Source organism: Erythrolamprus reginae, chromosome 1 (genome assembly GCF_031021105.1).
Source record: "Erythrolamprus reginae isolate rEryReg1 chromosome 1, rEryReg1.hap1, whole genome shotgun sequence".
Lineage (NCBI taxonomy): Eukaryota > Metazoa > Chordata > Lepidosauria > Squamata > Dipsadidae > Erythrolamprus > Erythrolamprus reginae.
The window spans coordinates 14,517,590-14,589,678 of NC_091950.1; the positions used below are offsets into that span (position 1 = coordinate 14,517,590).

The 72,089-nt window shown below is 45.2% G+C and overlaps 1 protein-coding gene across 1 annotated transcript; it reads left to right on the forward strand.

The window, feature by feature from the left end:
• Window positions 1–471: 471 nt before the first annotated feature.
• On the forward strand, window positions 472–58,483 carry CDC34 (cell division cycle 34, ubiqiutin conjugating enzyme). Its single transcript, XM_070744994.1, has 5 exons — window positions 472–966; window positions 46,028–46,114; window positions 50,401–50,498; window positions 55,718–55,852; window positions 57,853–58,483. Exons 1-5 carry the CDS (start codon window positions 790–792, stop codon window positions 58,061–58,063), a joined length of 708 nt encoding a protein of 235 aa, XP_070601095.1. The 5' UTR covers window positions 472–789; the 3' UTR covers window positions 58,064–58,483.
• The last annotated feature ends 13,606 nt before the right edge of the window (window positions 58,484–72,089 follow it).

Sequence of the window (72,089 nt, forward strand, 5' to 3'; positions counted from 1 at the left end):
TAGAACCCCTTAAAAAACAATCTAAAACAATTTAAAACCAACAATTAAAAACAGTTGAAACTGCAAAACCATAATTGCAAAACCATAGAAATGCAAACAATCCTATAAATGCAAAACCATATAAATAAAGCAGATCAGCTGTTCTCAGCTTGGGTGACCATTGCCAATAAGCCTCTGTATGACACAACGCATCCTTGTGATACACTTATTGCACACGCGGGACACGTGTCCGGTGCTGGGGGAAAAAAGTCTAAACAACTTGGACTGCCAATTTCCCGGTTGAGCCAACTTTCTCACCAGGGCTTGCGCATGCTCCGCTTCTTGCCCCGCTCGCTGTCGGGAGTTGTAGTCCGGCCTCACGTGGGCCGGAGTGAGGCTTACGTGAAAGGCGCTGATCTCGAGTTTGGCTGGGAGATGTAGTCCTTCTCCACGCCCTCCGGACCGCCCTTTTCCGGAAATCCGTCTCCCATTGGTGGAGGAAGGCGTGTGTCCGGAGGCGGTTTTCTCTACTTTGCTCCCTCCCATTAAGAACTACGCGTCCCAGGGAGCACCGCGCGCGCGCCGCCTCTCTCTGTTGTTGTGCCGCCGCCTCTCAGTGGTGCGGTTCGTTCGTGGCGCTCTTTCGGGTCCGCAGCGCTTCCGTTCTTTCTCCTTTCCTGTGGCCCGGCCCGGCGCTGCTTATTCCAGCCCGCTTCCCCCCTCCCCCTTCGCGGCCGGCGCGCTCACGCGAGTCCCCGGCTTCGCTCGAGGCCTACGTCCTTTTATCGCCTCCTCTGCCAAGCCGGTGACATGGCGCGGTTGTCTGTGCCCAGCTCGCAGAAGGCCCTGCTGCTGGAGCTAAAAGGGCTTCAGGAGGAACCCGTGGAGGGCTTCCGAGTCAGCCTGGTGGACGAGGGGGACCTCTACAACTGGGAGGTGGCCATCTTCGGGCCTCCCAATACGCATTACGAGGGGGGCTATTTCAAGGTAAGGGAAGGGGGCTGCTGCCTCTGTGTGTGTTTGTGTGACTGTTTTGGCACCTTCCTCTCCCTGGTGGTCTTTATGGGGGAGGCTGGATTACAGTTCCCATCATCCCCAGCCAGGTAAGGATAAACCAGGTAAGAGACCAGACACTTTACTTTGGGATGGTTAGAGATTGTGTTGGATCCCGATGGGTAAAACTTCTCCCAACAGGGCCAAGAAGAAAGAAAGTGAATCATCCTGAAAGCCCCAAATGGGGAACCAGGAAACAGCTGCCTTCTTCACAAAGCATCTCGTGGTTGGTAAATCCACAGTAACTGAACTTAAACATGCCTGGAATAAACATATATCCATATAGAAACATAGAAGATTGACGGCAGAAAAAGACCTCCTGGTCCATCTAGTCTGCCCTTATACTATTTCCTGTATTTTATCTTAGGATGGATATATGTTTATCACAGGCATGTTTAGATTCAGTTACTGTGGTTTTACCAACCATGTCTGCTGGAAGTTTGTTCCAACATCTACTACTCTTTCAGTAAAATAATATTTTCTCATGTTGCTTCTGATCGTTCCCCCAAGTTAACTAACCTCAGATTGTGCCCCCTTGTTCTTGTGTTCACTTTCCTATTAAAAACACTTCCTTCCTGAACCTTATTTAAGCCTTTAACATATTTAAATGTTTTGATCATGTCCCCTCCTTTTCCTTTTGCCCCACATACTATACAGATTGAGTCCATCCTAAAATAAAATACAGGAAATAGTATAAGGGCAGACTAGATGGACCACGAGGTCTTTTTCTGCCGTCAATCTTCTATCTTTCTATCTCCCAAGTGCTCCAGTTTAAAAAAAAAAGGCAAAAAAAAACCAACAAAGGTTTTTTTTTCAAAAGTTGTGGGGGAGAAACCCCCAACTAGGGAAAGTTGAGTGGAAATCTCAGTGTGGACCCTTTCCAGCTTGGGATACCTGCCCTCTTCCTGGATCCCATCTGAGCATATGGGGGAAATAATAAGAGAGACTTTCTTCCCAGTAGACACACACGTACCAGGCGACAGACGCTATAAATCCCTATCTGAGAAGTAAACAAACCACCGCAGTCCTGGCTGGGTTCCTGGTGAGGAAGTGCCACCAAACTGGGTAGATCAAACCCCAGTTCTGAGAAATCCAGCTTCTCGGAATAAATCCCCCCCGGGCTCTGAGATCTGATTACTTCTGCTAAACATTCGGATGGTTTTGCTGTGGCTATTGCTCATTTTTTAGGCTGGGATTAAATTGATCCTGAAAAGTGCTTTTTCAGTGGCAGGAGTATTTTTTTTCCTTTTTTTAAATTGTGTTGGCCAGAATGACTGTATAAATCTTTGGGAGGTTTTTTTTTTTTTGGCCTCTTCCTCTTTTTTACAGATTATTATTATGTTTTTGCTAGCTATGGCTCTTTTTTATGTGGGATTAAACTGTGATCAGGACCATACCATTACAGCACTTTTCAGATGTTACAAGGGCTTTTGGTGTGTTGTGTTGGGCAGAATTACTGCACAAGCCCTTTGTTCGTTTTCCTCTCTCTTTTCCGGATTTGTACTTCTGTTTAAAGGAGTCATGGTTGTAAAGAATAGCATGAGCAAATAAGCAAGTGTGTGTGTGTGTGTGTGTGTGTGTGTGTGTGTCTGTGTCTTCATATCACCATTTCCTGTTTACCCGGCTGCTTTCCAGATGTGTGGGTTATAATAGTTACAGAAATGAGAATTGATAATCCAACATTGAGGAAATAATGTTGAGGCAATCTGAAAAGCTCCCCTGTTTTAAACTTCTCTCTCTTCCCCTTTCTGTATAACAATTTCAATTACTGGAAGAGTCATTTTGGATCATTGCAGCTTCTCTAGAAATTGAGTAGGATAAATAATAACCTTTTCATTTCTTACATACTCCCAAGTTTTATTTCTCCTCAAAGCACAATTCCTCAACCATTCTTCAATAACAGGATCAGAAATTCTGGTTTATTGAAGTTTGGCGACATGTTCTCCTCAACTAATAAATAGTTATTGATTTTTTTTAAAAAAAATTAACATATGTCTTCAAAGGAATGAATTGGTGAATTCATCATTGTGAATTTATTTATTTATTTTTATTTCTTTATTATTTAGATTTGTATGCCGCCCCTCTCCGCAGACTCGGGGCGGCTCACAACAAAGTGAAAAACAATTTACAACAAATCTAAATTACTGTTTAAAAATATTTTAAAAACCCAATTTCTAAACAAACATACATCCAGACATACCATTCATAAATTGTATATGCCCGGGGGAGATGTCTCAGTTCCCCCATGCCTGACGACAAAGGTGGGTCTTAAGGAGCTTACGGAAGGCAAGGAGAGTAGGGGCAGTTCTAATCTCCAGGGGGGAGTTGGTTCCAGAGGGCCGGGGCCGCCACAGAGAAGGCTCTTCCCCTGGGGTCCGCCAACCGACATTGTTTAGTTGACGGGACCCGGAGGAGGCCCACTCTGTGGGACCTAATCGGTCGCTGGGATTCGTGCGGCAGCAGGCGGTCTCGGAGATATTCTGGTCCAGTGCCATGAAGGGCTTTAAAGGTCATAACCAACACTTTGAATTGTGACCGGAAATTGATCGGCAACCAATGCAAGACTGTGGAGTGTTGGTGTAACATGGGCATACCTAGGGAAGCCCATGACTGCTCTCGCAGCTGCATTCTGCACGATCTGGAGTTTCCGAGCACTTTTCAAAGGTAGCCCCATGTAGAGAGCGTTACAGTAGTCGAACCTTGAGGTGATGAGGGCATGAGTGACTGTGAGCAGTGAGTCCTGGTCCAAATAGGGCCACAACTGGTGCACCAGGCGAACCTGGGCAAACGCCCCCCTCGCCACATTGATGGGACTTTTTCTTGTACGTCTTTAATATGGATATTTATTGTTTTTAGATCTTGTTTATGGTTTTTATTGTTAGCCATCTCGATTGTGGGCTTGCTCTGAAACCTGTTTTCGGTATTTTTCTTGCACGGTGTATAAAATTTCAATCCTTTGTTTCCCACAAAGCAGTATCAGGTGTCCCTGCCATTTATGCATAATTTGGAATTCCTTTGGACAAAGGAACCCGAATGACAGGAACTGATTACTTCAAATTAAGTTTTTAAAAAGCAATTAAAAGCTGCCTTGTTAGCAACCACATTAAGATAGATTTTAATGGCTGAAAGAATTGTTAATTCTGCACGCCTTTTAAGGGGTGTCATGGTTCATTCTGCTTGCTGTTTGCATTCTTTAAAGATTGGGGTCAGTTGATCAAAGGAGAGAGGTTTCTGTCTCAGTAGGGCAATAAATAGAAATTACAATGAGAAGAACGCCTGGTGTCTGGTTCATTTTCTTGGCTCCCCATCTGTCTTTTTCTGGGCTCTATCTCATTCCTCGACTTACAACAGTTTGTTTTGTAACCGTTCAAAGTTACAGCAGTACAGTGTTCCCTCGATTTCCGCGGGAGATGTGTTCTGAGACCGCCCGCGAAAGTCAAATTTCCGCGAAGTAGACATGCGGAAGCAAATACACCATTTTTTGCTATGGACAGTATCACAAGCCTTCCCTTAACACTTAAAACCCCTAAGTTCTGGAGATCTCACCTACAAAAAGATATTGACAAAATTGAACGGGTCCAAAGACGGTCTACAAGACTGGTGGAAGGTCTTAAGCATAAAACGTATCAGGAAAGACTTAATGAACTCAATCTGTATAGTCTGGAGGACGGAAGGAAAAGGGGGGACTTGATCGAAACATTTAAATATATTAAAGGGTTAAATAAGGTCCAGGAGGGAAGTGTTTTTAATAGGAAAGTGAACACAAGAACAAGGGGACACAATCTGAAGTTAGTTGGGGGAAAGATCAAAAGCAACATGAGAAAATATTATTTTACTGAAAGAGTAGTAGATCCTTGGAACAAACTTCCAGCAGATGTGGTAGATAAATCCACAGTAACTGAATTTAAACCTGCCTGGGATAAACATATATTAATCCTAAGATAAAATACAGAAAATAGTATAAGGGCAGACTAGATGGACCAGGAGGTCTTTTTCTGCCGTCAGACTTCTATGTTTCTAAATTACCATTTCCCATTCCCTTAACAACTATTTACTCACCATTATTACTGGTACTCACCATTGAATAAGACACAGTGATCCTGATATTTATAAACATAATTATTTATTCACAGTAATTTTTTTTTTTTGCAATAACAACGCTGATTGGCCAAGATTTTGGCCAATCAGCAATGGCAGACAAAAGTTTGGCGATGGCGTATAAAGTCATCGGGCGGGAAAAACCGCGGTATAGGAAAAAAAAACTGCGAAGAATTTTTTAATTAATATTTTTTTGAAAAACCGTGGTACAGTGATCCCTCGAGTATCGCGAGGGTTACGTTCCAAGACCCCTCGCGATACTCAATTTTTTGCGATATAGTGGTGCGGAAGTAAAAACACCATCTGCGCATGCGCACCCTTTTTCCATGGCCGCGCATGCGCAGATGGTGGAGTTTGCCTGGGCAGCGGGGAAGACCCAGGGAAGGTTTCTTCGGCCGCCCAGCAGCTGATCTGCTCGGCAGCGCCGCAGCAGCGAGGAGCCGAAGATCGGGGTTTCCCCGCCGCTCCTCGCTGCTGCCGAGCAGATCAGCTACTGGGCGGCCGAAGAAACCTTCCCTGGGTCTTCCCCGCCGCCCACGCAAAGGGGAAACCCCGATCTTCGGCTCCTCGCTGCTGCCCGCCCGCCGCTCGAGAGCAAGAGGGGGAGAGAGAGAGAAAGAGAGAGAAGGAAAGAAAGAGATGAGAGAGGGAGGAAGAGAGTGTGAGAGAGGAAGAAGCAAGATAGAGAAAGAAAGAGAGAGAGAAAGATGAGAAAGGAAGAGAGTGACGTCATCGGGTGGGAAAAATCGCGATATAGCGTTTCGCGAAGATCGAGATCGCGAAAATCGAGGGATCACTGTATAGGCTATTCGCGAAGTTCGAACCCATGAAAATCGAGCGAACACTGTACTGCAAAATGTGTCTTATGACGGGTTTTTTTACGCCTGTAACCAGGGGTGGGCAGCAGGCAGTATGGGGTGGAACGCAGTCCCACCGGCGGAAAGCCGCCCCAAGTCTACGGAGAGGGGCGACATACAAATCTAATAAATAAATGAAGCTGTGTGCCCAGCTCCAGCTGACTATCCCCCTCCCATCCTCTTCCTCCTCCTCAGAAAGCAGCAGGGACACCAGCACCGGCAGGTGTTGCGGGAGGCCCATTTCTTCTCCCCTCTTTTCTCAACAGCTAATGGCGCCCATTCACCTAACTACCAAGCCTGAGGCAGGGCGCAACCCAGGAAGGAGAGCGCGGGAAACACAAAGCAAATTGTCACCCCAGCGAGCGACACTGGTGAGGTTGTAAGTTGAGGACTTAACAGTTAACTTGAACGATGATGATCGTTCAAGCCACTCCCACCTGGTCACATGACCGGCAAGACACTCCTACCCAGTCACATGACCACCAAGCCACACCCGCAGTGTGGCAGTAAAAATTTTGGCTGCCCATTACTGCCTATAACCACTTTTTACGCTTATAACCACTATACTCTGAAGAGTGTTCGGAAACATCAGATCGTGCAGAATGCAGCTGCGAGAGCAATCATGGGCTTCCCTAGGTATGCCCATGTTACACCAACACTCCACAGTCTGCATTGGTTGCCGACCAGTTTCCGGTCACAATTCAAAGTGTTGGTTATGACCTATAAGGCCCTTCATGGCATTGGACCAGAATATCTCCGGGACCGCTTTCTGACGCACGAATCCCAGCGACCGGTTAGGTCCCACAGAGTTGGCCTTCTCCAAGTCCTGTCGACGAAACAATGTCATCTGGTGGGACCCAGGGGAAGTGCCTTCTTTGTGGCGGCCCCGACCCTCTGGAATCAACTCCCCCCCGGACTGCCCCCACCCTCCTTGCCTTTCATAAACTCCTCAAAACCCACCTCTGCCGTCAGGCATGGGGAAATTGATTCCCCTGGGCTGTTTCCACTTTATGTATGGTCTGCATGAGATGTATGATTGTTTAAACATAGAAACATAGAAGTCTGACGGCAGAAAAAGACCTCATGGTCCATCTAGTCTGCCCTTATACTATTTTCTGTATTTTATCTTAGGATGGATATATGTTTATCCCAGGCATGTTTAAATTCAGTTACTGTGGATTTATCTACCACATCTGCTGGAAGTTGTTTTTATGTTAAGGGTTTTAAACTGTTTTTTAAATATTGGATTTGTACTGTTTTTTTTCCCTTGTGAGCCGTTCTGAGTCCTCGGAGTGAGGCGGCATACAAATCTAATTAATATAATAATAATAATAATAGTAATAGTAATAGTAATAATATACGGTTGCTACCCGGTCTGGGACACACTGTGCTCCAGTAGCGAAAATGGAGCTGCACGCACAGCTCTGTATGCGCATGTGTGCATCCCAGCAAGATTTTGCTTCTGAGCATGCGCAGCAAGCAAAATCCTGTGAGGGGACATGCGCGCATGTGCGATTTTGGCAATTTTTTGCTTCTGCACATGCGCAGAAGCAAAAAAATAACCAAAATCTCTCTTGCACGTCTTCTTGCGAGATTTTTCTTTCTGCACATGCGCGGAAGCAAAATCGTGCTGGGATATATGCGCAGGCATGTTGGCAACCTGAAGCTGCGCACGCATCGCACCGGTAGTGGCGGTAAGTAGCAACCTCCGCCTGCCTACGACCATTGCAGCATCCTTGTGGTCCCATGATCAAAATTCAGGTGCTTGGCGCATTGCAGTTCATATTTATGACGGTCCCAGTTTCCCAGATTCATAGGATCAGCTTTTTAAAAAATTAAATATTTTTATTATTTTTCAAAAGACAAACATTACGAACACAACACATAGCATAAAAAGGAGCTACATTTGCTCCGCTCAAAATAAAAGTCTTCCTTGTACAAAAGGAAAAACTTATTATTGTCTAGATCAATTCAGAGAATTATAAAAAATACCTATTACAATTCGCTATTTGAAAACAAATCTAGTGATATATTGAAATGTATATATTTTCTAACATCGTTATCTCATTGAATATATATAGATACATTCTATTATAAAACATCACTACATAACTTGTTCTTTTTAATAAATTTAACTTTTTGACTTAATAGTTGAACATTCTTAGACATTTTTTTTATCCCACCAGATATATACTATCTGCCAAATATTATAGAATTCCGATTCTTCTTGATTATTTAACCGCCTCGTCATCATATCAAGCTCTGCACATTCTATAATTTTCCTGAGTACTTCTTCTTTCTTTCGGTGTCTCCATTTCTTTCTATCTTTGTGCAAAAACTATCCTAGCAGCTACTAATATATGAATTATTAAGTAACATATTTCTTTTTTATATTTATTATTTGAAATACCTAATAAAAAAACAAGATATATGATCAGCTTTTTGGGGACCTTCTCCCAAGCAAAGTCAATGGGGAAGCCAGATTCCCTTAATAGCCGTGTTACTAACTAAACAACCACAATGATTCACTGGGCAACTGTGGCAAGAAAGATTGTAAAACAGGGCAAATTTCACTTGAAGAAATGTCTCGCTTAGCAATATAAATTTGGGGCTCAATTATGGTCCTGAAGTGAAGACTAAGTCCAGTCCTACATCAGCCAAAAATAATTAGGTGCTACCAGTGCTGTGGCACTTTAGCTGGTAACAGTAGAAATAATTTGGTATCTAGGGCAGCGTTTCCCAAACCCAAATGGTATTTCTGGAGAACAGTTTCAGGTCATTCTTTGTCAAGTGGACCAAGTGTCCACCTGATTGATTTTTGCAGCCTTGTTTGAAAAGAAACCATCACAAAAACCAGATATATGATAAGGGGAAACATGCTCTTTCTAATGAAATAAAAATGAAGATGATTGAAGGTGAGAAAACAGAGCTCTCTTTCCTCACTTTCAATCTTCATTAGAAAGAACTAGCTTTTTTTCTATCGCTCTCTTTTTTCTCACCTTCAATCATCTTCATTTTTATTTCATTAGAAAGAGCATGTTTTTTTCTATCATTTATGTGGTTTTTGTGATGGTTTCTTTTCGAATAAGGCTTCAATTGCACCTGGTCCGCTTGACAAAAAATGGCCCTTTCCTTGAATCCCAACTTTTGACTAGAAAGGATTTGTAGAATGGGAGGATGGGAGGGAATAATGAAATGGCTGTGGCAAACGGAAACGATGACGGTACCTTGGGTTTAATCCCAAAACAACAGGAGCACCATTTGGAACACTGTCAGCAGAGTTGGCCTTCTCCGGGTCCCGTCGACTAAACAATGTCATTTGGCGGGACCCAGGGGAAGAGCCTTCTCTGAGGCGGCCCCGGCCCTCTGGAACCAACTCCCCCCAGAGATCAGAATTGCCCCCACCCTCCTTGCCTTTCGTAAACTTCTCAAAACCCATCTCTGCCGTCAGGCATGGGGGAATTGAAATATCTTCCCCGGGCCTATATAATTTATGTACGGTGTGTTGTGTGCATGTTTTTTAAATTATGGGTTTTTAACTTCGTATTATTAGATTTGTATTGTACATTGTTTCTATCACTGCTGTGAGCTGCCCCGAGTCTAGGGAGAGGGGCGGCATACAAATTTAATTAATTAATTAATTAATTAATTAATTAATTAACAAAGTCAGTCCGTTGCAAAAATCATTATAATTTGGAACATCCTGAAACGATACCCTTAGCACCACTCGACGGGAACATGTGCCTGTCCTAGGTCCCTTGGGAAGGACTTGATAGGTGAAGAAGAATGTCACATCCAGTTCAAACGTCTGGCAGAGAAGAGATTGGACAACAATTGTCTGAGGATGATAAAGGGACTGGAAACGAAAACATACTGGAGCCAGGGTGGCGCAGCAGGTAGAGTGCTGTACTGCAGGCCGCTGAAGCTGACTGTAGATCTGCAGGTCAGCGGTTCAAATCTCATCCCCAGCTCAAGGTTGACTCAGCCTTCCATCCTTCTGAGGTGGGTAAAATGAGGACCCGGATTGTGGAGGCTGTGTTAAAAAGTGCTATTGCTAACATGTTGTAAGCCGCCCTGAGTCTAAGGAGAAGGGTGGCATAAAAATCACATACATACATACATACATACATACATACATACATACATACATACATACATACTAAAAGCGGTTGCAGAAACTGGGCATGGCCAGTCTGATGAAGAGAAGGACCAGGGGAGACATGATAGCAGCGTTCCAATACTTGAGGAGCTGCCACAGAGAGGAAGAGGTCAAGCTGTTTTCCAAAGTACTTGAAGGGGACAGACAAGGAGCGATGGATGGAAGCTGACGAAGGAGAGATTCAACCTGGAAATAAGGAAGAACCTTCTTACGATCAACCAGTGGAACAGCTTGCCTACAGAGGTCATGAGAGCTGTAACACCTGAGACCTTCAAAAGGAGATTGGACTGCCGTTTATTTATTTATTTATTTATTTATTTATTATTAGAGTTGAAAGGGACCTTACAGGTCATCGGGTCCAACCCCCTGCTTAAGCAGAACATCCTACATTTGCCCAAAATGGTGTAGGAACTCCTGCTTGAGCGGGGGCTGGACTACATAATGATGGTGAACCTATGGCACGGGTGCCACGCGGAGCCATATCTGCTGGCACGCGAGCCGTTGCCCTAGCTCAGCTCCAATGTGCGTGTGTGTGCCAGCCACCTAATTTTTGGCTCGCACGGAGGCTCTGGGAAGGCGGTTTTTTGCTTCCAGAGACCTTCCAGGGGGATGGGGGAGGGCGTTTTTACTCTCCCCCAGCTCCAGGGAAGCCTTTGGAGCCTGGAGAGGGCAAAACACTAGCCTCCTGGGCCCGCTAGAAGTTGGGAAACAGGCCATTTCTGGCCTCCAGAAGGCCCCCAGGGGGGAGAGGAAGCTGTTTTCGCCCTCCCCAAGCATTGAATTATGCGTGTGGACACTCACACATGCACAATAACACACACACACACTCTTTTGGCCCCCAAGGAAAAAAAGATTCCCCATCACTGGACTAGATGATCTACAAGGTCCCTTCCAACTCTAATAATAATATAATCTTGTCTGAAATGGCATCGGACCAGATTATCTCCGGGACCGCCTTCTGCCGCACGAATCCCAGCGACTGATTAGGTCCCACAGAGTTGGCCTTCTCTGGGTCCCGTCGACTAAACAGTGTCATTTGGCGGGGCCCAGGGGAAGAGCCTTCTCTGTGGTGGCCCCGACCCTCTGGAACCAGCTCCCCCCTGAGATTAGAACTGCCCCCACCCTCCTGGCCTTTCGTAAGCTCCTTAAAACCCACCTCTGCCGTCAGGCATGGGGGAACTGAGATAACTTCCCCAGGCCTATACTGTTTATGTATGGTATGTTGTGTGTATGTTTTCTTAAATCATGGGTTTTTAGTTTTAATTATTAGATTTGTAGTGTACATTGTTTTTTCTATTACTGTTGTGAGCCGCCCCGAATCTACGGAGAGGGACAGCATACAAATTTTATAAATAAATAAATAAGGCAGGGGTCTCCAACCTTGGCAAATTTAAAACTTTAAAGCTCAGGAATTCTGACAGTTGGTCCACAAGTTTTAAAAGTTGCCAAAGTTGGAGACACCCGGCATAGGGTTCCCCCCGCCTTTTTTATTTTTGAGCATGGGGTTGGAGTAGAACAGTGGTTCCCAATGTGGGGCCCATGCCCCACAAGGGAGCAATTTTATTTTCAATTGGAACCTTGTTTAAACCTAGTTAATGGCCTTTTAGGCTTCCTCTGCATGAGTAGTTTACTTTTTGAATAATAAGAATTATATATTATTGGGGGGGAAGGCCTCAGGATTTTAAAGATGCTTAGGTGAGGCATGGCCCAAAAAAAGATTGGGAACCACTGGATTAGAAGTTCTCCGAGGTCCCTCCCAACTTTGTTATTCTGACTGACAAATCTAAATTATTATTATTATTATTATTATTATTATTATTATTATTGTTTATTAGATTTGTATGCCGCCCCTCTCCGAAGACTCGGGGCGGTTCACAACAGTAATACAAAAACAATATAACAGTGAAACAAATCTAATATTAAAATAAAACATATCTAAAACCCCAACAATTTAAAACCATGCAACACATACATACCAAACATAAAATATAAAAGCCTGGGGGAGGATGTCTCAGTTCCCCCATGCCTGGCGATAAAGGTGGGCCTTGAGTAATTTGCGAAAGACAAGGAGGGTGGGGGCCGTTCTAATCTCTCGGGGGAGTTGATTCCAGAGGGCCGGGGCCACCACAGAGAAGGCTCTTCCCCTGGGGCCCACCAAACGACATTGTTTGGTCGACGGGACCCAGAGAAGGACAACTCTGTGGGACCTTATCGGCTGCCGGGATTCGTGCGGTAGAAGGCGGTTCCAGAGGTATTCTGGCCCAATGCCATGTAGGGCTTTAAGGGTCATTACCAACACTTTGAATTGTGACTAGAAACCGATCGGCAGCCAGTGCAGGCCATGGAGTGTTGCAGAAACATGGGCGAATCTAGGAAGCCCCCACGATGGCTCTCGCAGCCACGTTCTGCACGATCTGAAGTGTCCGAACATTTTTCAAAGGTAGCCCCATGTAGAGAGCGTTGCAGTAATGTAAATAATACAACAGCCCGAAAAACATTGCACCGTGTGCTCTGATACTAAACTACAGTATGTTGAGGTATAGCCGACGTGTCAAAAGGGCGTTAAGTTGGTGAACATGCACCGGCAATCCATATCAAGGGATCTTTGGTTTCATTACTGTACTAACTTGAGCCTTAGTGGCACAATGATTAGAGTTCAGTACTGCAAACGGTTTCTGTTGACTGCTGGCTGCAGTTCACCAGTTCAGGTCTCACCAGGCTCAAGGTTGACTCAGCCTTCCATGCTTCCGTGGTGGGTAAAATGAGGACCCAGATTGTTCGGGATGATATGCTGACTCTGTAAACCACTTAGAGAGCGCTGTGAAGCAGTATACAGTGGTACCTCTACCTAAGAATGCCTCTACTTGCGAAGCTTTCTAGATAAGAACCTGGTGTTCAAGATTTTTTTGCCTCTTCTCAAGAACCATTTTCCACTTACAAACCCAAGGCTCCAAAACTGTAACCGGAAAAGGCGAGGAGACACCTCCGTGGAGCCTCTTTAGGAATCTCCTGGGAGGAAACAGGACTGGAAAAGGCAGGGAGAAGCCTCCATGGGGCCTCTGTAAAGAATCTCCTGGGAGGAAACAGGGCCGAAAAAGGCTGGGAGAAGCCTCCATGGGGCCTCTCTAGGAATCTCCTGGGAGGAAACAGGGCCGGAAAAGGCGGGGAGAAGCTTCCATGGGGCCGCTTTAGGAATCTCCTGGGAGGAAATAGGGCCGGAAAAGGCGGGGAGAAGGCTCCGTGGGGCCTCTCTAGGAATCTCCTGGAAGGAAACATGGCCGGAAAAGGCGGGGAGAAGCCTCCATGGGGCCTCTCTAAGGAATCTCCTGGGAGGAAACAGGGCCGGAAAAGGCGGGGAGAAGCCTCCATGGGGCCTCTCTAGGAATCTCCTGGGAGGAAACAGGGCCGGAAAAGGCGGGGAGAAGCTTCCATGGGGCCGCTTTAGGAATCTCCTGGGAGGAAATAGGGCCGGAAAAGGCGGGGAGAAGCCTCCGTGGGGCCTCTCTAGGAATCTCCTGGGAGGAAACAGGGCTGGAAAAGGCTGGGAGAAGGCTCCGTGGGGCCTCTCTAGGAATCTCCTGGAAGGAAACATGGCCGGAAAAGGCGGGGAGAAGCCTCCATGGGGCCTCTCTAAGGAATCTCCTGGGAGGAAACAGGGCCAGAAAAGGCGGGGAGAAGCCTCTGTGGGATCTCTCTAGGAATCTCCTGGGAGGAAACAGGGCCGGAAAAGGCTGGGAGAAACTTCCATGGGGCCTCTTTAGGAATCTCCTAGGAGGAAACAGGGCTGGAAAACGCTGGGAGAAGCCTCCATGGGGCCTATCTAGGAATCTCCTGGGAGGAAATAGGGCTGGAAAACGCTGGGAGAAGCCTCCATGGGGCCTCTTTAGGAATCTCCTAGGAGGAAACAGGGCTGGAAAACGCTGGGAGAAGCCTCCATGGGGCCTCTCTAGGAATCTCCTGGGAGGAAACAGGGCTGGAAAAGGCTGGGAGAAGGCTCCATGGGGCCTCTCTAGGAATCTCCTGGGAGGAAACATGGTCTCCACTCTCCCTGTGGTTTCCCCAATGCTTTTACATTGATTGCTATGAGAAAAATTGCTTCTTCTTACAAACGTTTCTATTTAAGAACCTGGTCACGGAACATATTAAGTTCATAAGTAGAGATACCACTGTATAAGTCTAAGTGCTATTCCTAATTTGGTAAGAAGACTAAAGTGATGAATAAGTGAAAATTTATGTCCTCGGTAAACAAGAAGTTATGGATAAATGTAGGGGAAGTGCAATACAGAATCTTCCGTTGAACGAAATCTGACTTACTGAAATTTTCTGGGTTTGAAGGCTTGTGTTGCAATTCCCTGCTTCCTGCCACGGGCTCACTTCCTTGCTCCCAGGCCTAGGTGGAGTTGTGGATGAGTCACAAACCCCCGAAGTCAATTGTGAGCAACTTTATAAAGGCAGATGCTGTTTTCCCTCAACTGCCTCAGCTGAAGCCTTGGGGCACACAGTCACCTGTGGAGATCCCATGGTTTTCCCAGTGGCCTCTCCCACTTGGCTGGGCAAGGAAGGTGTATTTTGCCCACCTGTATATTTTTTAGCCTTTTGAGTTGTTTCACCTGCATTAAAGAGCGTTTAGAGAGCCCTGTGAAGTGGGCCTGGGACACTAACATTTGCAGGAAGGAATCTGAGCCATAAATTTGCCTGAGATCCTCTAAACCAGTGTTTCCCAACTTTGGCAACTTGAAGATATTTGGACTTCAACTCCCAGAATTCCCCAGCCAACATCTGCTGGCTGGGGAATTCTGGGAGTTGAAGTCTAAATGTCTTCAAGTTGCCAAGGTTGGGAAACACTGCTCTAAATGTTCCGACGTTTTCTGCAGATCAATGGCTTTATTGTGACCAATATAAACAACCCCAAAGATGTAGAAAATGTGGGTGTGGATGATTGTTTTTAAGTGTCAGGGTTTTAGATTCATTTTAGGTTTGGGATTTTTGTGTTTATCATGTTGCGAGCCGCCCTGAGTCTACAGAAAAAGGCGGCATAATTAATAATAATAATAATAATAATAATAATAATAATAATAATAATAAAAGGCCGCTTTACTGGGATCGGCAAACATAATTCGCCGCTACATCACTCAGTCTTAGGTGCTTGGGAAGCGCCCGACTGGTGATGAAATACGAAATCTGTTGTATTCCTGATCAGTTGGAGGATGATGAAGATATTGAGGACTCGAATTCAGATAGTGTTTATGAAGTAGGGTGGGGTCCGAGGTTACAGGTAGTAGAGCAGGTGGGAGGCCAGCCACAGGATGGGGCTATGAGTTCAGGATCTAGTGAGGGAGAATCAGACGCTCGCTGGGTTAACCCTAAATTCAGAAGGGTCCAGAAACGTAGAGAGCAAAGGTCTGGAAGAAGATATTAAGGAGAGGAATGGGTTAAATATTGTAGTGATTTATTTGGCACGTCAAGGGGTCAGTGGAGAAGAAGTGTGGAGTTTCAACGTGGCCGAAAAGAATAATGGATGTGTTTTTACCACGCTAAAGTAAGCCAAAGTATTTTGTATTGTATTCAGTCAGTGCTGCTGTTTTTTCAAAGTTATTTGGTTAGGAAAATAAATCTTGTTTAAGTGAAGCAGGAAAAGGAATGTGAGAAATGCGGCTAAGAGAGAGATAACGGACCGAGTGCTGTATGGAATGTGTTGAAGTACAGGAGAGCAGAGAAATAAACGGAGTTGCTTTATTCATGAAATGATGCATTTAATAAGAGTTATTTGTAATTACTAAATTTCTACCAGAAACCAGAACAAAATCCAGCATAGTGATCTCGTTTGCTGTGTTGTATTGACATAATAATTATTATTATTATTATCATTATTATTATTATTATTAATTAGATTTGTATGCCGCCCCTCTCCGAGGACTCAGAGCGGCCTACGGCAACAATACACCATGTACAAATCTAATGTTAAAAAACAATTTAAAACCCTTATCATAAAAGAAAAACAATCACACAACCTAACAGACCATGCATAAAACCATAATAGCTAGGTGTATATCAGTTTCCCCATGCCTGGCAACATAGGTGGGTCTTCAGGAGCTTTCGAAAGGCAAGGAGGGCAATAATAAATGGCAAGGAAGTCCAAATAATAAATGAATAAATAAATGAAAACTAGCAAGATGACCGTGGGACAGTCATCAGGAGGCAGGGAATTCTAGCCCTGCCTTAGGCATGAAAGCCATCTGGGTGACTTTTGGCCAATTATCAGGTGATGGGGAGTTCTAATCCTGCCTTAGGCACAAAGGCCGGCTGGGTAGCCTTGAGCCAGTTAGTCTCCTAATGACGTGTATAACAACTGCGACTAGAATATCTTATTCCCAATTGTGGAAAAATGAAAAGATCTCATCGGAAAACAACATTTTCAATAAAATATATAAACGTGTAGAGATGGGCACCATGGAAATCTAGGGAACAAATCACAAACAATCTGACAAGATATGGAACAATTGGTATAAATCACGGGTCTCAAACCCAGGCTACTTTAAGGCTTGTGGACTTCAACTCCCAGAATTCCTCAGCCAGCAAAGCTCAACACCTTACCTCAGCAAAGCTGGCTGAGGAATTCTGGGGGTTGAAGTCCACAAGTCTTAAAGTGGCCCGGGTTTGAGACCTCTGGTATAAATGGATCCAAGATAGAAATAAGGTAGAATGATACAAGGTGTTAGTGTACACAAAAATAGATATACACGTAATATTGATATAGACAATGTCCAAAAGAACAAAAAAAAACAGATGGATAAGCAGAGGAAACTATACTGCTCAAAAAAATAAAGGGAACACTTAAACAACACAATATAACTCCCAAGTAAATCAAACTTCTGTGAAATCAAACTGTCCACTTAGGAAGCAACACTGATTGACAATCAATTTCACATGCTGTTGTGCACATTCAAATTTGTACAGAACAAAGTATTGAATGAGAATATTTCATTCATTCAGATCTAGGATGGGTTCTTTGAGTGTTCCCTTTATTTTTTTGAGCAGTATAATTTATATGTGTACCTGCTTCTCTACCCACTAGGTTTACTGACCTCTATATATTTATAAATGTATATAATTACTACATATCTGTCTTATTTTCTTTACCTATTTTGAAATGAACACATTGCATAAAGATTCGTAAGCAAGAAATGCAATGGAAACGGACTATGATCTGTAAAGGACTATTGAGATGTCTATCAATTTTTTATTCTGTAAAATAAATAAACAAACTTTTTTTTAAAAAAGTTCACAAGCCTTGCCCCCCTTTCCCCCCCCCCCAGCAACAAACTTGTCACATTGCCCACTCAGGTTGTGCCAGCGTGGTGACTCCTCCTTCTGCTTCCGCCCAGGTGATGGACACAGGATGGTCTTGAACCTCTCGAAAGAAAGCTTTGTGGCTGCATCTAATCACCCCTCCCAAGTTCCTATTAACCACAGGCCTTCTATAGATAGTGTGGCAAGCCGTTGATTTATCCCCAACTTCTGCATCAGCTTGACAAAGAGGGGTTTTTTTGTGTTTTATGATTTATCAGGAAGCCTAGGTCAGACCACCCCACACTTCTGAAAATGAGAGGAGGAATTATAGGAATGGACACAATGGCCTGCAACTTCCTGTTAACAACAGCGTTAAATCTTCAGAGTAAAAGATCCAGTTGGCCGTTGCGCAACAGTTACTGGGAAGCAAGACAGGTTCTTGTTGTCTTCTCCAGAAGTTCTTTAGAAATGGACAAAATGTTGTTTTCCTCCTAGGTCTCTGGCAATATATTTTTTTTTTACCAACTGTCAATTTTATTTTATTTTTTGTATTCTGACCCGCTCAGAGTGCTGTAAGAGTCTTATGGAGCGGTAGAGAAACATAGAAGATTGACGGCAGAAAAAGACCTCGTGGTCCATCTACTCTGCCCTTATACTATTTCCTGTATTTTATTTTAGGGTGGATATGTGTTTATCCCAGGCATGTTTCAATTCAGTTAGATTGTCTACAGTTGACCTCTCCCCATTTCTAAGAGGTCTGTAAGGGCCGTGCATAAGCGCACCATGGTGCCTACCGTCCCTGTCCTATTGTCCTCTTCGTCTCAGAGCCAGTCGTGAAGGCAGCATGAGGCTCCTCCCACCTGCCCAGACGCCACCATTTGGGTTCTTTTACCCTCTGCACATGCGCAAAGCATTATGTGCATGCGCAGAGGGTAAAATAACCAAAATGGCGGCAGGTGGGCAGAGCCTTGTGCTGCCTTTGCGATGGCCAACTGGCACAAGCGATCCGGGAGTATTTCACCCCTCAGTAGTAGTAGTAATAATGAGTAGAATAGTATTCACTGTGAGAGGGACCTTGGACTCCTAGCCATTTATATATGAGCCAGCCATGTGCAGCAGCTGCCAAAAAAGCCAACACAGTTCCAGGCTGCATCAACAGAGAGATTATTATTATTATTATTATTATTATTATTATTATTATTATTATTTATTAGATTTGTATGCCGGCCCTCTCTGAAGACTCAGTAGAGATAGAATCAAGATCACATGAAGTGTGAAAGCCATTTGGAGAGAGCACCCATATCATGCTCTCCAAATTCCCAGTACTGTACAGTGTTCCCTCGGTTTTCGTGGGTTCGAACTTCGCGAATAGCCTATACCACGGTTTTTTAAAAAATACTTCGCGGGTTTTTTTCTATACCACGGTTTTTCCCGCCCGATGACGTCATACGTCCTCGCCAAACTTTCGTCTGCCATTGCTGATTTGCTGAAATCTCGGCCAATCAGCATTGTTATCGCAAAAAAAATAATTATTGTTAATAAATAATTATGTTTATAAATATCAGGATCACCAAGTGTCTTATTCCATGGTGAGCACCAGTAATAATGGTGAGTAAATTGTTGTTAAGGGAATGGGAAATGGTAACTTAGGGGTTTAAAGTGTTAAAGGGTGGCTGTTAGTAGCCAAAAATTGTGTATCTCTACTTTGCGGAAATTTGACTTTCGCGGGCGGTCTCGGAACGCATCCCTCGTGAAAATCGAGGGAACACTGTATACTCAAAAGCCCCAAAGGTAATTTAGCCGTTCTCTGAAATAAACTTGCTGCTGGCTGGGATGCGGGGGGAAAAAAAGCCCGTAAAACTTTCAGAAAATACATACAGTGGTACCTCGTGATACGAACCCCTCGTGATACGAACCTGGGGTTCAGAAAAATTTTGCCTCTTCTTACGAACTTTTTTCGGCTTACGAACCTACCGCAGATTGCAAAATGGTGCTCCGCTGGCGGCGCCGCCTGGCTGTCATCTTTTAAAACAGCCGGGGGGGCTTCTCGGCGTTCTCCCGAACGCCGAACCCGGAAGTTCGGGTTCGGGTTCCGGAGGCTGCCAACAAGCGCCTGGCTGTTTCAGAAGGTTACAGCTGGGCGGTGGCGGGCGGTGGCGGACGGCGGAGCACCGTTTTTTCCATCGGCGGCGGCATTTTCGGCCGATCTGGAGGCTGGAAAGGAGGTGGGGAATCCCAATAGGGAATTCCATGGGCGGAGCTTTGACATCACGAAGACGTCCTTCCTGGAGGCCGAAACGTGGAACACCGAGAAGCCCCCCGGCTGTTTTAAAAGGTGACAGCCAGGCGGCAGCGTCCAGCAGGGCGCCATTTTGTGATTTTTTTTTTTCCCCTTTGCACGCATTAATCGCTTTTACATTGTTTCCTATGGGAAGCAATGTTTCGTCTTATGAACCTTTTGCCTTACGAACCTACTTCCGGAACCAATTAAGTTCGTAAGATGAGGTACTACTGTATTTGGGAACCAGCTCTTGTAGGTTTGGGATGTGCAGGAAAAAAAGGGGGTGTCATTTTATTTACTTTCCCTTCAGGGTTCAAAACTGCAGCAGCCAATCTGACTGGCATCCCTATAGGTTTCCATCCTAAACGTGGGAAACTCCCAGCCAATTAGGCAGGAAGGATCAAGCGGGCACCCAGCCTTGAGTCTTTGCAGTCAAAAAATGCATACGTTTGATGTCTTCCTTAGTCGCATGGAAACTTATCTGGGGGGATTCTTTTTTATATGGCAATTCTCCGTACTGAAGGAGTGGGTCCAGCAGTCACATGGGTTTGCTCTGTCCAATCCGGTGGAACTGAGCCTAGTATTAAAAAAGAGTGCTGGATCCGCCCCTTCCCCAGAATTCGCTCAGTTCGCATTCCTTCGGATGTGTGTGAATGCTCGTTCCTCCCAAAACACCTTCCCTTCGATCTTTCTTCAAAACCAGTAAGAATTTTCCATTACTGTATTAAGCTTGCCGGCAGGGGATTCCACTCAGCCCTCCTGGGCTTTGAGTTGGGGGAGAAGTTAGCGGCTCAGCCCCCGCGGTTTTTTCCTCCGTGCTGCTGCCGCGGCCGTTATTTTACTATTACGGTCTGGAGGTCCCGCCGAGAGCAAGCCTTCTTTAACTAAAATAAACAAACTATTAAGGGCTAATTACCTCCCGCGGTGTGGGACTTGAATTGTCTCCCGGGCTTAGTGTCTCCGATCATAAATTAACGGAGCGTTTGTTTTTGGCGCCAAAGGCCCTCGCGCCCAGTAATTGCACTTTCGGTTCTGCCCTAAGAGGTCGGCCATTAGTGCTTCCAGCCCGCCGCTTGACCCTTGGAGTCGTCGTTTCGAGTTCCCTCAAACCTATTCTCCACGGAAGTGGCCTCCAACCAGTTGTGCCTTGGTTTTTCTTAAAGTTAGTTTGTGAGGCCTGCCACGCTGCACTTAGGGACACGAACTCTCTGGTACCGTCCAGGATTGCCCCTTAAGGCGCAGCAGCTCCTGGGCCTGGGAGCAGGGTCACCTCTCCTCTTGGGAAAGCTCACAAAAAATTTCTTCTCCCCCCTATTTTATTGGCTCAAGCCTTGTCCTCTGTAATTTGTTTCAGACTATGGCTTCTTTTCCCAAGAGAGGCACTACTAAGGGTCCCAAAGAGGTTAGGCCTACTGATAATTCTACTGAAGTTCCCCAGGCCTCTTCCTCCTCTTCCTCAGGCGCCCATTCCTTAGCCGGGCCCACCAGGGCTGAGAAGAGAAGGGACCCAGCCCTACAAAAATTACATGATAAATCAGCCAAACGTTTTAAAGTGCAGGCCCAAGTGCATACCAATACACCCCTCCCGGAGGCCTCTAACCTGCCTCCCTCTGGGGTTCCTGTGATATCTCTGGATGAGCCAAACCTAAATCCACCCCAACTTAACCTATGGGGTTTAGGTCCAGAGGAGCCAGATATTACTGAGGATCCTTCCCAGCCTGAATCGGCTCAGGCCTTCAGGGATCCTCCTTCTTTCCCGGCTGATGTTTCTTCCTTGCCTCCGGAGTTTCAGTCTATCTTGACTATTTTGACTAACACCATGGACGCTAAACTCTCATCTTTCAATGTGTCTTCTTTGTCTCACCCCCTCCCACGCTCCTCCCGTCCCGTGAGTTCTGCTCCTTTTTACAGAGCCCCAATCATGGAGGTCTCTGACTCCTCTCAGGAAGAGGATGAGGACGTGGATGCAGCAGAGGATGATGACCCCTTTCAAGGGCTGTCGGAAGACGAGGAATCCCAGATCAAGATTCCAGCCCCAGCTGCTATCTTCCCTTCTCAGCTTTTCAAATCTCTCCTGCTTAAAGCAAGAGTATCCACGGGGCTAGCCGGACAGGAAAAACAGGCTACTACTCCTTCAGACCCTCCGGAGGAAAATCTTCCTTACTTCATGGAAGAACAGGAAGACAATGAGGTAATTCCTATGCCCAAATTATTTAAGGATGCCTTGCTCAAACAGTGGGACCACCCAACTGCTCGCCTCACTCCCACTTCCAAGGACAAGAAGCTTTACAAGCTTTCTCCCTCCTATGAGGAGCTCCTAACATGTCCTAGGCCAGATGAGCCAGTGAAAACGCTCCACTCAACGGCCGCCATGCCTGGCGAAGCAGAGGAGGTCCTCCGGCCGGAGGACAAACGCCTTGAGCAGATGCTCAAAAGAAGCCTCTTCGCAGATTCATGGGCCATTAAGAGTGCTGCAGCGGCATCCTTCTTCTCTAGAGCTATGCTCTTGTGGCTCCGTCAGCTCCAATCTCACCTGCCTCCAGATGATCTAAGGGGCCAACAGGATTTCAACAAAGTCTTCGCAGCTGCCCAATACGTAGCAGATGCTACCTTCCAATCTTCAAGATTTGCAGCCAGGTCAGTAGCAGCCTCAACAACGGCCAGAAGACTTCTGTGGCTCCGCCCTTGGCAGGCGGGAGTAAGACAAAAGTGGCAGCTAGCCATGGGTCCGCTGAAACGCAACTTGCTCTTCGGAGACCTCCTGGATCCTCTCCTTACAGAGACCACAGACAAGAAAAAGGTCTTAGGACCCACCACCAAGAAGGCTCCTAAGCCGCAGCCTTTTCGGCGCACAGGACGGCAACAGGATCAAGGCTTCACCCTTCAAAGGAGTCCAGGTCAGTCTTCCCCTCGGTTTCGACCCCAATCTAGAACCACCAGGGGCAGAGGTTCCCGTTATCAGAGAGGACCCTCCTCTACCAGGGCTTCCAGAAGAGCCAGATGGTAAGTCCTCCTTTTTCCCCATAGGCGGTCGCCTAGCCTGGTTCTCTTCCGCCTGACACCGTTCTTGTAAGGACCCCTGGGTCATTGACCCGGTGAACAGGGGCCTAAGATTAGAGTTCATTTCTTCTCCCCCTAACCGCTTGTTTCTTGTTCTTCTCCCAGCCTCCCTTCAGATCGTTTCCGAATGGAGGAGGCTATTTCCCACTTGTTGGCTATTAGAGCCATTCAACCGGTCCCCTCTCTCCAGAGAGGTTCTGGCTTCTTTTCCATCCTCCTCATGGTCCCTAAGGCCTCTGGAGGCCGGAGAGCCATTTTGGACCTAAAGAAATTGAACCGGTTCATAAAATATAGGAAATTCAAATGCATTCCTTATCTTCCATCCTAGCAGCCCTTCATCGGGGAGACTTTATGGTGTCTCTGGATATCACGGAGGCCTACCTCCATATTCCCATTGCCAAGGCCCATAGGAAATTTTTTGCGCTTCGCCCTTCAAGGCAGGCACTTCCAGTATAGGGCTATGCCATTGGGACTCTCCTCAGCTCCCAGAGTCCTCACTAAACTCTTGGGATCCTTGACGGCTCTTTTCCGAGCCTTTCCCATTCATATCTTAGGTTATTTAGATGACATTTTAATTCATGGGAATTCCAGAACTGGAATGGCTGCAGACCTCTCCCTTACCATGTCGGTTCTACAGAATCATGGTTCCTCCATAAACTTCAAAAAGAGCCTCCTGGTTCCTTCCACTTCCATTCTGCATCTGGGAACTATCATTAATTCTGAGATAGCCCAGGTTTTCCTCTCCACTGAGAGAAAACGTAGTTTTTTTGGATCTCATTGCTCGCATTATGCCCCAACAATCTGCCTCCAGTACCACCCTATCTTCCCCTTTGGGTAGAATGGTGTCATGTATTGGTATTGTCCCTTGGGCCCGCCTTCACGCCAGGGAACTACAGTGGCTTCTGTTACCGTTTCAGAGATCGGGCCACAGCAACTCAAATCGCCGCATTTCCATTCCTCTGCGGTTCGCAGATCCCTCAAGTGGTGGTCGTCTCCAGCCCTAGCAAAGGGATCTCTCTTCCGGTGCCCCGACCAGTTTGTAGTCACCACAGATGCCAGCCTCTCGGGCTGGGGAGCCCACGCCCAAGGTTTTTTAGCTCAGGGCACATGGTCACCGGAGGAGGTTTCCAGGCCCATCAATTGACTAGAATTAAGAGCCGTGTCTCTAGCTCTAAAACAATTCCAATCTCACATCTCCAATCAGCATGTGTTGGTCCTCACGGACAATATAGCCACCAAAAGCCATATTTGCAGACAGGGAGGCACAAGATCCAAGGCCCTCAGGAGGGGGCCCTGAAGTTAGGTCTCTGGGCAGAGAAACATCTCCAGTCGCTTCTAGCCGATCACATCTCGGGGAGCCTCTACGTCCAAGCGGACTGGCTCTCGAGAGCGACCATAGACCCAGGCGAGTGGAATCTCCATCAGTCACGGTTCCACCAAATCTGCCTCATGTTCGGCCACCCAGGGTTAGATCTGTTTGCGACCAAAGCCAATGCCCAGCTCCCTCGCTTCATCTCCAGGTTCCCGTCTCCGGGAGCAGAGGCAATAAATGCTCTCAGGAGTCCTTGGCCTCCGGGTCTACTGTATGCCTTCCCTCCATTTTCATTCTGTCAGACGTGATCCACAAAATTCTTCTGGAAAAAGCCGGGTAATCCTGATAGCCCCTCACTGGCCTCGCAGGCCATGGTTCTCAGACCTCCAACAACTGTCCATCCAGGACCCCTGGCGACTCCCCGTTTCGGAGGAGATGTTGCGGCAAGGGGCCTCCTTCCATCCGGACCCGGAGTGGTTCCACCTCACCGCCTGGCTATTATCCGGAGGGACCTAGACCTGCGAGGGTATGACCCGGACACAGTGGGAATCATCCTGTAGTCCAGAAGGGGGTCTACCAATCGGATCTACGACCATTCTTGGTCCAAATTCCATCAATGGTGCTCACAGGAGGGCTTATCTCCCCTGTGTCTTCCCATACACAGGATAATCGCCTTCCTCATGAAAGGTTTCCACCAAGGCCTCTCTACCAGCACCATCCGGCGTCACCTGGCAGCCATTTCTTCCGCCCTGGCGGGGCCTCGCAGGCAGCCCCTCCGCTCCTGCCCGAAAATCCAAGAATTCCTAAGAGGAGTGGCCAACCTCAGGCCTTCCAAGATCCACAGATATCCTACCTGGGACTTGCCACGGGTTCTCCCCTCCCTTACTCAGGCACCTTACGAACCCCTGAAGTCTGCGTCCCTCAGGTACCTACCCTTCAAGGTAGCATTCCTGGTGGCGATTACATCCGCCCGACGCATATCTGAGTTGGCAGCCCTTTCTACCAGACAGGACTTCTGTCAGTTCCACCAGGACAAGGTGGTTCTGCGACTGGACCCCACCTTTCTCCCAAAGGTCAGTTCCATGTTCCACAGATCTCAGGATATCGCCTTACCTTCCTTCTGTCTCCAACGAGAGCATCCCCTGGCAATTAGTTGGCACACTCTGGTTTTCACTAGGGCGCTAAAGTTCTATATCCAACGCACAGGACCCATAGGAAGGTCAGAAGCACTCTTCGTGGCTTACCACCCCAGATCCCGGGGATCTAGAGTGTCTTCCACAGTAATAGGCCGTTGGATTAGAGGGACCATCTCTAAGGCCTACGAGACAGCTTCCCTTTCCATTCCAAGGAACATTACAGCGCACTCCACCAGAAGTGCTGCCACTTCTGCCGCTTGGGCAACTCAGGCTCCGTTGGAAGAAGTCTGCAAAGCAGCCACTTGGGCCTCACCAAATTCCTTCATAAAGCACTACAAAATTGATTCATACGCATCAGCGGACGCTGCCTTCGGCAGAAGAGTACTCCAATCCGTTATCTCTCACGATAGCCATGTACTCCCACCCTAGGGACCTATCTATTGGGTATGTCCCATGTGACTGCTGGACCCACTCCTTCAGTACGGAGAATAGGCGTTGATATGCTTACCTGAACGCCTCTTCTCGTACGGTGAGTGGGTACAGCAGTCACTTCCCTCCCTTTGTGTGGTCTTCTTCACTTTCTATTCTAACTTCTTTTAACACGGGAGTTGAACTTTAAAGAGCTTCACTACTGAGCCTAGTCTACGGATTCGCGAATTCTGGGGAAGGGGCGTTCAGGTAAGCATATCAACGCCTATTTTAAAATTATTTTTCCATTAGTCCGTAGATTAATCCATATACCTTTAGAGGTTACAGTATTTGCTTATACTTAATAGTAAATAATATTGTTTGTAAATATTTTTTTAATACCTTGCTTTTTTAACACCTTGTTTTAGTACCTTGCTCAACAGTAGTAACTGTGAGATGGACCTTGGAGTCCTAGTGGACAACCATTTAAATAGGAGCCAGCCATGTGCAGCAGCTGCCAAAAAAGCCATACACAGTTCTAGGCTGCATTAACAGAGGGATAGAATCAAGATCACGTAAAGTGCTAATAACACGTTATAAGGCCTTGGTAAGGCCACACTTGGATTACTGCATTCAGTTTTGGTCACCACAATGTAAAAAGGATGTTGAGACTCTAGCAAGAGTGCAGAGAAGAGCAACAGAGATGATTAGGGGACTGGAGGCTAAAACATATGACGAATGATTGCAGGAGCTGGGCCTGGCTAGTTTAGTGAAAAGAAGGACCAGGAGGGACATGATAGCAGTCTTCCAATTTCTCAGGGGTTGCCATCACAAAGAAGAGGGAGTCAAACTATTCCCCAAAGCACCTGAGTGTAGAACAAGAAGCAATGGGTGGAAACGAAATAAGGAGAGAAGCAACTTAGAAACATAGAAGACTGACGGCAGAAAAAGACCTAGTCTGCCCTTATACTATTTTCTGTATTTTATCTTAGGGTGGATATATGTTTATCCCAGGCATGTTTAAATTCAGTTACTGTGGATTTATCAACCACGTCTGCTGGAAGTTTGTTCCAAGGATCTACTACTCTTTCAGTCAAATAATATTTTCTCACGTTGCTTCTGATCTTTCCCCCAACTAACCTCATATTGTGTCCCCTTGTTCTTGTGTTCACTTTCCTATTAAAAACACTTCCCTCCTGGACCTTATTTAACCCTTTGACATATTTAAATGTTTCGATCATGTCCCCCCTTTTCCTTCTGTCCTCCAGAACTAAGAGAAATTTCCTGTTAGAAAAATTAAACAGTGGAACAGCTTTCATTGTTGTTGTTGTTGCTGTTGTTGTTGTTGTTGTTATTATTATTATTATTATTTATTAGATTTGTATGCCGCCCCTCTCCGGAGACTCGGAGCGGCTCACAACAACAAAATACAATACAAATCTAATGATTAAAAACAGTTTAAAACCCATAAATATAAAAATCAGTCATGCATCCCAAACAAACCATACATAAAATGGAACGGCCCAGGGGAATCAATTTCCCCAGGCCTGACGGCAGAGGTGGGTTTTAAGGAGCTTGCCTCCAGAAGTTGTGAATGCTCCAACACTGGAGGTTCTTAAGAAGAGATTGGACATCCATTTGTATAGGGGTATAGGGTTTCCTGCCTGAGCAGGGGGTTGGACTAGAAGACCTCTAAAGTCCCTTCCAAGTTCTGTTATTCTATTCTAGCTGAGAAAAGAACCAACTCTAAAAGTTTGGCTGCTTTGTTTGTTTGCCACCGGCAATTAGTTGTGTACATGTTGATAAACCTGGGGCAATTCGACATGAGAGAAGGCGAGAGAACCCCGGGTGGTGCTCGAAATTTTAAAATCCAGAAAATAGGTTAGGAGGAAGTGAGAAAGTGTTGTGTAGATGTTTGCTCTTTGTGTGACTCACTGTGTTTTTGTGTTTCGGATCTCGGTCTTGTGATAAGGTTAAAAACAAGGAGGGCACCTGGCACGTTAATCTACAGTTTGCTCATTTGTGATGTCACGAAATGTTTACAGGTATACCAGCAAATAGTGTAGCTTGCTTTCAGAGCGGTGTATCAAGAGCCCCGGCAACAGATGTTATTCACACAAAATTTTGCTAGTCCTCGACTTACAACAGTTTATTTAGTGACTGTTCACAGTTACAAAGGCACTGAAAAATGTGACTTATGATAATAATAATAATATGATCATTTTATTTATTATTAGAGTTGAAAGGGACCTTACAGGTCATCAAGTTCAACCCCCTGCCTGAGCAGGAAATCCTATAGCACCCCAGCCAAATGGCAGTCCAATCTCCCCTTGAAAATGTCCAAAGTTGGGGAGTCCACAACCTCCACTGGCAGGCCGTTCCACTGGTTGATCGCTCTCACTGTCAGGAAATTCTTATCTCCAGGTTGAATCTCTCCTTGGTCAGTTTCCAACCGTTGTTCCTCGTCCGGCCCTCTGGTGCGCTGGAAAACAGTGTGTCCCCCTCCTCTCTGTGGCAACCCCTCAAGTATCTGTATACAGCTATCATGTCCCCCCTAGCCCTTCTTTTTACTAGACTATCCATGCCCAGTTCCAGCAACCTTTCCTCGTATGGCCTGGTCTCTAGTCCCTTTATCATTTTAGTTGCTCTTTTCTGCACCCTTTCCAGAGTCTCTATGTGTCTTTTGAAGTGTGGTGACCAGAACTGGATGCAATACTCCAGGTGCGGTCTGACCAGGGCCTTATAGAGTGGTATTATTACCTCTCTGGTCTTGGAGTGTTTCCCACTGTTCATGCAGCTTAAGATTGTGTTGGCTTTTTTAGCCGCTGCTGCACATTGCTGGCCCATGTTTAGCTGGTTATCCACCAAGACTCCAAGATCCCTTTCACAGTCACTCATGGTGAGTGTGGTTTTGCCTAATTCGTATGCATATTTTGGGGGTTTTTTTGCCTAAGTGCAGGATTTTACTCTTCTCTACATTGAACTTCATTTTGTTCGTTTCGACCCACTGTACAAGTCTGTCTAGATTTTTCTGAATTCTGTGTCTATCCTCTGGGGTGTTGGCCATTGCAGCATTCCCCATGATTACGTGATCAAAATTCGGATGCTGGCATCTGGCTCCTACTTACAACCTTTACTGTGTCCCAAAGTTGTCAAATCCCGTTTTGCGACCCCAAAGTCGATGGGGAAGCCAAGTTCACTTAACGACCAGGTTGGTAACTTGTCAACTGCAGTGATTCACTTAACAGCCCTAGCAAGAAAGACTGTAAAAGGGGCAGAATTCACCTCTAACCAATCTCTCACTTAATCTCTCACAGAATTTTTGCCTTCCGTTGTGGTCGTAAACCAAGGACCCACCTGTCCCTGTAGTTCAGTTATTCAAAAAGACGGGGCCAGATTTTGTCTGCCTTTCAAGAGCAGGCGAGGTCAGGACACGGCAAAATAAATACTCGTATACACCTCCTGTTTTGATATGGGCTATAATAACAGCATTTTGAAAGCCTGGGGTGTTTTTCCTATTCCCTCCCTCCTTTACGGAGATTCTCAATCATCCAGGTCACAGTTGTTTCCCAAAAAAGCAACTGGACTTCCTTTGTTTTTTTCCTCGAAGACGTTTCGCTTCTCATTTATTTATTCATTCATTCATTCATTCATTCATTCATTCATTCATTGGATTTGTATGCTGCCCCTCTCCGAAGACTCGGGGCGGCTAACAGCAATAACAAGACAGCATACAATAATAATCCAATGCTAAAAACAATTAAAAACCCATTATTATAAAAACCAAACATACATACAGACATACCATGCATAAAATTGTAAGGGCCTAGGGGGAAAGAGTATCTCAATTCCCCCATGCCTGGCGGCAGAGGTGGGTTTCAAGCAGCTTACGAAAGGCAAGGAGGGTGGGAGCAATTCTAATTTCTGGGGGGAGTTGGTTCCAGAGGGCCGGGGCCGCCACAGAGAAGGCTCTTCCCCTGGGTCCCGCCAAGCGGCATTGTTTAGTTGACGGGACCCGGAGAAGACCCACTCTGTGGGACCTAACTGGTCGCTGGGATTCGTGCAGCAGAAGGCGGTCCCTGAGATAATCTTGTCCGGTGCCATGTAGGGCTTTATAGGTCATAACCAACACTTTGAATTGTGACCGGAAACTGATCGGCAACCAATGCAGACTGCGGAGTGTTGGTGTAACATGGGCATATTTGGGAAAGCCGACTCATCTAAGAAACTTCCTCAGTTCTAAAGATGGAATCGAAGCAGCCCCTTGGATGAGAAGCGAAATAATGACTATTTTGGAAAATTAAGTCATAGCAATTAAACCAGGGATTTAAACAGTAAAACAACATGATAGAGAACCCAGAAAATTAGGGTTTTTTTTTTAAACTGGAAGTGGTTTTGTTTTACTTTGGCATATATACGTAGATTAAAGTAGGTTTTTTTAACCTTTAGGAGTGAATTTTATAAATACTGTAATAAAAAAAATTGGAAGAGTTTTTATTGGCAGTCTTTAAATTTGAAAAATTGAACAAGATGTGGATCCCGGAACAACGGATTAAATTGTGTAACCATATATGATGTTCGTAATATATACATTGTTTATGAGAAGGTGGAGAAAAATAAAATAAAAACTTTTTTGGGGGAAAATTGCCTTTGGGGGGAAAAACACCTTTTGGTGCCTCCATTTATTTTTATTTATTTATTTATTCATTTGTCCAATACACAATACATATGGAAGAGAATAGACATGAAGTAATATATATATAAAGATAATATGTAAGAATAGAGGAGAAGATATATGAAAGAAAGAATATATATATGATATATGAGATAAAGAAAAGACAATTGGACCGGGGATGAAAGGCACACTAGTGCACTTATGTACGCCCCTTACTGACCTCTTAGGAACCTGGAGACGTCAATCGTGGATAGTCTAAGGGAGAAATGTTGGGGGTTAGGGGTTGACATTATTGAGTCCGGTAATGAGTTCCACGCTTCGACAACTCGATTGTTAAAGTCATATTATTTACAGTCAAGTTTGGAGCGGTTAATATTAAGTTTGAATCTGTTGCGTGCTCTTGTGTTGTTGCGGTTGAAGCTGAAGTAGTCATTGACCGGTAGGACGTTGCAGCATATGATCTTATACTCAAGAGCAGGGGCGTCAAACTCAACGCCCAGGGGCCAAATCTGACCCACAGGGTGCTTAGATCTGGCCTGTGGGGCTGTCCTGGAAATGGCAAAGGACTGCCTTGCGGTGCCTCTGTGGGCAGCCCTACCGAGCTCCGTTTTTACTGGCAGAGGGGTTTACGGGAGGCCATTCCAGACAAAAACAGACCTCCGGGAGCCCATTTTCTCTGGCAGAACGCTTGGCCGTCCCCCGACATGAGTGATGTTGAGTTGGCCATGCCCATCCTGACCACACCCACCACATCCACCCCTCCTAGATCCAATAGATCCCTGAAATCGAGTTTGACACCCCTGCTCAAGAGAATCAAGGCTGGGCAGTCTTGATTTTTATTTCCCCCCTCAAACTTTCTTGTTTTCCCAGTCTAAACTCGTATTTTACTAACAGTTGCTATATACTGTGTTTTTTGGCATATAAGACGTGCCTTCATATATAATAAATAAGGGGCTGAAAATTTGGGTGTGTTTTATACTCAGGGTGTAGCCTTTTTTTGAAGCTTTTTTTCCCGAGCCCTAATGAAGTGATCTTCCCGGCTTGCAGGATTTTTTCATTGCTACTCTAAAGAAGGTTTTTTCCAGCCTGAAGTCTTTGCAGGCTTGTTTTCATTGCTACTCCAAAGAAGGTTTTTTCCAGCCTGAAGTCTTTGCAGGCTTGTTTTCATTGCTACTCTGAATAAGGCTTTTTTCAGCCCTAAACCCTTGCAGGCTTGTTTTCATTGCTACTCCGAAGAAGGTTTTTTCCAGCCTGAAGTCTTTGCAGGCTTGTTTTCATTGCTACTCTGAATAAGGCTTTTTTCAGCCCTAAACCCTTGCAGGCTTGTTTTCATTGCTACTCCGAAGAAGTTTTTTTTCCTAGCCATAAGTCTTTTGCAGGCTTGTTTTCATTGCTACTCCGAAGAAATTTTTTTCCAGCCTGAAGTCTTTGCAGGGTTGCTTTTAATTGCTACTCTGAATTAGTTTTTTTCCTAGCCATAAGTCTTTTGCAGGCTTGTTTTCATTGCTACTCTGAATAAGGCTTTTTTCAGCCCTAAACCCTTGCAGGCTTGTTTTCATTGCTACTCCGAAGAAGTTTTTTTTCCTAGCCATAAGTCTTTTGCAGGCTTGTTTTCATTGCTACTCCGAAGAAATTTTTTTCCAGCCTGAAGTCTTTGCAGGGTTGCTTTTAATTGCTACTCTGAATTAGTTTTTTTCCTAGCCATAAGTCTTTTGCAGGCTTGTTTTCATTGCTACTCTGAATAAGGCTTTTTTCAGCCCTAAACCCTTGCAGGCTTGTTTTCATTGCTACTCCGAAGAAGTTTTTTTTCCTAGCCATAAGTCTTTGCAGGCTTGTTTTCATTGCTACTCCGAAAGTTTTTTCCCAGCCCTAAGTCTTTGCAGGCTTGTTTTCATTGCTACTCCCTCCGAAAAAGGTTTTCTTCCAGCCCTAACCAGAGGATAAAATAATGTGCTGAAGCTGAACAGACTGAGGATGCTAGCCAGATGAATCCGATAGTTAGATTTTTTCCCCCTATTTTCTTTCCCCTAAACTAAAGTGCATCTTGTACTCTGAAAAATATGGTATTTTCTTCATAATCATCTCTGCTCATTTATACAGTTTTTAAGGAAAATCTGTGCCGCTTCTGTTTCTTCAAACCTAAGGGGATTGATTACTGACTGGTGGCTCTCTTTAATAGCATTAGACCTGACATCTTTTTTTCCACTAATCAATTTATAGTATCATCTGCCAGATCTATTTATACTTCGCCATAGAGTTCCCTATCACAGTAGACTCCATAGGAGCGTGTTTTTCATTGTTCCCTGGCAATATACTACAGTTAATTAAAGTATAGTAGAGAATTTAGTAGACTGATTCTGGGCTGTGAATACATTTTTCCAAAATTAGAATAGAATAGGAATAGCATATAATTCTTTATTGCAGTGATTTTCAACCTTTTTTGAGCTGCGGCACATTTTTTACATATACAAAATCATGGGGCACATTGAGCGGGGGGGAGGGGGGAGCTAAAAAAAGTTTGGAGGAAAAAATTATATATCTCTCTTCCTCCTTTTCGCTCTATTTCTCTCCCTCTTTCTCTCTCTTACTTCCTTCCCCTCTCTGTCCATCCCTCTTTCTTTCTTTCTCTCTTCCTTCCTTCCTCTCTTTTTTGCTCTCTTTCTATCTCTCCCTCCTTCCCTGCCTCTCTTTCTCTCTCTTGTTTCTTTCTCTCTCTCTTTCTCTCTCTCTTGCTTTCTTTCTCTCTCTGTCTTACTTTCTTTCTCTCTCTCTCTTTCTCTCTCTTCCTTCTCTCTGTCCATCCCTCTTTCTCTCTTCCTTCCTTCCTTCCTCTCTTTTTTGCTCTCTTTCTATCTCTCCCTCCTTCCCTGCCTCTCTTTCTCTCTCTTGCTTTCTTTCTCTCGGCACACTGGTTGAAAAACACTGCTTTATTGGCCAAGTGTGATTGGACACACAAGGAATTTGTCTTTGGTGTAGATGCTCTCAGTGTACATTAAAAAAAATACATTTGTCAAGAATCATGAGGTACAACAATTAATGATTGTCATAGAGGTCAAATAAGCAATGAGGAAACAATCAATATTAATATAAATCGTAAGGATACAAGCAACAAGTTACAGTCATATTTATAAGTGGGAGGAGATGGGTGATAGGAATGATAAGAAAAACTAGTAGTAATAATAGTGCAAACTTAGCAAATAGTGGCCTGCACTGGCTGCCGATCAGTTTCCGGTCACAATTCAAAGTGTTGGTAATGACCTTTAAAGCCCTACATGGCATTGGACCAGAATACCTCCGGAACCGCCTTCTACCGCACGAATCCCAGTGGCCGATAAGGTCCCACAGAGTTGGCCTTCTCCGTGTCCCGTCGACCAAACAATGTCGTTTGGCAGGCCCCAGGGGAAGAGCCTTCTCTGTGGCGGCCCCGGCCCTCTGGAATCAATTTCCCCCAGAGATTAGGACTGCCCCCACCCTCCTTGCCTTTTGTAAACTCCTTAAAACCCACCTCTGTCGTCAGGCTTGGGGGAACTGAGACATCTCCCCTTGCCTATGTAGTTTTGTGCATGATATGACTGTGTGTATGTATTTTATATATTGGGGTTTTTTTTTCTTTTTAGGCTTTTTAATGTAAAACTGTTATTTTAGATTTTAATTATTAGATTTGTTACCATGTATTGTTTTTATCACTGTTGTGAGCCACCCCGAGTCTTCGGAGAGGGGCGGCATACAAATCTAATTAATAATAATAATAATAATAATAATAATAATAATAATAATAATAAATAAACAAACAAACAATGAGGAAACCATATTAATATAAAATGTAAGGATGCAAGCAACAAGTTACAGTAATATAGTCATAACTGGGAGGAGATGGGTGATAGGAATGATAAGAAAAACTAGTAGTAATAATAGTGCAAACTTAGCAAATAGTTTGACACTGTTGGGGGAATTATTTATTTAGCAGAGTGAGGGCGTTCAGGAAACAACTGTTCTTGTGTCTAGTTGTCTTGGTGTGTGGTACTCTAAAGCAGTGTTTCCCAACCTTGGCAACTTGAAGATATTTGGACTTCAACTCCCAGAATTCCCCAGCCAGCGAATGCGAAGTCCAGGACGGGAGGAGGGGTCAGTAAATATTTTCACAGCCTTCTTTTTGACTCATGCACTATACTAGCTTCGTGACTCGTGCAATGTAAGGCTTTTTGAAAAGGTATATTTTTCTGCCCGTCTCGAGAATGTACAGTATGTTTCCCTCTCGGCAAATATTTCAATATATCCTTATTGAGAACTGGTTTGGCGTAGTGGTTAAAGCCACTAAGCTAGAAATTGGGAGGTGCAGCATTTTAGCCTTCCCTTAAGGCCCAAGACCAAAACCTTTGGGACAGTCCCTTTCTCGCAGCCGTAGGAAAAAGGCCAGGATAAACTGTTAGAATAGTCATGACTGGGACAGCCATGTTAACAAGGTCAGCCAATGAATAGCCATAGCAACTGAGCCAGCCAATGGGAGCTAACCACTTCTGAGTCTGTGCAGAGAATCGAAACTGAAAGCCTAGGCTTAAGGCTGGGCATAGCTCCAAGTCCACACTCTGTGCACTCTCATTCTGAACTCTGCTGAAATGAAATTACAGTGGTACCTCTACCTACGAATGTCTCTACTTACGAACTTTTCTAAATAAGAACCGGGTGTCCAAGATTTTTTTGCCTCTTCTCAAGAACCATTTTCCACTTACAAACCCAAGCCTCCAAAATTGTAACCGTAAAAGGCAGGGAGAAGCCTCCGTGGGGCTTCTCTGGGAATCTCCTGGGAGGAAACAGGACCAGAAAAGGCGGGGAGAAGCCTCCATGGGGCCTCTCTAGGAATCTCCTGGGAGGAAACAGGGCCTCCACCCTCCCTGTGGTTTCCCCAATCGCATGCATTATTTGCTTTTACATTGATTCCTATGGGAAAAATTGCTTCTTCTTACAAACTTTTCTACTTAAGAACCTGGTCATGGAGCGAATTAAGTTTGTAAGTAGGGGTACCACTGTAACTGTTTTCTGCTGCCTTTAACCACTTGAAGAAGAACTCCACTAATGGTATTGTAAATTCAGCTGGTAACTATGTTTATAAAGAAGTTTATTAATCTGGCTGGATCAGTCATCTGTGTGTGCTTCTGGTTTTGATATTTGCAACAAACTTTAATATGACCCACTTCCAGAAACATTGCTCCCCCAAAAAACCCTGCAGCCTTTGGGTTGTCCTAAATTTACAAAGACTCATTTAGTGACCATTTGAAGCGGAAGCGACACTGGAAAAAAGTGACAAGTTGCGGCCAGCCCTGCGGTGACGAAGCTGTTGAAGACTGTTATTATCTTTGTGTAGTAGTTTCAACTGTACTTTCACTGCTGAGTAACCACAAAGTAAAGGTAGTGCAGATCTTTCTTCAGAACTTAATTGCTACTTTAGGGTGGTTTTTCTTATAAGGAGGTGGGGGGTAATTGCTCTACTTTATTCATCCCTGCTTGAATAGTTATTTTATTTCTTTGCTTCTGTGTTAGGTGTGCGAAATATTTTACTTTTGACCTATTTGCGCTGGAAATGTCAAAAAAATGTCCATTGGACCAGGATTTCCAACCTTGGCAACTTTAAGCCTGGAGGACTTTAACTCCCAGAATTGATTGATTGATTGATTGATTGATTGATTATTTGATTTATATGCCGCCCCTCTCCGGAAACTTGGGGCAGCTAACAGCAATAATAAGACAGCATATAACAATAATCCAATACTAAAAACAATTAAAAGCCCATTATAATAAAAACCAAACAGACATACAGAGATACCATGCATAAAATTGTAAAGGCCTAGGGGGAAAGGGTATCTCAATTCCCCCATGCCTGGCGGCAGAGGTGGGTTTCAAGTAGCTTACGAAAGGCAAGGAGAGTGGGGGCAATTCTAATCTCTGGGGGGGGAGTTGGTTCCAGAGGGCCGGGGCCACCACAGAGAAGGCTCTTCCCCTGGGTCCCGCCAAGTGGCATTGTTTAGTTGACGGGACCCAGAGAAGACCCACTCTGTGGGACCTAACTGGTTGCTGGGATTCGTGCAGCAGAAGGCGGTCCCTGAGATAATCTGGTCCGGTGCCATGAAGGGCTTTATAGGTCATAACCAACACTTTGAATTGTGACCGGAAACTGATCGGCAACCAATGCAGACTGCGGAGTGTTGGTGTGACATGGGCATATTTGGGGAAGCCCATGATTGCTCTCGCAGCTGCATTCTGCACTATCTGAAGTTTCCGAACACTTTTCAAAGGTAGCCCCATGCAGAGAGCGTTACAGTAGTCGAGCGTTGGAGACCCTTGTATTGGACAAAAGAGGTTCTAGTCTAGACAATTTGAGAAGCCTGCAAGCTTTAGCAAAAGTTGAACTGGTTCCAAAACATTTAAAAGCACAACGTGCCTCAAAACCTGAAATGGTGCAGACTGAAATGTTGTTTACCCAAACCTGTTTCTGAGTAGAAACAAGGAACTCTTTAAGTAGCTTCGTATTTATTTATTGTTTTTATCCCTCCCTTATTATTTTTACAAATAGCTCAAGGCGGTAAACATATGCAACACACCTTCCTCCTAGTTTCCCCACATCATCAACAACAATAACCCTATGGGGTAAAGGGTTGGGCTGAGAGAGAGAGACTCGTCCAAAGTCATCCATCTGGCTTTCATGGCTAAGGCAGGACTAGAACTCACCGTCTCCTGGTGATCAGCCCAAAGCCACCCAGTCAGCTTTTGTGCTGAAGACAGCAGGCCAGAACTCACTGTCTCCTGGTGACTGTAACAAAGTCACCCAGCACAGCTTTCATGGCTAAAGCAGGACTAGAACTCCTGGTGATCAGCCCAAAGCCACCCAGTCAGCTGTCGTGCTTAAGATATCAGGACTAGAACTCACTGTCTCCTGGTGATCAGCCCAAAGTCACCCAGCGCAGCTTTCATGGCTAAAGTAAGACTAGAACTCACCATCTCCTGGTGATCAGCCCAAAGCCGCTCAGAGTCCATTTGGAGTGAGCGGCAGATAGATAGATAGATAGATAGATAGATAGATAGATAGATAGATAGATAGATAGATAGATAGATAGATAGATAGATGATAGCCAGACAGACAGACAGACACCTCGTCTTACAAACGCCTCATCACATAAACTTTTTGTGATATGAACCCAGGGTTTACTATTTGTTTGCCTCGTCTTAAGAACCATTTCCATCTTACGAACCCAAGCCCATTCTCTTACTGCGCGTGCGCTCTCTGACGGCCACAGGGATTTCCCTGCCTTGTGACTATCAGCGCTGGGATTTCCCATTTGATTGCTGCCCCCGCCAGGATTCCGTGGAGTCGGCTTAGGAACGTGGAGTCGGCTTAGGAGCCGCCGCCTGCTCAGAGGAGAAGCCGCTGCCGAAGAAGGATCCGAATGCCGGCAGTAATGAGGAAGTCTGCCTTGTAAGGCAGAGAATTAGCAGTTGAGCTATCAGATCTGATCCCTTCCAGCTCTGTACCAGGGAGGGGCTATATGTTTATATGTATGTATGTATGCATGTATGTATGTATGTATGTCAAATGTTTTTTTAGCTGTCGGCTATAAATAAATTAATTGCCTTGATATGGTCCTGGGTTGGGCCTAGAGGCAAAAATCATCATATATACAGTATATGAATATGACGGTCTTGGTATATTCGGGTTTCTTCCCGTGTAGGATTTAGAAATTTCTGGCGACGTTTCGACGAGGTCCCACTCGTCATCTTCACGCTGGTGCTTCTGTCCTTGTTCTAAGGCGAACACTGCGAGACCTGAGCTGCCTTCCTTCTATAAATACTGGTGGCTGGGTGTGGTTTGATGGCTCAGCAATTGCCTGCTGTGTAGAAACTTCCTGGTGAGTCAGTGGGGTAACATCTGGGGTCGTTGATGTAGCTGAGGTATCCTGATTAGTTAAAAACAAAACAAAAACCATTAACTAATCAGCATACCTCAGCTACATCAACGACCCCAGATGTTACCCCACTGACTCACCAGGAAGTTTCTACACAGCAGGCAATTGCTGAGCCATCAAACCACACCCAGCCACCAGTATTTATAGAAGGAAGGCAGCTCAGGTCTCGCAGTGTTAGAACAAGGACAGAAACACCAGCCTGAAGATGATGAGTGGGACCTCGTCGAAAGGTCGCCAGAAATTTCCAAATCCTACACGGGAAGAAACCCGAATATACCAAGACCGTCATACCTGTACCTGTGAAAATCTACGAAAACGTATATATAAATGTGTGTGTGTGTGTGTGTCACATGTTTTTGCTGAATTTGAAAATTAAGGGAGATATATATATATTTATTTATTTCAATAAATCAATAAATCAAAGTCACCCAGTCGGCTTTCATGCCCAAGACAGCAGGACTAAAACTCACCGTCTCCTGGTGGTTAAAGCCACCCAGTCGCCTTTCATGCCTAAGCAGCTGGACTAGAACTCACTGTCCCCCTGTTCCTCAGCCCAAAGTCAGCAAGGCCAGCTTTCGTGGCTAAGGCAGAACTAGACCTCCCAGTCTCCTGGGGATTGGCCCCAAGTCACTCGGCTGCCTTTCTGGCCCAAGTAGTCTTTATTGGAACCGGCCCTGAGTTCACTGATTAGAGACCGGGTGACATTGATTCAGATCCGTGACGTTTCTCCTGTTCTATTCTCAAAGGCCTCCTTGTTGAGCACGGAAGCAAGGAACGAGGCTCCTCCGGGGTGCGACTAGACAAACTGGAAGCTGCTTGAACTAAAAAATAAATAAAAACAAAAGTCACCCCTTTCTAACGTGATGAGTGGCAGGAGAAGCAGTTGGGCAGAAATAGGTCCAACCAGCTCAACAGGCCAAACAGCAAGAGCAAAACTTTGCTTTGCAGGTTTCGACGAAGGTTCAGCTTTCGAGTGCGGTTGTTGGGGAAAGTGACTCATTTTGTGGTCTCTGATGTTTGGCAGATAAGCAAAATGTGTCCTCGGTTGAAACCTTTGCCCTGACTTGATATTTGGCTTTTTTTTAAAAAATTATTTATTATTTGGACTCAGGGCGGCTTACAGCACAAAAAATACAAAATCAACAATAAAACAATAAAAAAATCCTATGCCAAAAGCTACATTTAAGAATCCAAATATTAGTCAATTAACTTAATTTTTTAAACCTGAAACCTACTTATTGGGTATATTTAGACAGAAATTTACCCAACCAGAAAAATATCTCATCCTACAGATTATAACGGCCGCAAGAATCTCATACGCGCACAGTATTGGAAACAAGGGGGAAAAAACCCTCCAATATTAACAACCCTTTCTAAGATTATGGAATGTGCGGAGATGTCAAAAATTACAATGGAGATTCATAATAAAAAAGATTCTGATTACTATAAAATATGGGACAATTGGTATAAATGGACTACTGCAAAAAAAATCTAACTTTCATTTTATAAATTAACCAACTTTACTTATCTCTCAATGTTTTGAACTCAAAACACCATTGATCAATAAAACAATTTCAATACTGACACTTAAAATAAATAAATAAATAAATAAAAATTCGATCAGAACCCGATTCCGACAACATTACTCTTTTTACTTGTTTTTTAAACTCAATTAAACAATGATTTACACTATAATATTACAATTTAATTTTATCTTATTTCATATTAACCGAGTTACACCTTTCTTCTTTTTCAATATTTACAATATTTATCTCCCCCCCCACTTACCCTTTGTTAATTAATAAACTTTATTTTTTTTTTAAAAGAAGAATCCAAATAATTAAAACCTACTCTAGAAAACCCCAAAACATTTAAACCATTCAACCAACATTAGTTTCATCACAATCGTAGTATTTGGCCGGATTAGGTATCAGTCCTCCCCAATCCCAGGCCTGCCGGCAAAGGTGTGTTTTTAAAGCCTTAAAAAAGCCCGGGAGGCTGGGGGCAGTATAAATCTCTGGACGGAGTTGGTTCCAAAGGACTGGAGCCACCACAGAGAAAGCCCTTCCCCTAGGCCCCGCCAGGAGACCTGGAGAAGGCCCACTGTGAGATCTGACTGGCCGCTGGGATACATGAGGCAAGTCCCATAAGTAGTCTGGTCCTAAGCCATGTATGGCTTTAATCCTCCACTTCCAATCCACAGTTGGAATCAGGACTTTCCTGCCTTAGGCATCAAAGCCTACTGTTGGGTGACTTTGGGCCAATAGCCAGGAGACTGGGACTTTGGGCCAGCTCTCTCTCCTTTCTCTCTCCCTCGGGCTTGTTGGAGAAAACAGGAGGAAGAACGAATATTTAGAGAAGGTTTGCTACCTTAAGGTATTTGTAAAAATAAAAATAAAAATGTACATATAAAATAACAAGGGGTCAAATGATGGCTATGCTTATTGCCGAGCAAGGAAAGTATTGTGGCCCGTTCGCATCCTGTGTAATTAGTAATGGGCCCTGTGTAATTAGTAATTAATTAGTAGAGGACTCAGAGACAGTAGAAGTGCGATACAGGCATCCTGTGTTCCTGCCACCTGAGACAAAGAGGACGTGGTGTCAGTGGCTGAAGAGCAATCAGGACCTTCTGCACCTCCTGAGATGAGTGACTCAGGAGAAGAGGAGGAGCTTCTTCTTGATGCTAGGGTGCGCAGGGCCTCTAGGAGGCATGAGTGGTTACTCAGAAGGAGGTTTACTCGTGAGTAGCACTGCTGGCTACGGGGCCATGCCCTCAGGCTATTTAAGACCAGGGAAGTCTTAATAACACTCTACTACCCTGGTCAAACCACACCTCGAGTACTGTGTTCAGTTCTTGTCACCACACTTCAAAAAAGACATTGAAACTCTGGAGAAGCTGCAGAAAAGAGCAACCAAAATGATCAGGGGTCTAGAAACCAAGACTTACGAAGAGAGACTGCGGGATCTGGGCATGGATAGCCTAGAGAAAAGGAGGGCCAGAACGGACATGATAGCAGTCTACAGGTATACGAGGGGTTGCCACAGAGAGGAGGGGATCACTTTATTCTCCAGGGCAACGGAGAGCCGGATGAGAAACAACGGCTGGAAGCTGACCAAGGAGAGATTCAACCTGGAAATAAGGAAGAACTTCCTGACGGTCAGAACGATCAACCAGTGGAACAACCTACCAGCGGACGTTGTGAACTCCAATACTCTGGACATTTTTAAGAGGAAATTGGACTGCCATTTGGCTGGGGTGCTATAGGGTTCCTGCTTAGGCAGGGGGTTGGACTTGATGACCCGCATGGTCCCTTCCAACTCTAACAATAAATAAATAAATAAATAAACTAAAAAATAAATTAAAAAATAAATAAATAAATAAAATTTTAAAAAGGCGGCATTATGCATCACTTTGGCACAGAGAACAACGCAGTTCGTCCTAGAAATCTAGTTTCAATTCTTGTGTTTCAGCTTGTGTTTAAAAGGACTACTTTCTTAGCTTTCTTGATGATCTCCGGGCTTCCAGGCAAATTCTGTAAGTTCACAATAAGATCTACTACAATCTAGTAATTATGCCGCATGAGTCCTAGCAACCGGTCATGCCCCACAGAGTCGGCCTTCTTCAGGTCTCATCAGCTAGACAATGTCGTTTGGCAGGGCCTAGGGGAAGAGCCTTCTCTGTGGGGTCTCCAACCAAATCAGCTCCCCTTAGAGATTTGTACTGTCCCCACCCTCCTCGCCTTCCGTAAGAACTTGAAAACCCATCTATGCTGCCAGACTTGGGGTCACTAGACCGTAGCTTCCGGCCGACAAGCGTGATGTATGATTTTTGCTTGAATGTGAATGATTTTTAATGTTCCAGGGTTTTTAGAGTAGTTAGTTATATTAATTGGATTTTAGATATTGATATTGTATACTGTTTTTTGTTATGTTGTGAGCCGCCCCAAGTCCTCAGAGAGGGGTGGCATACAAATCAAATAAGTAAGTAAGTAATTTGCTGTATTTATCTATTCCTGGGACTCTGGCCAGCTGCTAAGACTTTATAATCAGTGCAGTGAAGCCTTTGCCACATTTCACCTTCTTTACGAAAAGACTCAAACTGCAAAGACGTTTGTAAATAGTAAAAGCTTTATTAGTTAATGTGGTAGTGTGCATCTGGTTTTGGGGGGGAGCGGGGGCTCAGCGCTGGGACAGAACAGAAGGTTTGGATCTTGCTATCCCCAGTCCAGCAAATTCTTAGCCAAAAAGGAAGAAAATGACTTCTGCTTTATTTAGTGAACCACATCACACTTTTTCCCGCCACTAGGAAATTCCCTTGTGTGTGTCATCCTCAGCACAGTGTAAGAAGATGCTGAGTTTGATAGTTGCACCGTGTTGCAGGCAGTTCTGTTCTTTCTTCTGGGTTTTTAAATCGCCTCGTAACATCCTGCGAGGTAGGCAAAGTAAAGAGCAAGGCACGGGATGGGTGGATTTTGTCCCTGCGTTCCTTAATAGTAGTAGTAGTAGTAGTAGTAGTAATAATAATAATAATAATAATAATAATAATAATAATAATTTATTGGATTTGTATGCCGCCCCTCTCCGTAGACTCGGGGCGGCTAACAACAATAATAAAAACAACATGTACAATCCAATAATAAAAAACAACTAAAACCCCTATTATAAAACCAAACATACACACAAACATACCATGCATAACCTGTAATGGCCTAGGGGGAAGGAATATCTCAACTCCCCCATGCCTGGCGGTATAAATGAGTCTTGAGTAGTTTACGAAAGACAGGGAGGGTGGGGGCAGTTCTAATCTCCGGGGGAAGTTGGTTCCAGAGGGCCGGGGCCACCACAGAGAAGGCTCTTCCCCTGGGACCCGCCAAATGACATTGTTTAGTCGACGGGACCTGGAGAAGGCCAACTCTGTGGGACCTTATCGGTCGCTGGGATTTGTGCGGTAGCAGGCAGTTCTGGAGATAATCTGGTCCAATGCCATGTAGGGCTTTAAAGGTCATGACCAACACTTTGAATTGTGACTGGAAACTGATCGGCAGCCAATGCAGGCCTCTGCCTCGCCTGGCAACTTCTGTGGCATCTGCTTACGAACAGCATCGATTCTTTTCCAAGCAGAGTTGTCTTTAAAAATGTGGAAGTGATGTGCCGGTGCCTGGAGGCTGTTGGGGTCTGGATGAGTGTCAACAGACTCAAACTCAACCCTGATAAGACGGAGTGGCTGTGGGTTTTGCCTCCCAAGGACAATTCTATCTGTCCATCCATCACCCGGGGGGGGGGGGGAATCATTGACCCCTTCAGAGAGGGTCTGCAACTTGGGCGTCCTCCTCGATCCACAGCTCACATTAGAGAAACATCTATCAGCTGTGGCGAGGGGGGCGTTTCCCCAACTGGTGCACCAGTTGCGGCCCTATTTGGACCGGGAGTCACTGCTCAGTCACTCATGGCCTCATCACCTCGAGGCTCTACTACTGTAACGCTCTCTACATGGGGCTACCTTTGAAAAGTGTTCGGAAACTTCAGATCGTGCAGAATGCAGCTGCGAGAGCAATCATGGGCTTCCCCAAATATGCCCATGTCTCACCAACACTCCGCAGTCTGCATTGGTTGCCGATCAGTTTCCGATCACAATTCAAAGTGTTGGTTATGACCTATAAAGCCCTTCATGGCACCGGACCAGATTATCTCAGGGACCACCTTCTGCTGCACAAATCCCAGCGACCAGTTAGGTCCCACAGAGTGGGCCTTCTCTGTGTCCCGTCTGGAACTAACTCCCCCCAGAGATTAGAATTGCCCCCACCCTCCTTGCCTTTTGTAAGCTTCTTAAAACCCACCTCTGCCGTCAGGCATGGGGGAATTGAGATTCTTTCCCCCTTAGGCCTTTACAATTTATGTATGAACTGTCAAGCAAGCTCACAATAAACAACCCAGCTGAAGAACTGCCAAGGCCATTCCCACTTAAACATAAAAATCCCTGGGAAATATCTTAATGCAGACAATAGGCCTCTGTTGAGAATGCTGAGTCAACTTAATAATTATGTAAATAGTATTTAACTATGCAAGAGCTCTCTGATCTCTCTCTCTGTTCGCTGTTAGCTGTGCTCTGTTGCTGTTCGTGTGCTCCAAAGAAGCTGTATTGCTGTATAAGTTGGTTCCTGTGAGTTATTGAACTAAGATAGTTGTAGCAAGGTACTAATAAGATACTAGTTTATTGTATGTATAGTATAGACAGTAGTAGTAGTATAAAGTAGTAAATGCATTTTTCCACAACTTCCTACTGCTGCTGTGTTTCATTGAAGACTTCAACTCCATTTCTACTGGTCTGTGGCTGGTTAGGTTGGTGGGCACAAACTGGGTTGCTGCTTGGTCACAAACAGGCTAGTTTCCGCAAATGCAAGCTCTGATAAACCCACTCCCTGCTAGAACTGAAGGTGTCATCTAGTTGGTTAATGAAACGTCTGCAAGAAAACAAACAAGCACAGAGACCACCAGGGTCCCGCGTTCCTCCTCCTCCTCCTTTCCACAAACCCCATTCCCTCCTAGCACTGATATTGTGGCTTAGTTGGGTGATGAAACATCTGAAAGAAAACAAACAAGCACAGAGAGCTCCAAGGCGCCCTCAGAGTCATCTTTTAGCAAGATTTATTGGAAGAGGGAAGGCATTACAAAAAAACCAGTGGTTCTTAGGATGCCTGTTGTTGCTACTCGATTCTTTTTTTTTCTTTTTTTAAATATACTTTATTAATTTATTAAGAATGGGGAAGGGGAGTACAAAAAGAGAAATAGGAGGGGCATGGGGCAAGCAATCTTTTTATACAGTAGCATATATATATTGTATATTCATTTCAAACATTTATCTATAGATAGTTATTTTGTATTCAATATTCGTATTTACATAATCTTATACAGTGTTCCCCTCGATTTTCGCGGGTTCGAACTTCGCGAATAGCCCATACCACGGTTTAAAAAAAAAATTAATTAAAAAATACTTCGCGGTTTTTTCCTATACCACGGTTTTTCCCATCCGATGATGTCATACGTCATCACCAAACTAATAATTTTTGCAAATAAATAACAAAAAGAATAATTATTGTTAATAAATAATTATGTTTATAAATATCAGGATCACTAAGTGCCTTATTCAATGGTGAGTACCAGTAATAATTGTGAGTAAATGGTTGCTAAGGGAATGGGAAATTGTAATTTAGGGGTTTAAAGTGTTAAGGGAAGGCTTGTGATACTGTCCATAGCCAAAAATGGTGTATTTACTTCCACATCTCTACTTCGCGGAAATTCGACTTTCGCGGGCGGTCTCAGAACGCATCCCCCACGGAAATCGAGGGAACACTGTATCTATAAAATATAGTAATTTAAGAATAACGTAGTGTTTTGCTGTATGCATTGATAGATAGAGATTGTAGTAGAGATTTTAGATGAGGTAAGAAAGGGGGAAAAGGGGGGGTAGTACCTGCAAGCTAGCAGGAATATATATTGTGACAACTTAGTTTGGTTATGTTTATTAATTTTGTGGGTAAAGGATATTTGTGAGTTATGATATTGGTATATTGTTAGTAATTATCGGGTGGATTGAACTCAGACGGAGATTGTGTCACCTTTGGTCAGAATTTCTGTTGTGTATATCTTTCTTTTGATTTATGTTGAGAAATTTTGATTGGTTTTTGTTTTATTGTTTTTAAAATTAGATAACCATCTGTACTCGGTTCTTGACACACCTTTCCTCTTCCTTCTTTCTCCACATAGGCTCGGCTCAGATTTCCCATTGATTATCCTTATTCGCCGCCTGCCTTCCGATTCCTGACCAAGATGTGGCATCCCAACATATATGAGGTATGTTCTTGTGCCAGGGCTGGACATGAGCCTGACGTCAGCCATAGTCTTCTCTTACAAAGTGGATAAAGGACCTCGGTCCCTTTGGCTCCCTTACGCTCAAGTAGAGTGGTACCTCTACTTACGGACTTAATTCGTTCCGTAACCAGGTTCTTAGGTAGAAAAGTTTGTAAGAAGAAGCAATTTTCCCCATAGGAATCAATGTAAAAGCAAATAATGGGTGCGATTGGGGAAACCACAGGGAGGGTGGAGGTTCTGTCTACTCCCAGGAGATTCCTGGAGAGGCTCCACAGAGGCTTCTCCCCGCCTTTTCTGGTCCTGTTTCCTCCCAGAAGATTCCTAGAGAGGCCCCACGGAGGCTTCTCCCTGCCTTTTCTGGTTACAGTTTCGGAGGCTCGGGTTTGTAAATGGAAAATGGTTCTTGAGAAGAGGCAAAAAAATCTTCAACACCTGGTTCTTATCTAGAAAAGTTGTAAGTAGAGGCGTTCTTAGGTAGATACCACTGTATCATACCAGAATATTTGTCAGTAATCATTTCAATCTTCCTTATTCGGTCTCTCTGGGTCCCTGAGGATCAACCCCAAAGCAGTCCTAGGCTGCAGCAACACAAGTTTACTATTAAGATTGTTTAAGTTATGTGCAAAGTAACTCTTGAATTACAAGGTTCTGCACATGGAAACATTTATGAGAGTATGTTAGTTATGACACTCTAACTTGAGTTAAAGTTTAAAGTTTACTTTAAGAAACAGCACAGTCCTATAAACAGCCAAGGTCATACACATAAGAACATAAGAAGAGCCATGCTGAATCGGGCCAAAGCCCATCGAGTCCAGCATTCTGTGTCAGACATGGCCCACCAATTGTCCTTGGGGATCTTGAGCAGAAAGATAAGGCAAAACTCTCCCTTTCCCCTGACCCCCAACAAATGGTACCCAAGGGAACCCTGCCTGCCTCAACCAACACTTGAACATCCGTTTCAATAACCACCTATGATACACTTGGCATCCCTGAATCCAGCTAATCCTGCCTTGAATCTATCCAGGCTGACAGCTGTCACGACCTCTTCTGGAAGGGAATTCCATAAACCAATGACCCCCTGGGTGAAGAAATATTTCCCTTTATTTGTCCTCACTTTCATACCTATGAGCTTTAGGGAGGGCCCCCTCGTCCTAGTACAGTGGTACCTCTACCTAAGAATGCTTCTACTTACAAACTTTTCTAGATAAGAACCGGGTGTTCAAGATTTTTTTGCCTCTTCTCTAGAACTATTTTCCACTTACAAACCCAAGCCTCCGAAACTTTAACCGGAAAAGGCAGGGAGAAGCCTCCGTGGGGCCTCTCTAGGAATCTCCTGGGAGGAAACAGGGCCTCCACCCTCCCTGTGGTTTCCCCAATCACACGCATTATTTGCTTTTACATTGATTCCTATGGGGAAAATGGCTTCTTCTTACAAACTTTTCTACTTAAGAACCTGGTCACGGAATGAAGTTCGTATGTAGAGGTACCACTGTATTGCATGATGGAGAATTTTTTTTTTCTCTATCCACCTTTTCTATCTCATGCACATAATCAGAATAACAGTCCAGGTTATACACGTGGTCAGAATAACGGGCCAAGGAATAGACAAGTACAGTCATTCATAGTAAACATAGACATAGCTTAGATACAACAGAGAGCAGAATGTCCTAGAAAGTATGTCAGAGAGCGAGAGAGCTATGATCTCTAGCTCCCTCTTATGGCAACCTGCAACACAATTAACCAAACAGACATAGCATACAGTTAAAACTACCTATATCAACACAGTTAAACCTACGGACATACATTGTTGGTTTATATATTGGCAGCCCAACTGATTGGACAAAGTCCTAACCCAAGATCATGCTAAATGTTGGCACCTCTTTGTACAGCACTGATAAGACCACAGTGGGAATATTACATGCTCTTTTGGTCTTCACAATATTAAAAAAAAAACACATTGAAACTCTATAAAGTGTCCCAAGAACATCAGCTAAGATGATTAAGGCAGTGTTTCCCAACCTTGGCAACTTGAAGCTATTTGGACTTCAACTCCCAGAATTCCCCAGCCAGTGAATGCTGGCTGGGGAATTCTGGGAGTTGAAGTCCAGATAGCTTCAAGTTGCCAAGGTTGGGAAACACTGGATTAAGGGACAAGAGGCTAAAACATATAAAGAATGGATGCAGGAATTGGATAGTATGGTGACAAGGAGGGTGGGTGGGTGATAGTAGTCCTCCAATCTCTGCAGGGCTGCCACAAAGAAAAAGGGCCCCCAAAATATTTTCCAAAACTCCTAAATGCAGAACTAGAAGCAGCGGATGAAAACTAATCAAGGAGACAAACAACCTAGAAATAAAAAATTTCCTGACAGGGAGAACAATGAATCGGTGGAACGGCTCAACTTCAGAAGTTGTGAGTGCTCCAACACTGGAAGCTTCTTAAGTCCAGAATGATACAAGTTTTCCTGCTTGAGCAGTAGATTGGACTAGAACAGGGATAGGCAAAGATGGCTCTTCTATGACTTGTGGACTTCCAACTCCCAGAATTCCTGAGCCAATCATGCTAGCTCAGGAATTCTGGGAGTTGAAGTCCACATGTCATGGAAGACCCAACTTTGCCAACCCCTGGACTAGAATCACAGAGTTGGAAGGGACTTTGGAGGTCTTCTAATCCAGTGTTTCCCAATGCTGGCTGGGGAATTCTGGGAGTTGAAGTCCAGATATCTTCAAGTTGCCAAGGTTGGGAAACACTGTTCTAGTCCAACCCCCTGCTTAGGCAAGAAACCCTATATCATTCCAGACAAATGATTGTCCAATCTCATTTTAAAATCTTCCAGTGTTGGAGAATTCACAATTTCTGGAGGCAAGTCGTTCCACTGATTAATTCTTCTGTCGGGAAATTTCCTATTTCTTGGTTGCTTCTCCCTTTGATTAGTTTCCAGCCATTGCTTCTTGTCCTACCCTCAGGTGCTTTGGAGAATAGCAATAGTATTAGCATAGCATTTAGTTTTATAAACCGCTTCATAGTGCTTTACAGCCCTTTCTAAGCGGTTTACAGAGAGTCAGCCTATTGCCCCCAGTAATCTGGGTCCTCATTTTACTGACCTCAGAAGGATGGAAAGCTGAGTCAACCTTGAGCTTAATGAGATTCGATTCGAGGTATAACAAGCAGGAAGAGGGAGATTGTGATCCCCTTATATAGAGCGCTGGTGAGACCACATTTGGAATACTGTGTCCAGTTCTGGAGACCTCACCTACAAAAAGATATTGACAAAATTGAACGGGTCCAAAGACGGGCTACCAGAATGGTGGAAGGTCTTAAGCATAAAACTTATCAGGAAAGACTTCATGAACTCAATCTGTATAGTCTGGAGGACAGAAGGAAAAGGGGGGACATGATCGAAACATTTAAATATGTTAAAGGGTTAAATAAGGTCCAGGAGGGAAGTGTTTTTAATAGGAAAGTGAACACAAGAACAAGGGGACACAATCTGAAGTTAGTTGGGGGAAAGATCAAAGGCAACATGAGAAAATATTATTTGACTGAAAGAGTAGTAGATCCTTGGAACAAACTTCCAGCAGACGTGGTTGGTAAATCCACAGTAACTGAATTGAAACATGCCTGGGATGAACATATATTCCTTGTAAGATAAAATACAGGAAATAGTATAAGGGCAGACTAGATGGACCATGAGGTCTTTTTCTGCCGTCAGTCTTCTATGTTTCTATGAGATTCGATCCGCCAAACTTTCTGGCAACTGCTGGCACTGGACTCCATCACCAAGGAATAGCTTGACTCCATCTTCTTTGTGGCAATCCCTAAGATATTAGAAGACTGCTATCTTGTCAACTTTAGCTACTCCAAATCTCGTCTTTTTTAGGTCGGTCATAACTTTGAATGGTTGCTAAGTACCCAGCCATAAGTCGAGGAGTAAATGTATAACCTGGTCCAGCCCCTTAAGGTGGGGAACTACGGCCCTTTTATGACTGGTGGACTTCAACTCCCAGAATTACTGAGCCAGCCAATCATACTGAGCCATAATGGCTCAGGAATTCTGGGAGTTGAAGTCCACCAGTCATAAAAAGGCCATAGCTCCTCCTCACTTCTTCCTTAAGCCATTGTATGATGTATGTCTTTGACCCTTGTATGTTCAGTGGGCATCTCCTTCCTTTGCCCATGATATAAATCATCTGGATTTTGAACTAAGGGTGTGTGAACTCAGCCTGTGCATGCAGGCGTGCATAGCAGACACATGGTTTATACATTGCAGACCGGCGATGTTTGCATTTCAATTCTACATCCTCCAGTGGATGACCCACAGAGCGGCGAGTTACCGTCAGAAAGGTGGAACCCTACCCAGAATGTAAGGTGAGTTGTCGTTCCTTCCCTCTTAGCCATATTTAAATATATATATTTTTAAAAAATACAGATCCCTTCAATTGCTATGGAATAATTACAGATCCCCCGGATTGCTATGGAATTAGAAAAAGTGGGATATTAATAGCTGGAATGCTATTAATGGAATTTTGGCTGTTTGGGGCCAATTTTTTGGCCATTTCCAGGCATATTTTCAAGCCATTTTCAGTCTGTTTTTGGCTTCAGTTCAGTTCTGGAGACCTCACCTAGGAAAGTGAACACAAGAACAAGTGGACACAATCTGAAGTTAGTTGGGGGAAAGATCAGAAGCAACGTGAGAAAATATTATTTGACTGAAAGAGTAGTAGATGCTTGGAATAAACTTCCAGCAGACATGGTTGGTAAATCCACAGGAACTGAATTTAAACATGCCTGGGATAAACATAGATCCATCCTAAAACAAAATACAGGAAATAGTATAAGAGCAGACTAGATGGACCATGAGGTCTTTTTCTGCCGTCAGTCTTCTGTTTCAGGAATGGCCCCAAAATGACCGGAAAACAACCCAGAAAATGGCCCATTTAGGGGCTGTTTTTAGGCTGGTTTGGGCCTGAAAAATAGCCTGAAAACAGCTGGAAAATGGCTTGAAAGTCTCCTCAAAACAGCCTGAAAATGACCCAAAAAATGGCCCCCAAAGGCCAGAAAAATGCCTGTTTTCTGGCCATTTTCAGGCTGTTTCCCACTGCAGCGAAGACCAGCTGGTGACAGTCCAGGTGCCCACAGAGAAGGCTCTGCATGCCACTTGTGGCACGCGTGCCATAGGTTCACCATCACAGCTTCAGAGCCTTTCTAGGATCCTGGGGAGGACAAAAATGGCCTCCACCCCAGAGGCCCTCTGGAGGCCCGAAATGGGAAATAGGCCATTTCGGGCCTCCAAGGAAGTGGTGTAGGCCATTTTTGCCCCCCTCCAGGCCTTCAGTGTGCCATCGCATGCCTGGAGCGGGAGGGTCATGCGTGCATGCATGAGGGGGCACATAAAATTATGGGTGTGGGCATGTATGCGTTAGACCCCACATACAAACACGCCCCCCCCCCCCTTTTTTGGCACACAAACCAAAAAAGGTTCGCCACGACTGATTTATAACCTTTTTGCCTGGCGTCCTGGGATTTTCATGCCTTTTGGGAAATATTATGGGAGGGCCATGTGGGCTGCATCACCTGAAAACCGGCAGAAGATGACCCTGAGAAAGCTTCCCTTATCACAGTCTCAGAGCCGGTCTATACAATGACCACATCTGATTTGGCTGAATCCACCTCGGACTGTTGGGAGGGGTTCCCAATTCCTTTTGTTCGACTTGTACTGCTTGAGGGGTCTCTTGCTTTTATTCCGTCCTGTGGTCACCCCTGTTCAATAAAAGCTTCCTTTTTGAAATGCCAGGTTTCAAGAGTCTTTACTTCCTTGAATAAAGGGGAAAGACCAGACCTTACGGCATGAGTCAATCTTTTTTTATATATATATTTTTATTGATGTTTATAAAATAAAACACACACACAACATATAACATGTGCTCAGTGATCCCACCACCAGACAATCAATCATAGCCCGAGTCAACCTTGATCCAGTGAGAATTGAACTGCTGGTAGCCGGCAGTCACCAGAAGTAGCCTGCAGTGCTGCATTCTAACCACTGCACCACCAGGGCTCAATTTATCACCACTGAGCAATCGGTCCTAAATCAAGGCCTACCATGTTTTCCCCGAAAACGAGAGCCAGCCAGAAAATAAGGGCTATCATGTTTTTTTTTCTGAATGACCGTAATATAAAGCAGCGGTCCCCAAACTACGGCCTGGGGGCCACATGCGGCCCGCTGAGGCCATTTATCTGGCCCGCGGGTCTTTTCCAAGGCCGCACTGGAAAAGCAGTGAGAACATCCCCCTCAATCTTATCTCACTTGAGGTAAAGTAAGGCTTGTTGATAGCCGAGCTGGGCACAACACATACACACACACACCCGCCTCCTCCTCCTCTTTGAGTTGCTAGCTCCCGTTTTCTGAATGGGGATTGAATGGGAGTCCAGGGTCAGAGGGTGGAGGCTTGTCGGGCGAGTCCTCCGCGGGGAGAGAAGAGGGAGGGTGAAAGAGGGAGAAGAGAGAGAGAGAAGTGGAAAGAAAGAAAAGGGAAAGAGAAGGGAAAAAGAGCGAGGGAAAGAGAAGTGGAGAGTAAGGAGGGAGGGAAGGGAGGGAGGGAAGGAAGGAAGATGGGGGAGAAAGAGAGGGAGAGAGAAAGGGAGGGAGGGAGCAAGAGAGAGAGTGAGAAAGACAGAGCAAGAGACAGAAAGAAAGCAAGAGAGAGAGCAAGAGAGAGAGAGAAAACAAGAGAGAGAAAGAGAGACAGAGAGAAAGAGTGAGTGAGAGAGAAAGAAATAAGGTATGTGCAGTGTGCATAGGAATCTGTTCACTGGTTTTTTTTATAGTCCGGCCCTCCAACAGTCCTAGGGACAGTGAACTGGCCCCCTGTGTAAAAAGTTTGGGGACCCCTGATATAAAGGTTCGCCTGGTGCACCAATTGCGGCCCTATTTGGACAGAGAGTCCTTGCTCACGGTCACTCATGCCCTTATCACCTCGAGGTCCGACTGCTGCAATGCTCTCTATATGGGGCTACCTTCGTAAACTCCTGAAAACCCACCTATGTCGCCAGGCATGGGGAAATTGATTCCCCTGGCTGTCCTGCTTTATGTATAGTTATGATTGTATGATTGTTTTTAAATAAGGGTTTTTATAACTTTGTTTTTAAACAGATAGATTTATACACTGTATTGTTCTTGGAAGCCGCTCCGAGTCTTCGGAGGGGCAGCATACAAATCTAGTAAATAATAATAATAATAATAATAATAATAATAATAATAATAATAATAATAATAATAATAATATATTGACAAAATTGAACAGGTCCAAAGATGGGCTACAAGAATGGTGTAAGGTTTTAAGCATAAAACTGATCAAGAAAGACTTCATGAACTCAATCTGTATAGTCTGGAGGACAGAAGGAAAAGGGGGGACATGATTGAAACATTTAAATATGTTAAAGGGTTAAATAGGGTTCAGGAGGGAAGTGTTTTTAATAGGAAAGTGAACACAAGAACAAGGGGACACAATCTGAAGTTAGTTGGGGGAAAGATCAGAAGCAACATGAGAAAATATTATTTTACTGAAAGAGTAGTAGATGCTTGGAACAAACTTCCAGCAGACGTGGTTGGTAAATCCACAGGAACTGAATTTAAACATGCCTGGGATAAACATATATCCATTGTAAGATAAAATACAGGAAATAGTATAAGGGCAGACTAGATGGACCATGAGGTCTTTTTCTGCCGTCAGTCTTCTATGTTAATAATAATAATAATAATAATAATAATAATAATAATAATAATAATAATAATACGGTTGGGAAACTTCAAATCATCCAAAATGTAGCCATGCGAGCGGTTATGGGCCTTCCAAGTCATACCCCTATTTCGCCATCACTCCGCAAGCTGCATTGATTGCCGATTAGTTTCCAGACACAATTCAAAGTGTTGGTTATGACCTACAAAGCCCTACATGGCATTGGGCCAGATTATCTCCGAGACCGCCTTCTGCCACATGAATCCCAACGTCTGGTCAGGTCCCACAGAGTCGGCCTTCTCAGGGTCTCGTCAACCAGACAATGTCGTTTCACGGGGCCTAGGGGAAGAGCCTTCTCTGTGGGGGGCCCTGCCTTCTGGAATCAGCCTCCCCTGGAGATTCGCACTGCCCCCATCTTCCTTGCCTTCCGTAAAAGTGTAAAGACCCATTTATGCCTCCAGACTTGGTGCCATTAGATCTTAGCCCCCTGATCAACGAATGTTTAGTATGTTTGGTTGAGTGAATGGTGATGAATGGTTTTTTAAATATATATATATACAATGATCCCCCGGTTATTGCGTTCTCGACCATTGCGAACAGGCTAATTTGCGATTTTTGAACCCGGAAGTCAAAACACCATCTGCGCATGCGTGCCCTTTTTTTCTATGGGCACGCATGCGTAGATGGCGCCGGGCAGATCAGCTGCTGGGCGGCTTCCCTAGGTCTTCCCCCTCTTGGCGGGCATCAGCGAGGAGTTTCCCCACCGCCCACGCAAACTCCTCGCTGCTGCCGCTTCGCTCGGGCTGCTTCCCAGCTGAGTACTCAGCTGGGAAGCGGCCCGAGCGAACGGCTTGTCCGCAGCCTGCCTGCCCGCGCGCCGCTCGCGCGCCCTTCTCCCGCCCACGCCGTTGGCTCGGGCCGCTTCCCAGCTGAGTACTCAGCTGGGAAGCGGCCCGAGCGAACGGCTTGTCTGCAGCCTGCCCACGCCGTTCGCTCCCCCTCTTGCTGGCGGGAGGGGAGAAGCCCTCCCCAGCACCCGCTCGCCCGCCCTTCGCCCGGCCACCCGCCCTTCGCTCACTGCTCACCCAGGTTCGGGGGGGTGCTGGCAAGCTGCCCATGCCGGCGGCGACGTTTTAAAGCAGCCGCGCGGCTTTCCAATGAGTCCCGAAGACAAACGCGGAAGTTTGACATTTGTCTTCGGGACTCATTGGAAAGCAGCGCGGCTGTTTTAAAACGTCGCCGCCGGCATGGGCGGCTTCCTAGCAGCCCCCCAAACCCGGGTTGGGGGTCCGGGGGGTGCTGGCAAGCCCCCCATGCCGGCGGTGACGTTTTAAAACAGCCGCGCGGTCCCCAATCTTCGGCTCCTCGCTAGCGCTGCGGAAGTAAAAACACCATCTGCGCATGCGCAGATGGTGTTTTTACTTCCGCAACGCTACTTCGCTAAAACCCGCTCGTTGCGAGGGGTCCTGGAACGGAACCCTCGCAATGATCGGGGGATCACTGTATTACAGTTTTTAAGTCTTTTTAGCCATATTCATTGGATTTTTAGATGTATTGTTATGTTGTTCTGATACGTGAGTCACCCCAAGTCCTTGGAGAGGGGCAGCATACAAACCCAATTAATAAATAAATTAATAAAAATAACCAACCTAAAAATAAACCCCAGTTAAGTTTGTCAGCACACATTTAGTGCCATATTTCCCCAAAATAAAACCTTTCTTTTGGAGCAAAAATTAATACAAGACCCAATCTTAATTTGGGGGGAAACACAGGTTACCTATGCTTAAATTAAGCTGCATTATTTTTAATACATTATTTTTTTTAAAAAAACCTGTCTTCCCATACCAGAACAATTCTTCTTAGTGTCATCTCACTCCTGAACGAACCAAACACTTTCTCTCCTGCAAACGTTGACGCTTCGGTGATGTACAGAAAGTGGAAAGAGAGCAAAGGGAAGGATCAAGAATACACCGACATCATCAGGTTGGTAGATCACCCAGCTTTGGACATAAACTGGTCCAGTGAAGGGCTGCAAAAAAATTTACTACCACACTGTGAGCATGGCTTATTTTGTGGGAGTGGCTTGATGATCATGTGATGGGGGTGGCTTAAAGGTCATGTGACTGGCTTAAAGATGGCCAACTTGACGTCATCAACATCAAGGGTTTGGATTAGGGTGCCTGGCTCTCCTCACCTCAAAGACATACAATTTCCCTTTCTATTTACTTTTACGGAACATCCAAAATATACTACTTAATTATATGTATGTTTTTTGCTGAATTTGAAAATTAAGGGAGACTAGGATAGATCTATTTCGGCCTTATTTTGGCCTCATCAGCTAGCCATACCACTGGGACTTGAACCTGCAACCTTTGCCTTGTAAGGCAGAGAATCATCCTCTAGGCTACAGTATCCAATCCCTTCAGCTCTGCACCAGGGAAGGGTTACATACTTTTGTGTCGAAACACCCAGGTGTATTGAAGGAACATCACAGCTCCTTATTTGCCTCTCGGCCCAACCCAGGGCCATTTCCAAGGCAGTTATATATATGACGGTCTTGGTATATTCGGGTTTCTTCCCGTGTAGGATTTTAGAAATTTCTGGCGACGTTTTGACGAGGTCCCACTCGTCATCTTCAGGCTGGTGCTTCTGTGAAAATTTATGAAAACAAATATATACACGCATACATACATACATACATACATACATACATACATACATACATACATACATACATACACTGTATGCCATATGTGTACATACATATTACACACAGGCACACAAAAATATAGATTATCTACTATATAAACTGCATGTGTATGTACACACACACACACGCATGCACAGCTCTTATACACATTCAACCTCATTTACTGCAATAGGAAAAAAAAATACCCAGAGCCCAGAAGGGGGAAAAAGAAAAAAAAATCAATTTTTTTCTACCGATTCATGCTTGCTTGGGAATCCTGGGAGTTGAGATCCATTCACCTTTAAGCAAGCTGGCTGGGGGATTCTGGGAGTTGAAGTCCACCCATCCTAAACCTTGCTGGCTGGGGAATTCTAGGAATTGAAGCCCAGCCGTCTTAAACCACGCTGGCTGGAGGATTCTGGGCAAGTCCACCCATCTTAAAGCATGCTGGGAGTTGAAGTCCACCCATCTTAAAACACGCTGGCTGGGGAATTCTGGGAGTTGAAGTCCACCCATCCTAAACCTTGCTGGTTGGGGAATTCTGGGAATTGAAGCCCAGCCGTCTTAAACCATGCTGGCTGGAGGATTCTGGGCAAGTCCACCCATCTTAAAGCATGCTGGGAGTTGAAGTCCACCCATCTTAAAACACGCTGGCTGGAGAATTCTGGGAGTTGAAGTCCACCCATCCTAAACCTTGCTGGTTGGGGAATTCTGGGAATTGAAGCCCAGCCGTCTTAAACCATGCTGGCTGGAGGATTCTGGGCAAGTCCACCCATCTTAAAGCATGCTGGGAGTTGAAGTCCACCCATCTTAAAGCATGCTGGGAGTTGAAGTCCACCCATCTTAAAGCATGCTGGGAGTTGAAGTCCACCCATCTTAAAGCATGCTGGGAGTTGAAGTCCAGCCATCTTAAAGCATGCTGGCTGGGGAATTCTGGGAGTTGAAGTCCACCCATCTTAAAGCATGCTGGCCTGGGAATTCTGGGAATTGAAATCCAAATAAATAAATAAACACATCTGTCTCCCTTTTATGGTTAATTGCAGCCCTAGCTCTTAAAGTAACATTATATTAATTCCTCCAAACATACATTGCTGGTTAGTTCATATATTGACAAACCCAACCGGTAAAGTTCATAGTACTGACAGTCGGTGTGCGAAACAGTCCTAAAAATCCCGGGGTTTTTTTCCTCCATCGCCACGGTCACTTCAAACAATCCCCTTTAGCCAAAGCCGTCCCGCATTCTAACCGCAGAGCCGCCCGGGGGCTCTTACAAATGACCTTCTCCCTTTTCCAGGAAACAGGTCCTGGGAACCAAGGTGGACGCCGAGAGGGACGGCGTCAAAGTCCCCACCACGTTAGCGGAGTACTGCGTCAAGACCAAGACGCCCGCCCCGGACGAAGGCTCCGACCTCTTCTACGACGACTACTACGAAGACGACGAGATGGACGACGAGGTGGAAAGCTGCTACGGGGACGAGGACGACTCTGGGAACGAGGAGTCTTGACGAGAGATTCCTCGCCCCGTCCCGCTTCGTCTTCTTCTTCGTCTTCTTCTTCCGCCCCTCCCCTCTCCCTTCTCCCCCTCCCTCCACCGCTGCCTCCTGCTGCTGCACCTGATAGTAGCAATAAATTACCTGACTCATACTTGAACCCCCCCAGGATGCAACCGGCTGAGACCTGGAAACCCCGTTCGGCGCCCCCGCCCTACACCCCCCCCCCCCCCAAGACAAAAGGACCCAAAACCGCTACCTCAAAAGGAAGACTCGGCTTTCTGCTTGACTGGGGAGGGGGGGTGGGAGATCTCCCAGAGTGGAGGGGAGGGGGCTTCAAGTGCTGTGCGTGTGTGTGTTTTTGGTGATTTGGAATTTTTCTCCCCCCTTTTTAAAAAAAATCCTTTTTATTCAGGGAGGATTTGGGTGGATGGACGCGACTCCCGATTCGTGTTTTTTTTTTCCTCCGGGCGTCTGGAGGGTGTTCGGGGGGGGCCAACGCCAAAGAGGCAGACGGTCCTTTCGAGGAGTGCAGGAACCGAGTGCGAGGTTCGGAACGGCTTTCGTGACGTGGGTGGTGTTTTTCCTTTAACCCCCCCAAAAAAAGATATTTTGGGGAAGATTTTCTAGTGAGGATTTTCTTAGCCGTACCAGGCAGATCGGGGTGACCTGTTGGCCAGCAGAGGCAGGTATTGTGAAGTGGATATTTCCTTCTAGTTCGCTCTGGAGACGAGGCCAAGCAGTCTCCTGGAGTTCCATAGGAGAAAGACGCTTCCTTCCTTCCTTGAGCCAGTTCCAGAGCCAATTCTCTCCAGAGCGCAGGTGTGTCAGCTCCAGCGTTCCGCCAAACTTCCATTTGACCAAGACGGCCCCCATGATGGTTTATCTACTTTCTTTTCCCCTTTCCTTAGCTTGGCTTCCATTTAGGAGGAGCCCCCAACTCCCCAGCGAACAAAGGAACAGACCAAGGTACTGCCTAGGGCAGGGGCAGGCAAAGTTGGCTCCTCTATGACATGTGGACTTCAACTCCCAGAATTCCTGAGCTAGCCTGATCGGCTCAGGAATTCTGGGAGTTGAAGTCCACAAGTCATAGAAGAGCCAACTTTGCCTGCCCCTGGCCTCGGGGGTTCCTGGACTCGCAGTGAGTGAAGGAGGAATTGGGCTGTCAGTTGTCCATCGTCGCTTTGGGTGTAGAGCTGAAACACAGCCAAAAATGCCTCCGTTCCTAGAGAGCTCATTGCTGGATGGTAGACAGAACACTGGAGTGGGCGGAAGGTAGGGTAGATTGGATAGAAGGCACTCCACCTTCTGTACCAGCTTCACCGAGTGGCGCCCTGTTCTGATGCTCCCTTTTTGCAGCAAATTTAGGTAGCTCCGTAGGAGGCCACAGCTCCAACTCAGCAGGCCCATACCTACAGCCCAGCATGGGGTCCTTCAGCCAGGACATATAGGGTGAAGCTTGGAAGAGAAAGGCCACTTGGTTCTCCCCTTCTCTTCCAGGGCTCCCTCTCCTGATTTTCATTCTAGAGAGAAAACACCAGGCCATATCGAAAAGACAAGTCACAGATGGGAAGAAGGAGACTTTGTCCTGCCTGGATGACTCCCCTTTGAACCCAGAGAGATAGAAGGTAAAGAGTTGGATTAACAAGACCAGCAACCAATCCGTGAATCCCCTCTTCAAAATCCAGGTGTTTCCACACCGGCCCAGAAAAACCTGGAAGACCCCCAGTTCTAAAAGGCCCAAGATACTCTTTTAACACTGAGAAATCTTCAAACATGGCAACTTTTAAGACCTGTGGATTTCAACTTCCAGAATTCCCCAAGCAGCCTGGTAGTTGAAGGTCCACAAGTCTTAAAAGTTGCCAGGTTTGGAGACCCTTAAATGGACCCACTGGCGGCAGAAATTTTGAACGTGGGGCAAAATAAAAAGCAAAAAACAGCCCACCTACCTACCTACAACTTCAACAGAGTCTTTGATGCTGAATTTTTTTTTGGGGGGGTGGGGGGTGGGTGACTACTTCCTGCCACTAAACTTCATGCTTTAGACCTGTTTCCTCCCTGATGGCTGGAGATCTTGCAGGCCAGAGGATGTGGCCATAGCCAACATCACAAAGGTCACCTTAGTATCTACCAGGACTTGCATCCTCTGGAGCAGAGATCTTGCTCAGCTCACCCCCTCCTGAATATAGGAAATTTGGATGGGGTGAACAAGCTAGCTGAGATCCGCTCATAGCTGCTAGTCTGAATGCTTCGATTCTCAGCCCCCACGATAGCCAACCACGATAGTTGAAGATCTGAAGAACGTTCTCCTTTGGCCTGCTTGAGGAAAAACAAGCCCATTCCAGAGCTTTCAGGAACGGGAGGTGCACAAGTAAAAGAGTAACCAGCATATCAAAGCAAGCGTAACAGGGACAAGCTATGGTTGAAATGTCTTTGATTCTTAGTAGCTTGGCTTGATATTATTGGTTTGAACCCCGAGCTTGGCGATTTGGTGGCAAACGTTTCGTCCCCATTCGAGGAGACGTCTTCAGCGCGCATTTTAGTTGGCAACTAAATCGCCAAGCTTGGATCTCAAACCAGACAACAGAACAAGCTATGATTCCAGTTCCTTCCCATTGGTACCTCACTTGGACTCCAGATCAAACTCTAGGGAAGAAGAAAGACACCATCAAACCCCTCCCAATTGGAAATATTTTCTCAATGGGGAGTCGTCTTGGGAGAGAGCGGGAGGAATGATTGTCTCAGCCTCTCTGTGGTCACAAACTCGTAGTACCTAAAGACAGCCTTAATGTGGTTTCTACCATCAAATTGTCCTGCTTCACCTCTTCAAGTTACACAAAGTGACCAACTACAGGCTAGTCCTGAGGGCCATAAACCCCTTTAAAGCCTCAAACCAGTCCCACGTGGCAACCGATGCTCTGGTTCTCCCCATGCCACGTTCATTACCAAGGGAGATTCAGCTAAAACAAACTTGGATTACTAAATTACGGATGGAATGAGATCGTTTGTAGAGACATCCGAGGGGGGGAAAAGGTCCCTGGTTTATAGGAACCTTCTCCACACATTCTAATCCAGCCATTCTTTGCTTGGGGTCAAGTGCCAAGATGGCTGTTGCCAAATCAAGTCTTATAATCCACAAATGCCGCCAGTGGCTGTGGTAGTTCTCGGATTGCAGGAAATATGTGGTGGTCTGGTTTATCGGGTCATCTTAAAAACACATTTGGCCTATTGCAACTGGGACTTTTCCTCTCTTTTTTGTGTGTGTTCAGAGACTTGACTCAATGCAATGTCAGATGAATGATCTCAAGGAGTCCCTGGCCAGGAATTCGGCATCTGGGACAGCTCCTAGTTTCTTAACGGCAACCATGGCCTTCCCCATCTCAGGAGGAAACTGAGCCCAGTCTTACAAGACTCGAGAATAGTCCGTTCCAAAGTAGCCCTTGCAAGATCGCAAGGAATGCAACCATCCACCACTAAGGCCCCCCAGAGAAGATCTGTAGGGCTCCCACGAAGTTCTCCCAAATCTTAAAAATAACCACTGCACTTTGCTTTTGAAGTCTCTCTCGACAAGAGCTTAGCACAGAAAATAGCATCCAGAAGAGGTAAGGCAACCTAGGTTAGTGTTTTGCAACCTAGGTTAGTGTTTTGCAACCTAGGTGTGGCCTACAATTCCCAGAATTCCCCAGCCAGCATGGGAATTCTGGGAGTCGGCATCCACACGTCTTTTAAAAGCTCCCACGGTTGGGGGAAAACGCCGCTGTAGGAGATTTCTGCCAGGTTCTGCTGCTCACTTTCATGAATTCATTGCAGGACAATGTCAAACCTGATTTGAGCCAGGAAGGCGGTTCTCCCTATAGCGGAAAATAAATCTGCCAGCACCAGCAAGTTGTATGGAATCCAGTCTCTCTCTCTCTCTTGCATTCCTGCCTTTTGAAATTTTATTCCTTTAATCTTGCTCTCTTTTTTTTTGCCAATTCCCTCCCCGACGGCCATCTTTGAAACGGGATGGAATTGCCCACTTCAAAATGGCCGCCTCTTTCCGCTGTTTTTTTTTTTAAAAGGACTTTGTTAAATCCAAGTTTTCCTTTTCATGAGCAATTAAATGGTGTGTGTCGGAGAGGGGGGAATGTCTTTATTTATTTTTACTCGGGGTCCGTGTCTTGAGCACTGAATGGAAATCCACTCCGCTTGCCTTCGATGTCGCTTTCCTGATTTTGTGAGATTTACGCCCCTTTCCTCTAGGGTGGGAATTGCTAGAATTTGCACCTGGGGGAGGCTGAGGGGTAGGGGCTGTTAGGAAGCAGGGGGGATCTGATGGGTAAAAATAGACATGTTTTGTAGAATTGGGGTGGGGGGATGGGTTGGCGGGGAATGGGATATATATTTTTTGCTTTTGTTTCCTGTGTTTTGTTTTTTCTGGATTTGAAGCTATTTAATAAAAGGATTTTGAAAGGAAATGGGGTTTTGTTGTTGTTCTCTGGCTGGCGGATTTATCTAACACACCTTCCTCCTCCTGTTTTCCCCACAACAACAACCCAGCGAGGTGAGTTGGGCTGAGACTGGCCCAAAGTCGCCCAGCTGGCTTTCATGCCTAAGGTTGGGACTAGAACTCACCGTCTCCTTGTGATTGATCCAAAGTCACCCAGCCAACTTTCATATCTTGGTTTCTAGCCTAGTGTCCTAACCACCAGGTCAGTGATGGTGAACCTTTTAGACATTTGCATGCTCAAACTGAAAGGACGTGCAGGCATATTGATTGATTGATTGATTGATTGATTGATTGATTGGATTTATAAGCCACTCCACTCCAAAGACTCGTGTCGGCTTACAACATATAAAAAGCAATAGAAAAAACATCCTGAATCCAAATTTAAAATTAAACTAACTAATCTAAAACCCCAACAAATTAAAAACCAATCACTCTCATTCTGACAGTGAAACATACATTTATTTATTTATTATTTATTTATTAGATTTGTATGCCGCCCCTCTCCGGAGACTCGGAGCGGCTTACAACAACAATACATAGTACAAATCTAATGGTTAAAAAAGGACAGTTTAAAACCCTTATTATAAAAACACAGTCATGCATCCCAAACAAAACCATACATAAAATGAAACGGCCTGGGGGAATCAATTTCCCCATGCCTGACCGGCAAAGGTGGGTTTTTAGGAGTTTGCAAAAGGCAAGGAGGGTAGGGGCAGTTCTAATCTCCGGAGGGAGTTGGTTCCAGAGGGTCGGGGCCGCCACAGAGAAGGCTCTTCCCCTGGGCCCCGCCAGACAACATTGTTTCGTCAGTGGGACCCAGAGGAGGCCAACTCTGTGGCACTTCATCGGTCGCTAGGATTCGTGCAGCAGAAGGCGGTCCTGGAGATATTCTGGTCCGATGCCATGAAGGTCTTTATATTCCATTCATCAACTGGGGGCTAGTGTTTAATGGCCCCAGGTTTGTTGGCACAGATGGGCCTTTATTGCTCTTGCGGAAGGCGAGGAGGGTGGGATCAGTACATATCTCCAGGGGCAGCTGGTTCCAGAGGGCCGGGGCCACCACATAGAAGGCTCTTACCCTGGGCCCCGCCAAGCAACATGCACGGACATGCACGCATGTGTGGATGTGCATGTAGGTGCAGTGGAAACCCGAAGACCAGCTGGCTGGCAGGAAGCAGAGCATCCCAACACGGGCAGCGAAGTAAGTGGCAAGATCTTTTTCATTCATGAGCTTCTGTCTCGTTTGCAAGGAAACAGAAGCTCACGAAGGAACCGCCACGGAGATCTGACCTGTGGCGATGGCATGTGTGCCAGCAGAGAGCGCTCTCCGTGCCAGAGGTTCACCATTAAGCACAGGCTCAAACTGACTTCTAATGCGCAAATATCTTTTTAAGGTTTTTTTTCCCTCCATACAAACTTTTCAATACATTACAAAATACAGGGGGTGGACAAAAGAATGGAAACACTTGACTTTTTGGCACCATAATGTTTGAACATGTTCAAATCAATCAAAACTTGACATATTTCAATATGTTTTTTTTTATTCTGTTATTTGATAATGTTTTTTTTAATTACCTTTTTTTTACAGAAATTTAAGGAAATTGGTTATAACCTTCTACAAATGGCAGACCTCTCAGACTTTCAAAGAGGCCAAATAGTTGATTTTATTTATTTTATTTATTCATTCAATTTTTATGCCGCCCTTCTCCTTAGACTCAGGGCGGCTTACAACATGTTAGCAATAGCACTTTTTAACAGAGCTAGGCTATTGCCCCCACAATCCGGGTCCTCATTTTATCCACCCCGGAAGGATGGAAGGCTGAGTCAACCTTGAGCCGGTGATGAGATTTGAATCGCTGACCTACAGATCTACAGTCAGCTTCAGTGGCCTGTAGTACAGCACTCTACCTGCTGCGCCACCCCGGCGTTTCAAGGGGTAATGGCTCAAAAGTAATGACTGCTTTTGAAAGAGAAGGGAAAACGTCCTCAGCCAAGCACAGGTCTGGTCGAAAGTCGAAGTTGTCTGAGAGAGACCGTCGGACTCTAAAGCGAATGGTTAGAGTGAATCGCAAGACCACAGCTCCTAAAATCACTGCAGAGCTCAATAGACACGTACAGAACCCAGTTTCCACAAAAACTGTTCGAAGGGAGCTTCACAAATCTGGATTCCACGGAAGAGCTGCAAGATGTTTCCATTTTTATGTCCATCCCCTGTACCTTGTATTCATGTTACAATAAAAACAGTATCTCATTAGTTAGTCATGCATAATCCCCAAAATAAATTTCTAATCCCAAATTATTTACTTTTGGTTCATGTCAAACTCCCAAACCTCGGAATCTAATTTTGACATCTAGATGACCTTCAGTAAAGTGGAACACCATTGATGCAGGTGGGGCAACTGAAAAATTTATACAGAATTTTACCTTAATAGTGTTAGGGTGGGGCTTCACCTCAAAGAAAGCGGTTTCCATAGGCTTTTCCCCGCAATGCCAGAGAGGTGCACACTCTTCTCCAACCTGCTGATCTCTCTCCTCTCTCTCTCTCTCCTCTCTGTCTGTCTCTCTCCTCTCTCTTCTCTCTCTCTTCTCTCTCTCTCTCCTCTGTCTGTCTCTCTCTCTTCTCTCTCTCTCCTCTGTCTGTCTCTCTCTTCTCTCTCTCTCCTCTCTGTCTCTCTTCTCTGTCTCTCGTCTCTGTCTGTCTCTCCTCTCTCTCTCTCCTCCCTCTCTCTCCTCTCTTCTCTGTCTGTCTCTCTCTCCTCTCTCTCCTCCCTCTCTCTCTCCTCTCTCTCCTCTCTGTCTGTCTCTCCTCTCTCTCTCTCCTCCCCCTCTCTCTCTCTTTTCTCTCCTCTCTTTCTTTCTCTCTCTCCTCTGTCTGTCTGTCTCTCCTCTCTCTCTCCTCTCTCTCTCTCCTCTCTCTTTCTCTCTCTCACTTCTCTCTCTCCTCTCTTTCTCTCTCTCTCTCCTCTCTGTCTGTCTGTCTCTCTCCTCTCTCCTCCCTCTCTCTCTCTCTCTCCTCTCTCTTTCTCTCCTCTCTCTCTCTATGTTGGGCATTTGCAAAGCAACCCATAGCCAATAGCATCAAAGCTTTGGGCCACGGCTTCATTTTTTTTTCCCCCGCTCCCCACTTTTCATCATCCAATTTCGGGCCGCTTGGGAGCTGAGCTGCTTGCCAGGCGATGCCTTCAAGGCACGACATCAAAGGAGGAAGAGCTGTTCCTTCCGGCTCCAACGCAATATCTTTCAAAAAATCGGGACATGGGACAAATTGCTCAAAAGTGGGACTGTCCCGCCAAGAGCGGGACATTGGGTCATCTTATTTTAACAATGTTAACTCATTATGCTTCTCATCTTACAAATCTATATAAGCCTTCGTGCCTTCTTCCACTTCTTATATATTTTTCTTTAAAAACAAAAACCCTTATATAATCTCCTTCTAATTAATAAAAAATAAATATAAAAAAACAAATCTACATATCTACTATTAAATCAAAAAAGTAATAACTGCTACCAATCCAAGCTTTTAAACCTTACTTTCTTATATTTATAAATATTTATATAAATAAATGACTTCTAACATTTAATCCAATTTCAATAAAACACAAATACAGTGGTACCTTGAAATACGAATTTAATTCGTTCCAGACCCGAGCTCCTAAGTCGATCAACTTGCATCTTGAACAAATGCCTTTAGACTTTGTTTTTCGCGCAGAGATAACCAGAAGCAAGGAGATTCTTGCGCCACCTAGTGGAAGCTCGGCTCATATCCCAAATTTGAGCTCGGGTGTCGAACAGAAATTTCACTCGCGTCGGGCTCGTAACTTGGAATACTCGCATGTGGAGCAGCTCGTACATACAGGTACTACTGTACCTTTGAAAGATGTCCATCCAGCATCTTAGTGGCAGCTAAAATCTGAGCACATTTCCCATTTCACTGAACATTTTGCTATGATTTGCCAATCTGGTCATGTGCTGATCTGGGGTAAAGCAGCCTGTGAATGATCAGGCTCTTTTGAGGTTTGCAAATCCATACAGGAGAAAAAAAAGATTGGCAAAGAAGAAATAAAAGCGATAAATTAAGAGAAAATGGGAAGTCGACTGGAGAACAACCCTGAATGCTTAGCACAAGCACTTTAAGACTTGTGGACTTCAACTCCACAAATCCACAAATCTTAAAAAGTCTTCAAGGATGGACACTCCTAGTTTAGCATTGGTAACTCTTCACCTAATTCCCGATGTGACTGGAAGTGATCAGTTCAGATTTCTGTTGAGAGAGATTTCTTCTGTTAACATAAGTAAAATATTAAACCACTGGTAGCTGGATATCCATGCTTCGCTACGTAACTATGTGGTCGGGCTCGATACAATGACACCTAAAGCTCGAAAATTTATGTGGAATGTGTAACTCCTTAGCATCAGAGCATGTTAATATAAGGCAACTGACAGTTGGAACAGAGTTATTTTCAGGTGGGGAGGGGAAGTAGAATTCAGCATCAGTGTGTGTTAATATAGTAATTTATAAGAACTACTAATGATCTAATTGTCATTTCGAAAAATCCTTTCTTAGCGAGCACCTAGAAGCCAAAAGAAACATACATACTGTTCTGCCAGCGTGTCTCAACCGCCCGTAATTACAGGGTAGTTAGTCTAGGAAGACACACACCACACGATAAAAGGAAAACCCGAACGTTTTTATAAACAGAAAAACACAAACAGCTCCCTTTTTAAATGTCAAAGGGATTTTCTGGTACACACAAGGCACAGGTTAAATGTAGTCCAACTGCTCACCCAATAACTGGGAAATTTTTATCATTGTTGTTAGCCGCCCCGTGTCCACGGAGTGGGGTGGCATACAAATCAAATCAAATCAAATCAATCAAATAAATAAATAAATAAATAAAGTCCAATTCTAAAGTCCAGAGAGTCCACACACACAATCCTGAACTACGATCTTGATGAAACAATGAATCAGATAAATTGCCATGAGGCTAAAACACCAGGCTGCACTAATGTAGCACTAATTACAGCAGCCCCAGGTGGCCTCATTTTCTCTTGTAATAATCCTTCAGTTGTTGTCTCCTATGCATCACTCTATGCATGTGTGGATGTGTCATTAATTCTTGTTCAGAATCCAGGGATGATACAGATGACTGATCTCCTCCTGGGCTGTCTGCCAAACTCCCCTCTTCCCTGTCACTCACACTTCCTTGGTCAGAGGAGACTTTGTCGGCAGATTCTACTGGGAGCAAAACAGGCCTGCGGCATGTGGATGTCTCACCAATATCCACCTCTACATTCCTTGGGGCAGGAGCTTGACCAGAGCTAACCACAACACATACCAAGTTTGATGTGTGCAGGCTTTAGAGGTCAGGAGATTTCGTGATGAGTGGTGGTATTTGGCTTTTATAAAGAGAGAGATTGGAACTGTTCATAATTTTATTATTTTAATTTTAGAAATGATATAAAAATAGTGATTTCAGAAGAGGCACCGGTAGTTTAAAAATGTATATGTTATCAATCTGTTAAATATGAGATGAATTAGGATAAGAATCACTCAGGGACAGGTAAAGAGGGAGAAAGAGGAAGTAGAAAGGTGAAAGGAGGAGCAAGAAGGTAAGAGGGGAAGGAAGAGATGGAGGGTGGGGAGTGTAAAGAAATGAAGAAAAACAGACGGATGAAGAGGTGTAAAATAGGATATTGTTTTATGACTGATTTGATAAAAAATGTATAATTGTGTATGTGATACATCAAAATATGTGCATTAAATATGTCTGTCTGTGTCTGTATGTATGTAATATACACTGCTCAAAAAAATAAAAGGAACAGTTAAAAAACAGAATATAACTTCAAGTAAATCAAACATCTGTGAAATCAAACTGTCCACTTAGGAAGCAACATTGCTTGACAATCAATTTCACATGCTTTGTGCAAATGGAATAGTTGTGCAAATGAAATATTCAATGAGAATATTTCATAAATTCAGATCTAGGATATGTTCTTTGAGTGTTCCCTTTATTTTTTTGAGCAGTATATTTTTGCTGATAATGAAAAGGAAGGGAGACTAGATCTATTTCAAGCTATTTTGCTCTCATCAGCTAGCCATACTCTTTACTGGGATCTGCCTATCAAATCCCAGTAAGGGTATGGCTAGCTGATGAGAGCAAAATAGCTTGAAATAGATCTATACTAGTCTCCTTTTTCATTATCAGCAAAAATATGTTACACAAATAGAATATAGTTTGTCGACTATAAAAATGTAACTGTCTTGGATACGGCCCCTAGAGCAGGGGTCCCCAACCGCTGGTCCACGGACCAGTACCAGGCCGCAAGGCATGTTGCACTGGTCCGCGGAGTCAGCAGCTGCTGTGGAGCCGCCGAGTGCCAAGCTGTTTCCTGTCTCTTTCCCCTCACGTTCACTTGGGACCGCCATTTGCCTCGGGCTGAGAAAACCTTTGCTTGCTTGCTTTCTTCCTTTCTTGTCTTTCTTCTCTCGTCGAAAGTGGTCTATTTCCTCCTTGCAAAGCCCTTGCAAAGCCCTCGCTCTGCCTGCAGCTCAAACGAAAAGGCTTTGGCATTGTGCAACCCTCTTTTTTGCTAGACTCCCCCACCCTATTCCCGGGGTCCTGGGTGGGAGCGAAGCCAGGGGTGTGTGTGTGACCATGAAACCCCCACCACCAGCTCCGGTAATTTTCTTTTGGAAGGATTCCTTGCTGCAAGAAAATTACCAGACCTGGCAGTGGTGGGCGGTCCAAGCAGGCAGCGATCGCAAAGGAAGGTGACTGTGTCCGTGGAGGCACCTCCCCCTGCTCTGGGATTCCTTGCTGCAATCCCAGCCGGAACGGGGTGTGTGTGTCCTCTGGAACTGCTGAAAGGCAAACGGCGGTCCTGAGTGAACAGGAGGGGAAAGAGACAGGAAACCGCCCCCTCCTACCCTTTCTCCCTCTGTCACCTCAACTCCCCCGCAAAATTAAAAAGGGGGGGGGAGAGACAATGGAACGATAAGCTAAACCCCCTTTCCGCCCCCACCGGGCCATAGAAAAATTGTCTTGCTGAAACTGGTGGAAAAAAGGTTGGGGACCACTGCCCTAGAGGGTATGCTCCCTACCATATTTGGGTGAGGGTGCTGCAAAGTCCCTGAGGGGAACGATGTCTTCAAAGGGACTTAGAGCAACCCCAGTATTGAGCTGTGCACCTCCTTTTATTGGGGGAATATGCAAATTGGGAATGATTACACGTACATGTCAAGTAATATACAAACATCCAATAACATAACTCTGAAACATGACACAACTTCCGAGTCCTTCCCATCTCCATATGGCACGTAACTAGTTTCTACTGAACAAATGTCTCTCATGGCCAATTTCCTGGGACCTTTTGTTGTTAATACAGCTGTCTCCTGTTTACCACAAAGCAAGGTCTTTTATCACAGCCTTCGTCCTGCTTACATTCTTGTTATTCGAGGAGTTGCTTTGAACCGTTTTATGGCCAGTCACTCCCGAAGCAGAATTCACCAGAAATGTAGACTCACTATGTGACCTTTACATACAGTCCTGTTCTGGCTAATGGAATCGGAGTGTATGAGGCATTTATGTCAGAAGTCCAGATATCAAATCCTATCCTAACATTATGCTCTGGCAGCTACATTTGGGTATATCAGGGTGATTCCACAAAGACACACACACACACACACACACAATAAAAAAAATTACCAAAAAAAATAGAAGCATGGACAGCCACTTGTCTGGAATGGTGTATTTCTCAGGGTGTCCAGGGGGAAAGCATTTTGAAATTCCCTGACATTTCCCTGTAACTTGTGATCTAGTTACGGTGCGGTTGTAGTGGAGAAATATCGGTAGCTGAGGAAGCATGTTGTTGCCACAGTTATGCTCATTTTTGCTTTACTCTGCCAGGCAGCACGGTCCGTTTTTTTATAAACATTTTTCCTTGACTTTTAAACATTTTAATAGTTTGGGGGTTTTGCCTTGATTTACTCCCATTTTTTCACGAATTCCCAAACTGCCGATTTCCCTGATAATTCCGATTTCCCTGTTTTCCATGTTTCCTGGACACCTGATTTCTTTTTTTAAAAATTGATTAAATACATTAAAAACAACAAATAAAAAATAGCAACATATTGTAAGAAAAGAACAACAGCAAGACAAGCAAAGACTGATAAAACATTTCACATAGACATAAACAACAAATTTGTCAACTATACTGTTGACTGCTAGTATGCGACTCAATGAGATACTATCAAGAATTTATACATTTATTTATTTATTTTATGTCATACAAATAAAATGCACGCCCCAATATATAGTGTCTATGCATAGACACTCAAAACATTACATGGGGTAAAACCCAAACTCAGAACCCGCTACATACATATACCCGTGAAAATCTACGAAAACAAATACAGTGGAACCTCAAGATACGAACCTAATTGGTTCCAGGGGGAGGTTCGTAAGACGAAAGGTTCGTAAGACGAAACATTGTTTCCCATAGGAAACAATGTAAAGTCAATTAATCCGTGCAACCAAAAAAACCCCCGCAAAAAACCCGCTGCCGCCCGACTGTGGCCTTTTAAAACAGCCGCGCGGCTTCCCAGCCGTCTCCCGAAGCCAAACGCCAAACCCAAACTTCCGCGTTTGGCGTTTGGCGGCTGCTGGAAAGCCCCCCAGCCCGGCTGTCACCTTTTAAAACAGCCACGCGGCTTTCCAGCAGCCTCCAAACATCAAACACGGAAGTTTGGGTTTGGCGTTTGGCTTCGGGAGATGGCTGGGAAGCCGCCCGGCTGTGACCTTTTAAAACGGCCGCGCGGCTTCCCAGCCGTCTCCCGAAGCCAAACGCCAAACCCAAACTTCTGCGTTGGCGTTTGGAGGCTGCTGGAAAGCCCCCCCAGCGCGGCTGTGACCTTTTAAAACAGCCGCGCGGCTTCCCAGCTGTCTCCAAACGCCGAACGCGGAAGTTCGGCTTTGGCTTTCGGCTTCGGGAGACAGCGCGGCTGTTTTAAAAGGTCACAGCCACGCTGGGGGGCTTCCCAGCACCCCCCTGAACCGCGAACTTTTGCCAAACTTCCGGGTTCGGGGTTGGGGGGGGTGCTGGGAAGCCCCCCAGCGCGGCTGTGACCTTTTAAAACAGCCGCGCGGCTTCCCAGCTGTCTCCGAACGCCGAACGCGGTTCAGCTTTGGCGTTCGGCTTCGGGAGACAGCTGGGAAGCCGCACGGCTGTTTTAAAAGGTCACAGCCGTGCTGGGGGGCTTCCCAGCACCCCCCCGTACCCCAAACTTTTGCCGAACTTCGGGGTTCGGGGGGGTGCTGGGAAGCCCCCCAGCGCAGCTGTGACCTTTTAAAACAGCCGTGCGGCTTCCCAGCTGTCTCCAAATGCCGGACGTGGAAGTTCGGCTTTGGCGTTCGGCTTCGGGAGACAGCTGGGAAGCCGCGCGGCTGTTTTAAAAGGTCACAGACGCGCTGGGGGGCTTCCCAGCACCCCCACCAACCCCGAACTTTTGCCGAACCTCCAGGTTCGGGGTGGGTGGGAAGCCCCCCAGCCCGG

Coding starts and splice junctions, on each gene's coding strand:
- CDC34 (XM_070744994.1), top strand. CDS start 790: ATGGCGCGGTTGTCTGTGCCCAGCTCGCAGAAGGCCCTGCTGCTGGAG. Junction 967..46,027: donor ACGAGGGGGGCTATTTCAAG/GTAAGGGAAGGG, acceptor TTCTCCACATAG/GCTCGGCTCAGATTTCCCAT. Junction 55,853..57,852: donor GAATACACCGACATCATCAG/GTTGGTAGATCA, acceptor TCCCTTTTCCAG/GAAACAGGTCCTGGGAACCA.